We start from the raw sequence: 72089 nt of genomic DNA on the forward strand, positions 1-72089 counted from the left end.
AAGTTAGCACGACTGTATTTGAAGGAAGTCCTCTCCAGACATGGAATACCAATCTCTATTATCTCTGATAGGGATGGCAGATTTATTTCAAGATTCTGGCAGACATTGCAGCAAGCATTAGGAACTTGTCTAGACATGAGCACTGCCTATCATCCACAAACTGATGGGCAGAGTGAAAGGACGATACAAACGCTTGAAAACATGCTAAGAGCATGTGTTATTGATTTCGGAAACAGTTGGGATCGACATCTACCGTTAGCAGAATTTTCCTACAACAACAGCTACCATTCAAGCATTGAGATGGCGCCGTTTGAAGCACTTTATGGTAGAAAGTGCAGGTCTCCGATTTGTTGGAGTGAAGTGGGGGATAGACAGATTACGGGTCCGGATATTATACAAGAAACTACCGAGAAGATCATCCAAATTCAACAACGGTTGAAAACCGCCCAAAGTCGACAAAAGAGCTACGCTGACATTAAAAGAAAAGATATAGAATTTGAAATTGGAGAGATGGTCATGCTTAAAGTCGCACCATGGAAAGGCGTTGTTCGATTTGGTAAACGAGGGAAATTAAATCCAAGGTATATTGGACCATTCAAGATTATTGATCATGTCGGACCAGTAGCTTACCGACTTGAGTTACCTCAACAACTCGCGGCTGTACATAACACTTTCCGCGTCTCGAATTTGAAGAAATGTTTTGCTAAAGAAGATCTCACTATTTCGTTAGATGAAATCCAAATCAACGAAAAACTTCAATTCATCGAAGAACCCGTCGAAATAATGGATCGTGAGGTTAAAAGACTTAAGCAAAACAAGATACCAATTGTTAAGGTTCGATGGAATGCTTTTAGAGGACCCGAGTTCACCTGGGAGCGTGAAGATCAGATGAAAAAGAAATACCCGCATCTATTTCCAGAAGATTCGTCAACACCTTCAACAGCTTAAAATTTCGGGACGAAATTTATTTAACGGGTAGGTACTGTAGTGACACGAACTTTTCCATGTTTATATATATTAATTGAGATTTATATTTACATGATTAAATGTTTCCAACATTTTAAGCAATCAAACTTGTTAAGAATTGATTAATTGAAATATGTTTCATATAGACAATTGACAACCCAAGTTGACCGGTGATTCACGAACGTTAAAACTTGTAAAAACTATATGATGACATATATATGGATATATATATATAGTTAACATGATACTATGATAAGTAAACATATCATTCAGTATATTAACAATGAACTACATATGTAAAAACAAGACTAATAACTTAATAATTTTTAAACGAGACATATATGTAACGATTATCGTTGTAAAGACATTTAATGTATATATATATATCATATTAAGAGATATTCATACATGATAATATCATGATAATATAATAATTTAAAATCTCATTTGATATTATAAACATTGGGTTAACAACATTTAAAAAGATCATTAACCTAAAGGTTTCAAAACAACACTTACATGTAACGACTAACGATGACTTAACGACTCAGTTAAAATGTATATACATGTAGTGTTTTAATATTTATTTATACACTTTTGAAAGACTTCAATACACTTATCAAAATACTTCTACTTAACAAAAATTCTTACAATTACATCCTCGTTCAGTTTCATCAACAATTCTACTCGTATGCACCTGTATTCGTACTCGTACAATACACAGCCTTTAGATGTATGTACCATTGGTAAATACACTCCAATTATCAGCTCTTAGCAGCTCATGTGAGTCACCTAACACATGTGGGAACCATCATTTGGCAACTAGCATGAAATATCTCATAAAATTACAAAAATATGAGTAATCATTCATGACTTATTTACATGAAAACAAAATTACATATCCTTTATATCTAATCCATACACCAACGACCAAAAACACCTACAAACACTTTCATTCTTCAATTTTCTTCATCTAATTGATCTCTCTCAAGTTCTATCTTCAAGTTCTAAGTGTTCTTCATGTATTCTACAAGTTCTAGTTACATAAAATCAAGAATACTTTCAAGTTTGCTAGCTCACTTCCAATCTTGTAAGGTGATCATCCAACCTCAAGAAATCTTTGTTTCTTACAGTAGGTTATCATTCTAATACAAGGTAATAATCATATTCAAACTTTGGTTCAATTTCTATAACTATAACAATCTTATTTCAAGTGATGATCTTACTTGAACTTGTTTTCGTGTCATGATTCTGCTTCAAGAACTTCGAGCCATCCAAGGATCCGTTGAAGCTAGATCCATTTTTCTCTTTTCCAGTAGGTTTATCCAAGGAACTTAAGGTAGTAATGATATTCATAACATCATTCGATTCATACATATAAAGCTATCTTATTCGAAGGTTTAAACTTGTAATCACTAGAACATAGTTTAGTTAATTCTAAACTTGTTCGCAAACAAAAGTTAATCCTTATAACTTGACTTTTAAAATCAACTAAACACATGTTCTATATCTATATGATATGCTAACTTAATGATTTAAAACCTGGAAACACGAAAAACACCGTAAAACCGGATTTACGCCGTCGTAGTAACACCGCGGGCTGTTTTGGGTTAGTGAATTAAAAACTATGATAAAATTTGATTTAAAAGTTGTTATTCTGAGAAAATGATTTTTATTATGAACATGAAACTATATCCAAAAATTATGGTTAAACTCAAAGTGGAAGTATGTTTTCTAAAATGGTCATCTAGACGTCGTTCTTTCGACTGAAATGACTACCTTTACAAAAACAACTTGTAACTTATTTTTCCGACTATAAACCTATACTTTTTCTATTTAAATTCATAAAATAGAGTTCAATATGAAACCATAGCAATTTGATTCACTCAAAACGGATTTAAAATGAAGAAGTTATGGGTAAAACAAGATTGGATAATTTTTCTCATTTTAGCTACGTGAAAATTGGTAACAAATCTATTTCAACCATAACTTAATCAACTTGTATTGTATATTATGTAATCTTGAGATACCATAGACACGTATATAATGTTTCGACCTATCATGTCGACACATCTATATATATTTCGGAATAACCATAGACACTCTATATGTGAACGTTGGAGTTAGCTATACAGGGTTGAGGTTGATTCCAAAATATATATAGTTTGAGTTGTGATCAATACTGAGATACGTATACACTGGGTCGTGGATTGATTCAAGATAATATTTATCGATTTATTTCTGTACATCTAACTGTGGACAACTAGTTGTAGGTTACTAACGAGGACAGCTGACTTAATAAACTTAAAACATCAAAATATATTAAAAGTGTTGTAAATATATTTTGAACATACTTTGATATATATGTATATATTGTTATAGGTTCGTGAATCAACCAGTGGCCAAGTCTTACTTCCCGACGAAGTAAAAATCTGTGAAAGTGAGTTATAGTCCCACTTTTAAAATCTAATATTTTTGGGATGAGAATACATGCAGGTTTTATAAATGATTTACAAAATAGACACAAGTACGTGAAACTACATTCTATGGTTGAATTATCGAAATCGAATATGCCCCTTTTTATTAAGTCTGGTAATCTAAGAATTAGGGAACAGACACCCTAATTGACGCGAATCCTAAAGATAGATCTATTGGGCCTAACAAACCCCATCCAAAGTACCGGATGCTTTAGTACTTCGAAATTTATATCATATCCGAAGGGTGTCCCGGAATGATGGGGATATTCTTATATATGCATCTTGTTAATGTCGGTTACCAGGTGTTCACCATATGAATGATTTTTATCTCTATGTATGGGATGTGTATTGAAATATGAAATCTTGTGGTCTATTGTTACGATTTGATATATATAGGTTAAACCTATAACTCACCAACATTTTTGTTGACGTTTAAAGCATGTTTATTCTCAGGTGAATATTAAGAGCTTCCGCTGTCGCATACTTAAATAAGGATGAGATTTGGAGTCCATGCTTTTATGATATTGTGTAAAAAGTGCATTCAAGAAACTTATTTCGTTGTAACATATTTGTATTGTAAACCATTATGTAATGGTCGCGTGTAAACAGGATATTTTAGATTATCATTATTTGATAATCTACGTAAAGCTTTTTAAACCTTTATTGATGAAATAAAGGTTATGGTTTGTTTTAAAAATGAATGCAGTCTTTGAAAAACGTCTCATATAGAGGTCAAAACCTTGCAACGAAATCAATTAATATGGAACATTTTTAATCAATAAGAACGGGACATTTCAGGATGATCACCTTACAAGATTGGAAGTGAGCTAGCAAACTTGAAAGTATTCTTGATTTTATGTAACTAGAACTTGTAGAATATATGAAGAACACTTAGAACTTGAAGATAGAACTTGAGAGAGATCAATTAGATGAAGAAAATTGAAGAATGAAAGTGTTTGTAGGTGTTTTTGGTCGTTGGTGTATGGATTAGATATAAAGGATATGTAATTTTGTTTTCATGTAAATAAGTCATGAATGATTACTCATATTTTTGTAATTTTATGAGATATTTCATGCTAGTTGCCAAATGATGGTTCCCACATGTGTTAGGTGACTCACATGGGCTGCTAAGAGCTGATCATTAGAGTGTATATACCAATAGTACATACATCAAAAAGCTGTGTATTGTACGAGTACGAATACGGGTGCATACGAGTAGAATTGTTGATGAAACTGAACGAGGATGTAATTGTAAGCATTTTTGTTAAGTAGAAGTATTTTGATAAGTGTATTGAAGTCTTTCAAAAGTGTATAAATACATATTAAAACACTACATGTATATACATTTTAACTGAGTCGTTAAGTCATCGTTAGTCGTTACATGTAAGTGTTGTTTTGAAACCTTTAGGTTAACGATCTTGTTAAATGTTGTTAACCCAATGTTTATAATATCAAATGAGATTTTAAATTATTATATTATCATGATATTATCATGTATGAATATCTCTTAATATGATATATATATATACATTAAATGTCTTTACAACGATAATCGTTACATATATGTCTCGTTTAAAAATCATTAAGTTAGTAGTCTTGTTTTTACATATGTAGTTCATTGTTAATATACTTAATGATATGTTTACTTATCATAGTATCATGTTAACTATATATATATCCATATATATGTCATCATATAGTTTTTACAAGTTTTAACGTTCGTGAATCACCGGTCAACTTGGGTGGTCAATTGTCTATATGAAACATATTTCAATTAATCAAGTCTTAACAAGTTTGATTGTTTAACATGTTGGAAACATTTAATCATGTAAATATCAATCTCAATTAATATATATAAACATGGAAAAGTTCGGGTCACTACAGTACCTACCCGTTAAATAAATTTCGTCCCGAAATTTTAAGCTGTTGAAGGTGTTGACGAATCTTCTGGAAATAGATGCGGGTATTTCTTCTTCATCTGATCTTCATGCTCCCAGGTGAACTCGGGTCCTCTACAAGCATTCCATCGAACCTTAACAATTGGTATCTTGTTTTGCTTAAGTCTTTTAACCTCACGATCCATTATTTCGACTGGTTCTTCGGTGAATTGGAGATTTTCGTTGATTTGGATTTCATTTAACGGAATAGTGAGATCTTCTTTAGCAAAACATTTCTTCAAATTCGAGACGTGGAAAGTGTTATGTACAGCCGCGAGTTGTTGAGGTAACTCAAGTCGGTAAGCTACTGGTCCGACACGATCAATAATCTTGAATGGTCCAATATACCTTGGATTTAATTTCCCTCGTTTACCAAATCGAACAACGCCTTTCCAAGGTGCAACTTTAAGCATGACCATCTCTCCAATTTCAAATTCTATATCTTTTCTTTTAATGTCAGCGTAGCTCTTTTGTCGACTTTGGGCGGTTTTCAACCGTTGTTGAATTTGGATGATCTTCTCGGTAGTTTCTTGTATAATCTCCGGACCCGTAATCTGTCTATCCCCAACTTCACTCCAACAAATCGTAGACCTGCACTTTCTACCATAAAGTGCTTCAAACGGTGCCATCTCAATGCTTGAATGGTAGCTGTTGTTGTAGGAAAATTCTGCTAACGGTAGATGTCGATCCCAACTGTTTTCGAAATCAATAACACATACTCGTAGCATGTCTTCAAGCGTTTGTATCGTCCTTTCGCTCTGCCCATCAGTTTGTGGATGATAGGCAGTACTCATGTCTAGACGAGTTCCTAATGCTTGCTGTAATGTCTGCCAGAATCTTGAAATAAATCTGCCATCCCTATCAGAGATAATAGAGATTGGTATTCCATGTCTGGAGACGACTTCCTTCAAATACAGTCATGCTAACTTCTCCATCTTGTCATCTTCTCTTATTGGCAGGAAGTGTGCTAATTTGGTGAGACGATCAACTATTACCCAAATAGTATCAAAACCACTTGCAGTCCTTGGCAATTTAGTGATGAAATCCATGGTAATGTTTTCCCATTTCCATTCCGGGATTTTGGGTTGTTGAAGTAGACCTGATGGTTTCTGATGCTCAGCTTTGACCTTAGAACACGTCAAACATTCTCCTACGTATTTAGCAACATCGGCTTTCATACCCGGCCACCAAAAATGTTTCTTAAGATCCTTGTACATCTTCCCCGTTCCAGGATGTATTGAGTATCTAGTTTTATGAGCTTCTCTAAGTACCATTTCTCTCATATCTCCAAATTTTGGTACCCAAATTCTTTCAACCCTATACCGGGTTCCATCTTCCCGAATATTAAGATGCTTCTCCGATCCTTTGGGTATTTCATCCTTTAAATTTCCCTCTTTTAAAACTCCTTGTTGCGCCTCTTTATTTGAGTAGTAAGGTTATTATGAATCATTATATTCATAGATTTTACTCGAATGGGTTCTCTGTCCTTCCTGCTCAAGGCATCGGCTACCACATTTGCCTTCCCCGGGTGGTAACGAATCTCAAAGTCGTAATCATTCAATAATTCAATCCACCTACGCTGCCTCATATTCAGTTGTTTCTGATTAAATATGTGTTGAAGACTTTTGTGGTCAGTATATATAATACTTTTGACCCCATATAAGTAGTGCCTCCAAGTCTTTAATGCAAAAATAACCGCGCCTAATTCCAAATCATGCGTCGTATAATTTTGTTCGTGAATCTTCAATTGTCTAGACGCATAAGCAATCACCTTCGTTCGTTGCATTAATACACAACCGAGACCTTGCTTTGATGCGTCACAATAAATCACAAAATCATCATTCCCTTCAGGCAATGACAATATAGGTGCCGTAGTTAGCTTTTTCTTCAATAACTGAAACGCTTTCTCTTGTTCATCATTCCATTCAAATTTCTTCCCTTTATGCGTTAATGCAGTCAAGGGTTTTGCTATTCTGGAAAAGTCTTGGATGAACCTTCTGTAGTAACCAGCTAGTCCTAAAAACTGGCGTATGTGTTTCAGAGTTTTCGGGGTTTCCAACTTTTCAACAGTTTCTATCTTTGCCGGATCCACTTTAATACCTTCTTTGTTCACTATGTGACCGAGGAATTGAACTTCTTCCAACCAAAATGCACACTTTGAAAACTTAGCGTACAATTCTTCCTTCCTCAATACTTCTAACACCTTTCTCAAATGTTCACCGTGTTCTTGGTCATTCTTTGAGTAAATAAGTATGTCATCAATGAAAACAATGACAAACTTGTCAAGGTATGGTCCACACACTCGGTTCATAAGGTCCATGAACACAGCTGGTGCATTAGTTAAACCAAACGGCATGACCATAAACTCGTAATGACCGTAACGTGTTCTGAAAGCAGTCTTTGGAATATCATCTTCTTTCACCCGCATTTGATGATACCCGGAACGTAAGTCAATCTTTGAATAAACATACGAGCCTTGTAGTTGATCAAATAAGTCGTCAATTCTCGGTAGTGGGTAGCGGTTCTTGATGGTAAGTTTGTTCAACTCTCGGTAGTCGATACACAACCTGAATGTACCATCTTTCTTCTTGACAAACAAAACAGGAGCTCCCCACGGTGATGTGCTTGGTCGAATGAAACCACGCTCTAAAAGTTCTTGTAATTAGCTTTGCAGTTCTTTCATCTCGCTGGGTGCGAGTCTGTAAGGAGCACGAGCTATTGGTGCAGCTCCTGGTACAAGATCTATTTGAAATTCAACGGATCGATGTGGGGGTAATCCTGGTAATTCTTTCAGAAATACATTGGGAAATTCTTTTGCAATGGGAACATCATTGATGCTCTTTCCTTCAGTTTGTACTTTCTCGACGTGTGCTAGAATAGCATAGCAACCTTTTCTTATTAGTTTTTGTTAAATTACTAATAAGATGTAGCTTCGTGTTGCCCTTTTCTCCGTACACCATTAAGGGTTTTCCTTTTTCTCGTATAATACGAATTGCATTTTTGTAACAAACGATCTCTGCTTTCACTTCTTTCAACCAGTCCATACTGATTATCACATCAAAACTCCCTAACTCTACTGGTATCAAATCAATCTTAAATGTTTCGCTAACCAGTTTAATTTCTCGATTCCGACATATATTATCTGCTGAAATTAATTTACCATTTGCTAATTCGAGTAAAAATTTACTATCCAAAGGCGTCAATGGACAACTTAATTTAGCACAAAAATCTCTACTCATATAGCTTCTATCCGCACCCGAATCAAATAAAACGTAAGCAGATTTATTGTCAATAAGAAACGTACCCGTAACAAGCTCCGGGTCTTCCTGTGCCTCTACCGCATTAATATTGAAAACTCTTTCGCGGCCTTGTCCATTCGTGTTCTCCTGGTTCGGGCAATTTCTAATAATGTGGCCCGGTTTTCCACATTTATAACAAACTACATTGGCATAACTTGCTCCGACACTACTTGCTCCGCCATTACTCATTCCGACACCATTTGTTCCTTTCGTTCTATTAACCCCTGGTCCGTAGACCTCACACTTCGCCGTGCTATGACCATTTCTTTTACACTTGTTGAAAAATTTGGTGCAGAACCCCGAGTGATACTTTTCACACCTTTGGCATAGCTGCTTCTGATTGTTGTTGTTGTTGCGGTTATTATTGTTGTTGGGATGATTGTTGTAGTTGCTGTTGTTGTTGTTGTTGTTGTTGTTGTTGTTGGGCCTTTTGTTGTAGTTGCGATTGATGTTGCGATTGTTGGGATAATTGTTGCGATTATTGTTGTAATTGCTGTTGTTGTATTGGTGATTCTTATCACCATTTTCCTCCCACTTTCTTTTGACTTGCTTCACATTGGCCTCTTCAGCAGTCTGTTCTTTAATTCTTTCTTCAATCTGGTTCACTAGTTTGTGAGCCATTCTACATGCCTGTTGTATGGAGGCGGGCTCGTGTGAACTTATATCTTCTTGGATTCTTTCCGGTAATCCTTTCACAAACGCGTCGATCTTCTCTTCCTCATCTTCGAATGCTCCCGGACACAATAGGCACAATTCTGTGAATCGTCTTTTGTACGTGGTAATATCAAATCCTTTGGTTCGTAACCCTCTAAGTTCTGTCTTGAGCTTATTGACCTCGGTTCTGGGACGGTACTTCTCGTTCATCAAGTGCTTGAATGCTGACCACGGTAGTGCGTACGCTTCGTCTTGTCCCACTTGCTCTAGATAGGTATTCCACCATGTTAACGCAGAACCTGTGAAGGTATGCGTAGCGTACTTCACTTTGTCCTCTTCAGTACACTTACTTATGGCAAACACCGATTCGACCTTCTCGGTACACTGTTTCAATCATATTGGTCCTTCGGTTCCATCAAATTCCAAAGGTTTGCAGGCAGTGAATTCTTTGTAGGTGCATCCTACACGATTTCCTGTACTGCTAGATCCAAGGTTATTGTTGGTATGTAGCGCAGCCTGTACTGCAGCTATGTTTGAAGCTAGAAAAGTACGGAATTCCTCTTCATTCATATTCACGGTGTGTCGAGTATTCGGTGCCATTTCCTTCAAAATAGTCAAATGGAACAAGTTAATCATACAGAATATTAAGAGTAGTTAATAGTATTTTATAGCATATTATGAACTCATTTATAAAAGCTTTTTCTTCATATTAGCGTTTTATAAGTTTAAATTCGGGTAGTACCTACCCGTTAAGTTCATACTTAGTAGCTAATATACAATTCAACTACTATAATTCTATATGAAAAACTGATTATAATAATATTTCGCGTTCAAACTTTTATACAATATTTTACAAAATTACAATACCGCTTATTTTACATAAAGCATGAAATATAGCACACAATAAGTTTGATACAAGATATTTGTGAAGATAATTCTAGCTAGTACACAAGTCGTTCAGCAAAGGCAATAAAGACATGTAATTCATACGTCCAGAAACAAGTCATGCATTCTGGTTTTACTAGGACTACTTCCCATCCTTGGTCTTGTGGAACATAACCGTTATGGCCATTGATAAGACAGCGTGTTGTAACGTCGTCAAAGGGACGAGGGTTAGGTAATGTCCAACAGTCCCGTAACAATCTAAAAACCTCATTTCTTACCCCAATTACCGACTCCGTTACTTGTGGGAACGTTTTGTTTAATAGTTGTAGCCCGATGTTCTTGTTCTCACTTTGGTGAGAAGCGAACACTACTAACCCGTAAGCATAGCATGCTTCTTTATGTTGCATGTTAGCCGCTTTTTCTAAATCATGAAGTCCTATATTCGGATACATTGAGTCAAAATAATTTCTTAACCCGTTGCGTAAAATAGCATTTGGGTTCCCCGCAATATATGCGTCAAAGTAAACACATCGTAACTTATGGGTTTCCCAATGTGATATCCCCCATCTTTCAAATGAAAGTCTCTTATAAACCAAGACATTCTTGGAACGTTCTTCGAATGTCTTACAAACTGATTTCGCCTTAAATAGTTGTGCTGAGGAATTCTGACCGACTCTAGACAAGATTTCATCAATCATGTCTCCGGGTAGGTCTCTTAAAATATTGGGTTGTCTATCCATTTTGTGTTTTTAAACTGTAAAATAGACAAGAGTTAGATTCATAAAAAAATTACTTATTAATACAAGCAATTTTTACATATATCATAAAACATAAGCACACTATATTACATATATTACACCACACGAATACAACTATCTTATTCCGACTCGCTCATTTCTTCTTCTTCGGTTTTGGTTCGTTTTGCCAAGTATCTAGGGATATATGATGTTCCCCTAATACGAGCCGTCGTTTTTCACATTGGTTTAGAAAAACCTGGTGGTTTAGAGGTTCCCGGGTCATTGTTACAACTTAAGGACTTCGGGGGTTGACGATACATATAAAGTTCATCGGGGTTGGAATTAGATTTCTCTATTTTTATGCCCTTCCCCTTATTAGTTTCTTTTGCCTTTTTAAATTCAGTTGGGGTAATTTTTATAACATCATCAGAATTCTCGTCGGAATCCGATTCATCGGAGAATTGGTAATCCTCCCAATATTTTGCTTCCTTGGCGGAAACACCATTGACCATAATTAACCTTGGTCGGTTGGTTGAGGATTTTCTTTTACTTAACCGTTTTATTATTTCCCCCACCGGTTCTATTTCTTCATCCGGTTCCGATTCTTCTTCCGGTTCCGATTCTTCTTCCGGTTTCGACTCTTCTTCCGGTTCCTCTTCGGGAACTTGTGAATCAGTCCACGAATCATTCCAATTTACATTTGACTCTTCATTATTATTAGGTGAGTCAATGGGACTTGTTCTAGAGGTAGACATCTATCACATAATATCAAACGCGTTAAGAGATTAATATATCACATAATATTCACATGTTAAAAATATATAGTTTCCAACAAAATTTGTTAAGCAATCATTTTTCAAGTAAACACGGTCGAAGTCCAGACTCACTAATGCATCCTAACAAACTCGATAAGACACACTAATGCAAAATTCTGGTTCTCTAAGACCAACGCTCGGATACCAACTGAAATGTCCCGTTCTTATTGATTAAAAACGTTCCATATTAATTGATTTCGTAGCGAGGTTTTGACCTCTATATGAGACATTTTTCAAAGACTGCATTCATTTTAAAACAAACCATAACCTTTATTTCATCAATAAAGGTTTAAAAAGCTTTACGTAGATTATCAAATAATGATAATCTAAAATATCCTGTTTACACACGACCATTACATAATGGTTTACAATACAAATATGTTACAACAAAATAAGTTTCTTGAATGCAGTTTTTACACAATATCATACAAGCATGGACTCCAAATCTCGTCCTTATTTAAGTATGCGACAGCGGAAGCTCTTAATAATCACCTGAGAATAAACATGCTTAAAACGTCAACAAAAATGTTGGTGAGTTATAGGTTTATAGTCGGAAAAATAAGTTACAAGTCGTTTTTGTAAAGGTAGTCATTTCAGTCGAAAGAACGACGTCTAGATGACCATTTTAGAAAACATACTTCCACTTTGAGTTTAACCATAATTTTTGGATATAGTTTCATGTTCATAATAAAAATCATTTTCTCAGAATAACAACTTTTAAATCAAAGTTTATCATAGTTTTTAATTAACTAACCCAAAACAGCCTGCGGTGTTACTACGACGGCGTAAATCCGGTTTTACGGTGTTTTTCGTGTTTCCAGGTTTTAAATCATTAAGTTAGCATATCATATAGATATAGAACATGTGTTTAGTTGATTTTAAAAGTCAAGTTAGAAGGATTAACTTTTGTTTGCGAACAAGTTTAGAATTAACTAAACTATGTTCTAGTGATTACAAGTTTAAACCTTCGAATAAGATAGTTTTATATATATGAATCGAATGATGTTATGAACATCATTACTACCTTAAGTTCCTTGGATAAACCTACTGGAAAAGAGAAAAAATAGATCTAGCTTCAACGGATCCTTGGATGGCTCGAAGTTCTTGAAGCAGAATCATGACACGAAAACAAGTTCAAGTAAGATCATTGAAATAAGATTGTTATAGTTATAGAAATTGAACCAAAGTTTAAATACGATTATTACCTTGTATTAGAATGATAACCTACTGTAAGAAACAAAGATTTCTTGAGGTTGGATGATCACCTTACAAGATTGGAAGTGAGCTAGCAAACTTGAAAGTATTCTTGATTTTATGTAACTAGAACTTGTAGAATATATGAAGAAAACTTAGAACTTGAAGATAGAACTTGAGAGAGATCAATTAGATGAAGAAAATTGAAGAATGAAAGTGTTTGTAGGTGTTTTTGGTCGTTGGTGTATGGATTAGATATAAAGGATATGTAATTTTGTTTTCATGTAAATAAGTCATGAATGATTACTCATATTTTTGTAATTTTATGAGATATTTCATGCTAGTTGCCAAATTATGGTTCCCACATGTGTTAGGTGACTCACATGGGCTGCTAAGAGCTAATCATTGGAGTGTATATACCAATAGTACATACATCAAAAAGCTGTGTATTGTACGAGTACGAATACGGGTGCATACGAGTAGAATTGTTGATGAAACTGAACGAGGATGTAATTGTAAGCATTTTTGTTAAGTAGAAGTATTTTGATAAGTGTATTGAAGTCTTTCAAAAGTGTATAAATACATATTAAAACACTACATGTATATACATTTTAACTGAGTCGTTAAGTCATCGTTAGTCGTTACATGTAAGTGTTGTTTTGAAACCTTTAGGTTAACGATCTTGTTAAATGTTGTTAACCCAATGTTTATAATATCAAATGAGATTTTAAATTATTATATTATCATGATATTATCATGTATGAATATCTCTTAATATGATATATATACATTAAATGTCTTTACAACGATAATCGTTACATATATGTCTCGTTTAAAAATCATTAAGTTAGTAGTCTTATTTTTACATATGTAGTTCATTGTTAATATACTTAATGATATGTTTACTTATCATAGTATCATGTTAACTATATATATATATATCCATATATATGTCATCATATAGTTTTTACAAGTTTTAACGTTCGTGAATCACCGGTCAACTTGGGTGGTCAATTGTCTATATGAAACATATTTCAATTAATCAAGTCTTAACAAGTTTGATTGTTTAACATGTTGGAAACATTTAATCATGTAAATATCAATCTCAATTAATATATATAAACATGAAAAAGTTCGGGTCACTACACCACCCGTCTCAAAGATAACCAAAACCACCAAGAGCACGAAGGCAACTGAAACAACCTCATCGAAAACAACACTTGAGCCAGTCGATGAAAACCTCATTGAAAACATACCAGTTGATCAGTTAACTCTTGAAGAGACTTCTGTTGAAGAAGAAGATCATTTGAACATTGACACAGCAGATGGTCAAGTTCATGAAACCATACCACGATTGAGAAAACCATTGATGGGAGGTTCCAGCACAAGAATGTGGAAGGCCAGGCGAGGAACACATAATGTCTCTTTCAAGAAGACTTCTGATGTGAACGCTAGGCATAACAGCAAAGGAAAGTCAATTTCCAAATCACAATTGTCCAAGCTATTCAATCAGCTGAATGCCTTAGTTGATGATACGGACAATCAACACAGTGATGAAGGTTTTTTGGACAATGATTGGAATTTTGAAGAAGAAGGTGAACAGTTCTTTATGACTGAAGAAATGGCAAGCTAGTTATTGGATGGAATTTTAACTAAAACAGTGCCATCACGATTTAAGCAAAAGTTAGCACAACTAACCATCCGTGCAATAGCTGTGGATAATTTGTTTGCTTTGATTACTGGTGATGAAGCTATCAAACCACCAGCAATGGTAGAATCAACACAGTGTTTTATTCCTCGAATTGCAGATTATCCATTACCAAGAAATTTAGGAATTCCATCAATCGGTGTTTATGATGGTACAACAGATCCAGAGGATTTTTTGACTATGTTTGAAGGTGTTATGAGGTTACAGCATTGGGAAGATGAAACTGCGTGTCACATGTTTTCAATGGTACTGCAGAAAATGGCACGCGAGTGGTTTGCTAGTTTGCCACCAAGGAGTATTACCAGTTTTCTTGATTTGAGGGCAAAGTTTGTGATGCAGTATCAGAGTTTGAGAAGCTGTACGTTGTCACATCTTGATGCACATGAGATAACAATGCGTCAGAATGAATCATTGAGTGATTTCATGAAGCGTTATACCATTGAATGTCAGAAAATACCAGACATACCAGAGTCTCAGCTTGTTTAAGGATTTATATTTTGTCTCGATCAGCGACGGTTTGGATGATTAATTCATGCTTTGCGTTATGATATTCCAAAGACATTGCATCAAACGTTGGGTATTGCTCAGAAGCATTTACGAGCAGGTGAAATGGGATATCCAAGAGTGGATAATTATCAGAGAAATTTCAGGCAGCAAGGCGGAGAGCGGAACAGGAATGACAATTATCAGAGGCAACGGGGCTATGACAATAATTACCAGCAACAGCAGAGCGGTTGGAGAGGAAATAATCATCCAAATGAGAATTATCACCATCGAAAGCCATTAGACATGCATCCACTTATTATGGCATTAACAAAAACTCCAAAAGAAATCTTGTTCACAGAGCCAATTAAGGAATCATTTCACCCTCCACCACCGATGGAAGAGCGTCAGGGACCACAGAGTGACAAGTGGTGTGACTTCCATGAGAAATATGGACATGAAACAGATAATTGCAAGTCATTAATGAGAGAGATCATTGCAAAGATCAAGGCTGGCGAGCTGAATCATCTTTTGCCAGGAAAAAAGTATCGACGAAATGATCCAAACAAACATTTTACTTGGCAGGGAAAAGTGCATCACGGTGGACGACGTGACTGGAACATAAGGGAAGAACGAAATGATGAAATGGATCCAACTCCAGAAATGCACATCAAGGTCATATGGAATGAGGAGCAGGAAAATGAAGCAGGCGGAGAACGCAGCACAGAGAGCTGGATGTATGCTCCAATCATCTTTCATACCATTCTAAATTCGCACCTGTCAGAATAGCCTGTGGTCATTTCAGCTGTAATAGCAAACAGAAACATCACTCGCATTTATACTGACACAGGTAGTGAAGCAGATATTTTGTATTTTCATTGTTTTAAGGAATATCCGTTCAGCGTGAAGGATCGGCTACGCTACACGAACTTAAAGATTACTGGTATCATGGGTGAATCAATAAGAGCAGTTGGTAAAGTGAAACTGGATGTCACACTGGGAACACACCCTTTAGTCCGTATAGAAATTGTAGACTTTACAGTTCTTGATGGCAGATCACGGTTCAGTGCATTGTTCGGTAGACGGACCCTTCGCAAATTCGGAGCAATTACCTCTACACCGCATGCAGAATTGTTGTTCCCAACACCAAACGGTGTAACAGTAATACACTCTGAATATGTTGGACCACCAAGGGAGAGATCAGTTGTTCATGAAGCTCCAGGGAATTTTGTCAGGGGGGAATCATCAAGGCAGTTGTTCAGTAGAAATGATGTGAACGGGTACTTCAAACCACCTAAAATGTGGCAACATTGAAAGCAGGACGCAACACGGTATACGGAAGACAGTATAACAGCATGAATCTCGCAGAACAGTTTTTATCACATTTTTAATTTTCATCAGTTCAGGCAACAACACAATACACTTTTTGTAATTTTCTAATTGGGACTTGATTACCCCATGCGAAGATATTACACAAAAATGTTGTATGTGTGACAGTATTATCAATAAAATTTTAAATTTTTCTTATGCACGGCATTACGCGTTCGAATGTAAAGCATGGCATTCATTCCTACCCACATAAGGCAAGGCATTTTTATGCCCCCGATGGTAGAAGATCTTGTGTCAACATTATAGACACTAGGGATCGGCTAGCGTAAAGTATTTACTTCGCTAGAGGGCACCGAGGCAAAACTAAAGATCTCATAATGTCATGACATACAGAATGGTTTATCACAATGGCATAAATCCATTTATAACTTGTGAACAGGAAAAAGTTAAATACAAGTGTATTTTATAAAGCCGCACAAAACCTAAGCGCAACACGCTAGACGGAACATTGCTAGTTCCATAAATAGAATTTTCTCTAACACATTTATCAATTTTTATAACATATAGACAGAATACCATCATTATGATTCATTCACATCCTATTTCAGAAGTTATCAAAAGACTTCTCGATATTTTTCCATAACATAATTCAGTTAATGCAGAACGGAAAATGGATAAGTTGTTTACGCAGTAATCATAGAAATTATACATGTTTCGATCAGCTACAAACCAGATATACAATTTTTAAACTGATAACACAATGACATTTAAGTAGCAGTATACTTTAGATTCATAAGGGGAAGGCTGTGATGGTGTATTACAGACAACGGGCGACGGATAACAGTTAAATACATAATCAAAAATCAGTTTAAGACAAGCATCATTTCATATGACATGATATATGAAATACAAATATATAGCAGCAATATAATAAACAACAAAATATGCTGACATTAAGCATAATGACAGTATATACAAACAAATTATCAACATCAAGTTATTGTATATTGTCATTACAGAGAAAATATTTCCTTAAATAGGCACATCTAAAATGTCCTTAACTGACACATCTTCCCTAGCACACACCTCCTCCACAGAGTTAATCTTCAACGAAGTTACTTCATCCATGGCCACTTTCAGTCTAGCATCAGGGCCTGGTTTGATAAATTTTGCAATAGTAGCGGGTAGGGGGTCAGGCTTCACGGGAAGAGCATCCAAAATTTCCAAAGTAGCATTTGAAAGATCACTTTCTGTGGATGCCTCAAGATATCTATGAAAAGTTTGCCCAACATGGGGAGAACTCAACACCCTCTGCATTAGTGCATGAATCCCATTCTTCAATTCCACAAATTTTTTCTCTGAAGCAGCAGCAGTAATGACTTTTTCATCAGCATGACCTTTTTCTCGTTCAACCATTCTTTTCAATTCTTCTACTTCTTTCAACAGTTTTTATTTCTCTTCTATAACCTTCTCTTTCTCAGTCCTCTCTGCAACACATTTTTTCTCAATTAGCTGCAATGCCTCCTCCTTCTTTTTTGCCATGTCAACTGCCATTTTCCACTTAAGATCAGCATCTTTTAAGTCAATCTCCATCCTTTTCAGCTTGCTGGCAGTATGGATAGCATTATCCACAAGAGTTGCTTGGGCCTCTTGCATTTTCAGACCATGAAGAACATGGTGATTCAGAAACAGTAGTGATGCATCTGTTGATTGGCAACTTTGTTTAAGGGTCATTGTAGATAGAGAGGAAGAAAGATCGGCAATTGTATTTCCCTGCAACATAAACATACGATCAATAAATTACAGTCAAAATGAACAATACAGATAGATTTCCACAAATTAGCTGGTAATATGCACCTTCAGAAAATTGGCAAAGCTGTCGGATTTATTGACAGGATTTTCTAAAAACCCTCTTAAGCCGGCCAGGGGAACAACGGAAGGCGGCTGCGATGCGGAAGAAGATTGTGTTGTATCAACCCTTGATGAAGTTAATGGATTAGTATAAGGAGGAGTTTTAACAGTATTATCTTCATCTGCTTCTTCATTCTCTTCTTCATCATTATCATTCTCAGCATCAACAACTTTATCACTCTTATCACCACTAGTAGTGGCCTTGTCACCATCTATTGATAATTTCGGTTCTGCATCATAGATAATCAATCTTACAGATAAACATTAACAAACATTGTATAGTACAGAAGAAAATGATGAAGACATACTTTTTTTCTTTGTTTGTTGAGAAGCTTTGCTAGATGCACGATTCCACACACGCTTTGTGCGTTTTCCAGTTTTCTTAGTGATAGGCGGTTTTGGATCAGACTCAATAATTTCCACATCCGATGAGGAAGGTTGTACATTATCATCATTATCGCTTTTCGTAGGCCGTTCAGGGCATTTCAATTGTTCTTCAAACGCAGTATCTCTGGCCTTGTCAGCCTCAAGTTCAGCAGTAGTTTTTGGCCATTCAGAAACAGTAAGAGCATCCAGATTGGCCTTCTTGAATATTTAAAAAACCTGCATTTCATTTTCTGCAAAGAATAATAAACGCATTGAATGCAAGGCACATACGAATACATTTTACAGTAACATAATGTAAGTAAAACACATATAAGTTGCCTACCACAGCCTTTCCAATGCAACACTGGCACAAATCCATCACGCCAATTATCACTCATTCCACACCTTGCTAAGATGGCTTCATTATCAGCATATGAACGCTCTGGTAGTTCCAGTGATTTCCATTTTTCAACAGTAATTCTTTCATCATCAGTAATTCTTTCATCATCAGACAAAACAATTGACTTACTTATCCCTATTTTGGTTTTCCTCCATTTTCTAATGTTTGCTCAATTATCCTGAATAACTCTTTTATTAACAAAGAAAAAGGGTTCTTTCCATCCTTTCAAATAAGTTTCTTTTGTTCCAGTAAAGGCTTTATTAGCTTTACAATCAAAATTATACCAGCATTTACCAACCAATCGAGTCCTAAACAACTCGTGAAAAATATTTATACTTGGAGTCTTGCTAACAGCATTGCAGTATAGTTCAAAAAGCACAATTTTTTGTAAACCTAGTGGGTGAATCTGACTAAGGCCAATCCCATAGTGAGATAACAGTGTCTGCAGGAAAATGGTGGGGGGAATACGAAGGTTTCCAATTGTAAGCTGAAGCTTATACATTGTAATCATCTTCTTAGGGGGATTATTTGCCCTAGCATCAGGAGAAGGAACCATGGGGTTCAATAATCTAAGATTTCTATGATCTATACATAGCTTGTCGATTTCAGCTTCAGTGATACTGGACGGAATATTGCTCGCATCTCGATTATCTCTTTGAGATGAAGTGCTGCAGGATTCGGCCATGGTAGTATGAAAAGTAAAAAAGGGAAAAGAGGTAGACAAGTGACGAATAATTACACTAACCGTGCAATTTACAGCTTTGCTAAAACAAATATTTGCAGTTCTCTTCAGCACAGATGATCGGTTTACGAAAGAGTAAAAAGAAAAAAGGGAATGGTTTATGTATAAGTAGACTAATGAATGGAAAAGTGGACGAGATTACGACGCGTGTATGGATCAGATTAATCGAACAGAACAATTTGAATTTTGAAAATAAATCAAAAAGATTTTGGGGGCAAATTCATAATTAGATATGTGACGTTAGAGCAGAAAATCAGACGGCTACAGCAGTTTTGTGTCTTTGAGGAAAAAGGCATCTTTTTATTTTTATTTTTTTTAGTTTAATGACTTTATTTTTTTACAAAAATAAAGACATTAAACTGGGGGACTTAATGGTGTATCCTAGGAGATACACGCATAAAAACATCATTTCATACAGAAAAATCAGTCATAGAGCACAAAAGATAACAAAATCTAGCGGCATTCAGTGTTTGCCGTCCAGCGTAAAGCGTAAGCTCTGCAGGCAACTTCTATGCATAAGCCCTCTAACTCAGCGCGTGAACGGCACGCAGCTACGACAGCACACGCCACCGACATTCCGGATACTTCACGTAACAGAGCCATTCAGTGATTGACACATGTATCCCGTGAAAATCGGACATTCTACCCCTATAAATAGACCCCCTGGGTCACCACATTACATCATCTGAATTCTGAACTTCAGTCAGAGAGAAGTACACTTTCTCTCTCACACAGTTCTTTCTCACTCTAAACATATATTAGCCGCTTAGCAGTAACGCACTATACGGATCAACTTCAGATTGATCCTCAGATTGATTGAGGCCACCCCACGGATCATCTATCCGTGTTCCGGGTCCACAGAGATAATTTCTCGAGGGCAAACAACTATCAACATTATACGCCACACGCTAAGCAGTTATTCTCTGTAGTAGTAGCTTACAGCCGCTATACGGAAAATCGTAATAACATTCTCCATTATCCCTCTAGGATATTTTACTGATCGATCGGCTAGTTGTATGCTTATTCTTGTTGGTTTTAATTCTCCGAGATCTAGTTTAGCGTATAATGAATACGACATTAAATTTATACTAGCACCTAAGTCTGCCAACGCTTTTATTGAACTAAGACTACCCAGAAAACATGGAATTGTGAAACTTCCTGGATCTGATAATGTTTCTGGTATCTTATTCAACAGCACTGCAGAACAATTAGCATTCATAGTAACAGCCGAGAGTTCTTCCATTTTCTTTCTATTTGTGATTAGATCTTTCAGAAATTTAGCATATCTTGGCATTCCTGAAATCACATCAATGAAAGGAAGATTTACATTTATTTGTTTAAACATATCCAAGAATTTGGATTGCTCGGCTTCAAGTCTTTCTTTTCTCATTTTACTTGGGTAAGGAAGTGGTGGTTGGTATGGTTTAACATAAGGTTTAGCTTTAACTATGTTATCTTCATTAACCTTTTCAACTACCGGTTCTGTTTCCTTTTCTTGCTCAGATTGTGGTTCTTGTGGAGTAGGAATAGAGTCATCAGAAATTATAGGTACTTCAGGTGGTTTAAGCTTAATACCACTTCTTGTGGTAATGGCTTTAGCTGTTTCATTTCGGGGGTTAGCATTTGTATCGCTATGTAGACTTCCCGATTTTCTTTCACCTATTAACCTTGCTAGGTTACTTACTTCTTGTTCCAGATTTTGAATAGAAGCTTGTTGATTTCTAAATGCTTGAGCATTTTGTTCATTGGTTTGTTTCTGAGATGTGAAAAACTGCGTTTGAGTTTCAACTAGCTTCGACATCATGTCTTCTAAATTTGGCTTTTTATCATCGGTTTGTGGTGGTTTAATTGGAAAAATAGGTCTTTGATGGTTGTAAGTATTATTGGATACTTGTTGATTGCTAGGACCTTGTTAGTTGTTGTATGGAACATTTTGGTTATAATTCTGATTTTGATTGTAGATTGGTCTTGGCGGTTGATAATTATTTTGATAATTATTTCCAGGCCTTTGGTTCATGTATGAAACATTCTCTCTTTGTTCTATTGTTTGTTCAATACTGAGACAATCTTTTGTCAAATGTGGTCCTCCACACTTCTCACAACTAATTCGTATTGCGTGAATATCTTTAGTCATCTTTTCCATTCGTCTCTCGAAAGCATCTATCTTTGCGGACATGGAGTCAAAGTCATGGCTAGAATCGGCTCTAGCCACTTTAGATGATCTAACGATATCTTTTTCTTGATGCCACTCATGTGAGTGGGAAGCAGTGTTATCAATAATTTTGTAAGCTTCAGTTGCGGTTTTCTTCATAATGGAACCACCAGCTGCTATGTCGATGTATTTTCGTGTGGTAATGTCGCATCCTTGATAGAATATTTGTACCATTTGATAAGTATCTAAACCATGTTGAGGACATCCTCTCAACAACTTTCCAAATCTTTTCCATGCCTCATATAATGTTTCATTTGGCTTCTGTGTGAACGTAACAATTTCTTCTTGAAGTCTTACGGCTTTAGATGCCAGAAAGAATTGTTTATTTCAACTAAAACATCCCATGTATCAATCGCCCCTTCAGGTAATGATTCTAACCAATCTTTGGCTTCTCCCTTTAAAGTCCAGGGAAATAACATGAGATATATCTGTTCATCCTCCACTTCTCGGATTTTAAATAGAGTGCAGATCCTATTAAAGGTACGAAGATATTCATTTGGATCTTCCTTCGGCGCACCACTAAATTGGCATTGATTAGTTACCATGTGTAGAATTTGTCCTTTGATTTCATAATTTGGTGCATTAATGTCTGGTTGAGTAATTGCATGACCTTGGCCAGGTGCATTTAGCTCTCATTCGGTCTTCCATACTTAGAGGTTCCAGATTTTTCATGATTGAAATTGTTGAATCTAAATCACTAGAGGATTCTGATTTAATGGTTTCTTCCTCGACAATCTCTGGGTGTATAATTTGTGGTTCAGGAGGAATGATTAGTGATTCAGGATCTCTGAATTGTCCCTGAATATCCTCCGGATTCTCAATTGTGAGGTCGGGTTCAAAAAATGGATTATCGGAAATTTGAATTGGAGTACTTGGTCGACTAGATGACGATTCTAAAGAAAAATCAACGGTGACAATGTTGGCTAGACGTCTTGATCGAGTTACAGTTGGTGAACGTATGAAAGGTGGTGAACGTTTTGCTCGGTGCATTCACTGAATATCCTATTAGTTATAAAAGATAAAAATTATATAAGCTATGAAATTTATAGACTTTTCTGATTTTGCCCATGTTTCAAATAGCCAATAGATGCAGCAGGTAGCGAGGACCCTTTAAATCGGAAGCCCACAACTCGCCACTAACAAATCTAACTATTACTACGAACCAGAAAATTTTGTATGTCTATCAATTTAGCCGCTTAAAATAATTTTTCGTCGAAATTTAAAGAAAATTCTATGTCCTAAAAACTAGAGCATCGAGAAATAAGAAAGAAAAATATTACGTCAAAAAACGTCGAAAAATAAAAGGTCGAAAAATAAAGGTTGAAAAATAAAAAGAAATTAGCGCGTCGAAACTTAAAAGGTACTAAATACTAAATATTAAAAATTGCGTCTAAAAGAATTAAAGCTTAAAAGGAATTCTATATCCAAAACGGCAATAACTTAATTAGGCACTAAAATCTATTAAATATTAAAGCGATAAGCAACGTCGTAAAATTTTAAAGCGCCTAAATCTTAATCTAAAGAAAAAGCACTTAAGGGATTTTACGGCAAAGCCTAAAAATCTAAAAATAACTACGACAAAATACTATACTTAAAACTAATTACAAACGAAAAATACAAATTACGAATTAAACCATAAAAATACGAAATATAGAAATAAAACTTAAAGTTATAAAAATAGAATTTTTATAAAAATATTATTTTTATATTATTATTTTATAAAAGTATTAATTTATTATATTAATAAAACTAATTAAAACTTAAATATACAAAATATAAATTAAAACTAGATTTAATTATAAAAACTTAACTAGGTTAAATAATAATACAAATAATTAATTAAAACCCTAGTTGATAGTAATAATAATCAATTAACCTTAACCCTAATCGTAATTATGGCGTACCAGGTCAGATCTGTCAGATCACACCATGCCATCACATGGTGTTAAGGTAGAGAAACCATGCGGTCGCATGGCTATGCAGGGTCAGTCTGATGCAGGTGCAAAAATGCAGATTCAACGCGTATTTTTATTTTTATATTTTTTTTTACTTTTTTTACTTTTTTTCTGTTTTTCATTTAAATAAAATATTTATAGAAATTAAATAAAACTTATATTTAAAAATTAAAATAAAAATACTTTATAATTTTATATATTTTAAACAAACTCTTAAAAATATATATTTTGTTTTTCTTTTTATATTTTTGTATTTTTAATATTTAAAACATATTTTTACAAAAAGAAATTAAAAATTAATAAAATTTTTTTATATATATAGCGTTTCGCTTCGGTGTTTAAGAGTTCCCCGGCAGCGGCGCCAAAAATTACTTGATGTTATGCGAGGTGTATACTAAATAGTTATATTTTTATTACGAAATACTATTAAATACGATACAATTTCTCACAAGTTATTTATTTATTTATAGAGTGGATATACCTAAACCTTGCTACAACACTTATAGGCAGTGTACCTAATCGTACAGTAGTGTAGATTTTAGTAAGTCCGGTTCGTTCCGCAGGGAGCTAGCCAAGTTTAACGCTATATATATAAAACTATATTTGTATATATATATATATATATATATATATATATGTATATATATATATATGTGTATATATATATATATATGTATATATATATATATAAGTAATGTTATTATTATTATAAAAGGGGATTTTTACCGTTTAATGACTGGTTTGTCGATTTTATGTTTTAAGTCACAATTAAAACCTAATGTAAAATATTAAAAATAAAAATAACTTAATTTAAAGCGTAAAGTAATTGACGATAATAAAAGTGCGATAATTAAAAAGTGCGATAAATAAAATGACGATAAATAAAATTGCGATAATTAAAAAGTACGATAATTAAAAGTGCGATAAGATATGAAATAAAGGAATTATGCTTATTTAAACTTCCGTAATCATGATGTTTGACGTGTTGATTTTAATTTATTACCATGGGTTAATTGTCCTTTGTCCTGGATTATTCGATATGTCTATCTGGTTTTTATCCATAACAGTCCATCAGTCATAAATATAAAGTGCGAGTGTCCTCGTCAAATTATCCTTATATTCGAAGTCAAATATTCCAACTAATTGGGGACTTAAACTGTAATAAGGTTTAATACATTGTTAATGATTACACCAGGTTATCGACTGTGTGCAATCCAAGATTTTAATACTTTATTATCAATTACACCAAGTGACCTTGTATGTAATTCACCCCTGTTTTAATGAGTCCATTGACTATTAATCCATCCCCGTGTCCAGTCAAATGAACGATTATTAGTACTTATAAATATCCCGCCCATCGTGTCTGATCAAGTGTATATGGTTATTTATAGATACGTCAAATTGTAAATCTCTATATTAAATTAACGAATTATCATTCAGTTAGACAAATATAAAGCCAATTAATAACTCATAGTCCAATTTCCACAAGTGTCGGTCTTTTGTCCAAACCCCAATTATGGTACAAAGTGCAATTACCACGTCTTTAATATTTAGCCCAACATCACGATTACTTCGATTTAAATAAGCATAATAATAACTTAGCTAGAGACATTAATTTAAAAAATTTGAACATAACTTACAATGAGTATTAATAGCGTAGCGTTACACGGACAGAATTTCGACTTACAAACTTAAAATATTCGCCACTATAACCTTATTATTATTAACTTAAAATTAAAATTAAAATTAAAATATAAATATATATATTGAGAGTATGATGATAGATTAGAAAAAGGTGTATGAAATTCGTCCGAAAAACGCTGAATTTATAGAACCTGACCTGCTACAGCAAGCCATGCGATCGCATGGGTTTTGGGCAGGCTAGCCATGCGATCGCATGGCAGCCTTTTCCTGTACACAATGATTCCAAAAACGTGGGCTGCTGCGTATTAATATATTATATAATATAATATATATAATTTTATATAATTATATATATATTATATTATATTCTTGTGCATCGTTGACTTGTAATTTTAGGTCCGTTGCGTCGCGCGTTGATAGTTGGTTCATGTCCCGGTTCCAGATTTTCGAACGTCCTTTCGTACGATTTAATATCTTGTACTTTGCGTTTTGTGGCTCGTACTCTTGTAACTTTTAGACGTTTCTCATCAATAATTTGAACCACTTTGATTGTACTTTGTACTTTTTTAGCTTTTTGGTCGTTTGCGTCTTCAAATCGTTGAATCTTTCTTTTGTCTTCACCTTTTATTATTTAAACGAATATCACTTGTAAATAGAATAATTGCAACTAAAAGCTTGTCTTTCTTGAGGGATAATGCTATGAAATATATGTTTGTTTTTAGCATTATCACACGCTACCATTACATAATGGTTTACAATGTTAATATGTTACAACAAAGTAAATTCTCAAATGCAGTTTTTAAACAATATTATACAAGCATGGACTCCAAATCTTATCCTTAATTTAGTATGCACAGCGGAAGCTCTTAACAATCACCCGAGAATAAACATGCTTAAAACGTCAACAAAAATGTTGGTGAGTTATAGGTTTAGCCTATATATTTATCAATTCGTAATAATAGACCACAAGATTTCATATCCATTTTTCAATAACATGCAATCTGCATAAAAATCATTCATATGGTGAACACCTGGTAACCGACATTAACAAGATGCATATAGAATATCCCCATCATTCCGGGACATCCTTCGGACATGATAAATTTCGAAGTACTAATGCATCCGCTACAACGGATAGGGTTTGTTGGGCCCAATAGATCTATCTTTAGGATTCCCGTCAATTAGTAGACTGGTTTACTAATTCTTAGGCTACCAAGCAAAAAGGGGCATATTCGGCTTCGATCATTCAACCATAGAAAGTAGTTTCACGTACTTGTGTCTATTTTGTAAAATATTTATAAAACTGCATGTATTCTCATCCCAAAAATATTAGATTTTAAAAGTGGGACTATAACTCACTTTCACAGATTTTTACTTCGTCGGAATTTAAGAATTGGCCACTGGTCAATTCACGAACCTATAACAAATATATACATATATATCAAAATATGATCGAAATATATTCACAACATTTTTATTACGTTTTAATGATTTAAGTTTGTTAAGTTAGCAGTCCATTGTTAGTAATCTACAACTAATTGTCCACAGTTAATAGTACAGAAATAAATCAATATATATTATCTCGAATCAATCCACGACCCAGTGTATACAAGTCTCAGGCTAGATCACAACTCAAAGTATATATATTTTTGGAATCAACCTCAACCCTGTATAGCGAACTCTAACATTACAGCATATAGAGTGTCTATGGTTGTTCCAAATAATATATATAGATGACGTCGATATGATATGTCAAAACATTGTATACGTGTCTATGGTCTATCAAGGTTACATAATATGTTAGAGTACATGTATAATACAATATAAGTTAGTTAAGTTATGGTTAGAATAGATTTGTTACAAATTTCACGTAGCTACAACAAGCAAAAATATACAATTTTGTTTTACCCATAACTTCTTCGTTTTAAATCTGTTTTGAGTGATTCAATTTGCTATGGTTTCATAATGAACTGAAATTTATGAAATTAAATAGAAAAAGTATAAGTTTATAGTCAGAAATACAGTTTACAAGTCATTTTTATAAGAGGTAGTCATTTCAGTCGAAAGAACGACATCTTGATGACCATTTTGAAAAACATACTTCAACTTTGTATTTAACCATGATTTTTGGATATAGTATCATGTTCATATGAAATATTATTTTTCCAGAAAACAAACTTCCAATTCAAAGATTAAGATAGTTTTTATTTTTCTAACCCAAAACAGCCCCCGATTTCAGTACGACGGCGTATGTCCTGTTTTACGGTGTTTTTCGTGTTTCCAGGTTTTAATTCATTAAGTTAGCATATCATATAGATATATAACATGTGTTTAGTTGATTTTAAAAGTTAAGTTAGAAGGATTAACTTTGTTTGCGAACAAGTTTAGAATTAACTAAACTATGTTCTAGTGATTACATGTTCAAATCTTCGAATAAGATAGTTTTATATATATGAATCGAATGATGTTATGAACATCATTACTACCTCAAGTTTAGTATGTGAACCTACTGGAAGTGAAAAAAATTGATCTAGCTTCAAAGGATCTTGGATGGCTTCACTACTACAGATATCACCAACAAGACCGGTGGAAAACTTCATCAAGGCCGGTTTTGGAACCTGTCTACATAGCGGAGGTCTACTTACAATGTCACATAAAGACCGGTTATAGAACCGGTCTATTTAACAATCTTTTAGAGCGGTTCTGTATTATAGACCGGTTAGTGTAAAAGTAGATATCCAATTAGAACCGGTCTATTTAATCTATGAAGGTAATTTTTTTCCCAATTTCTGTTTTTATTTTGCTTCTGCAAAACTATATAAATGCCTACGAGCTGTATGATCAAAATCAAACCAAAACTTGATATATGAACAAAACCAAATCACATTGAACTTATTAAAAACAACGATGTATTAACATGAATACTAATACATTACCAATACAATTAATCTCAACTAATTACAATTTCTGTAATAAAGAGTGTCTTAAAGCAACCATGTCTATAATCACACTTGATAGTCAAAGCTTCACCAATTTAGTTTTGAAATTTTCATCACCAGCGTAATTGGCTAGTACAGCCAGATAGACCTGCAAAAATAGATTGACCAGAATATGGATGAATATAAACGTTGTACACTCTAGAACCGACCAATGCTAATATCTATATTCTACAAGGTTGAAAAAAAAAAGTTTATCAATGGTACACAACTCAACAAGGCAAGTACCGAAGAGTGGAACATCTCCTGATGTTTATATTTTTTTTTTTTTTGCTAAAGATACATTTTCTTCCAGGTGAAGCTCGCCCGATTTCCATGTTCGTTATCAATTCTCATGTTGTTCCAGCCCTAAGAAGGCACTACAAGTTGTTAGCTTATGACACTTGAATGAACAGCTTGGATCTTTCAATTTTCTTCGTAAACCTAGCATTCCCTCAAATATTTTTTGATTTGTACAACCCAACCCACCCATTTAGCTAATACATTAGTATGTGTGCAACTAATAATAAATGACTGACCAAAAGTTAAGGTATCAATCTGCTCAGCAATCTCTTTAATATCCACCTCAGATCTCTCTAGAACCTACAACAAACAAATCCGGACATGATCAACCACACTAAACAAATTAAATGTGGCACTCTAAACATACTTATGTGAAAAACGAGTCAGTTTAAGTGATATGTTATCGACATTAAGTAATACAAAATAGCTATTCAAAAACAGTTTAGATATCTCGAAAGTAGCCTAATTAATCCCCATCCAACACCAACATGTTTACATCCATGGCTAAGAACAACCTAATCACTTGCAAAGGACGCAAATGTGATTGTAAGGCCTTTAGTACCAAACTTGCTAGATTGGTTGCCAAGTTAAATACACACACTTTAGGAATTTTCATCAATAAGACATGATAAATTGATGGAATAAGAAATAAATTACTTGGTGGAGATAGGTGCCAGCATAATCTGGCATATCCTTCATCGAAATCTGCATATCCTTCATCGAAATATGCATATCATTGATGTTTATGACAATGTTTACACAACTAATATCAATACCTATACCAGTGGCCAATAACATTCTATTGTGCCCTTCCTTGAAACCCTTGTAGTGTGTCAGTCTACAAACTCGAAACAATTCGATGATTATTTGTTCAACAAGGCCTTAGGTGGTTCTAGATATATAAAATGAATTGAATACTTCATAAAAATAAACATTTGAAGTTTCCAATTTGTGTAGAGAGATACATATCCAGAAGCACATATTCTCCTCCTATACAGGATAACAATTCATCAAATTATTCTTAACTAGTGAAGAGTGACTTGACCTAACTAATACTTCGTACATCTTAAACATAAGCAATCAATTGTGGGTTATCACATTGTTAACCTTTTATAAGCAATGCATTATAAACAAATCAAGTCCACAAATTTAATAAACTAGCCAAAAGATTCACATTCATCGAAGTACATTACTATAAATGTATTACTCTGTCAATTATAAAATTTAGGCTACGATACAACAAAAATTATTATATACTTACCTTAAATCAAATAACAAGGTGTAGCGTGATCATTGTGCTGGGTTTTTTTTTTAGAATCAGAGAGCAGAGAAGAAAAAGATAACTGATTTGAAAATTTGGGAAGAAAAGGTTTTTAATTTAGTGGAAATTATAGCGGGAGAAAATGAAAATTTTGGATTTTTGGAGAAACTAAATCTTTAACTGCGTAGTTTAGACCCCTTCTAAGAAAATAGAAAGACCGGTTTGGTGTATGGAGCGCCCAGAACAAGTTAAGACCTGTTTTTAAGATTATTTAGACTTGTTGGAGGAGATAAATAACTTCAAGACTTATGAACCGGTCTTTTTGTGATTAATTTTGGCGGATGCAAGGTATTAAGACCTTTTTCCTCAGAACCGGTCTTCTTAAGGGGGTCTAGATAACCCGTTTTGTAGTAGTGCTTGAAAGTTCTTGAAGTAGAATCATGACATGAAAACAAGTTCAAGTAAGATTATCACTCGAATTAAGATTGTTATAGTTATAGAAATTGAATCAAAGTTTGAATATGAGTATTACCTTGATTTAGAAAGATAACTTAATGTAAATAACAAAGATTTCTTGAGATTGGATGATCATTTGAAATGGATAGTAAGCTTGAAAGTATTTGTGAAGTGTTCTTGATGTGTTCTTGAATGATGGTTTCTTGATTGTAATTGAAGCTAGATTGACCTAGATGATTAATATTACTAAAGTATAGACGTTCTTAAGCTTAGAGAGAGTTAAGATGGAGAGAATTTGGATTAGAAAGTCAAAAAAATGTGATGTGTGTGTTGTTTGAAAAAAATGCCTAATGCTTAGTCAATATAAGGTTACTAGTTTTTGTTTTCATGCTCATAAGTCATGCTAGTTGTCAAATGATGGTCCCCACATGTCTTGGTGACTCATAAGGGCTACTAAGAGCTGATCATTGGAGTGTATATACCAATAGTAAATACATCTAAAAGCTGTGTATTGTACGAGTACGAATACGGGTGTATACGAGTAGAATTGTTGATGAAAATGAATGAGAATGCAATTGTAAGCATTTTTGATAAGTAGAAGTACTTTGATATGTGTCTTGAAGTCTTTAAAAAGTGTATGAATACATCTTAAAATACTACATGTATATACATTTTAACTGAGTCGTTAAGTCATCGTTAGTCGTTACATGTAAGTGTTGTTTTGAAACCTTTAAGTTAACGATCTCATTTAATGTAGTTAACCCATTGTTTATTATATCTAATGAGATGTTAAATTATTACATTATCATGATATTATGATGTATGAATATATCTTAATATGATATATATACATTAAAATATCGTTACAACGATAATCGTTACATATATGCCTCGTTTCGAAATTCTTAAGTTAGTAGTCTTGTTTTACATATGTAGTTCATTGTTAACATACATAATGATATATATAATTATCATTTTATCATGTTAAATATAGTGTAACAATACCTTAATATGATACATATGTTTTTAGTAAGGCGTTGTTATAACGATAATCATTATATGTATCGTTTCGAGTTTCTTAACTTAGTAATCTCATTTTAATGTATATAACTCATTGTTAATATACCTAGTGAGATACTTACTTATCATAATATCATGTTATATATACATACATATATATACTATATATATATATATATATATATATATATATATATATATAATAGTTTTTTACAAGTTTTAACGTTAATGAATAGCCGGTCAACTCGGGTGGTCAATTGTCTACATGAAACTCATTTCAATTAATCAGGTATTAACAAGTTTGATTGCTTAACATGTTGGAAACATTTAATCATGTAAATATCAATTTCATTTAATATATATAAATATGGAAAAGTTAGGGTCACTACACTGACTCCTTAACCATTCGCGAAAAAATCACGATCATGATGCAATCAGCGTCTCGATTACAAAATAACTTTCAAAAACTGATACCCGAATCTTGTGAGATCAAATCTTCCGGATACATAGACATATCCACGATTTCATCTCGATCAACTAAGTCACATGGTCTCGATACATGTTGCAAAACAAATCCCTCAGCCCATCGTTTGATCTAACCTTGATGAAAAAACTGAATCATCCACCATATCGAAGAAACTTGCTTTCAAATTCGTCATAGCTCCCAAAGTCGAAACCTTAAGCTCTTGATACCACTTGTTAGGATTTAGGACACAAACAAGACAATTGATTGATCATGTCACTAACCCACGAACGCCAAACGAATAATTAAAGCATAACGATAATAAAATCATAAAACGACACGTGATTTAACTTTATTATATCCCAACTCCAAAACACGGAGAAGGGTTTACTTCACGGGCGCAAACCAGAGATTTATCACTATTAATTTTGTGCACACATGTTAGGGTTACAACAGGGTGTTTAAATAGGCATAAAATAACAAGGAAACAACTTAAAGAGCAAGAAAACACATTTTTCCTCGTCAAGCTCTCAGATAGGCTTAAGCCGCGTCGTGGCTGGAGGAGCAGTGCCGTGGCTTAAGGCATGATTTCAGAACAGCCTTTTGTACAACTTTCGAACCTCATCCATGTGTTGAGCCACGACGCGCCTTAACATTAAAACGCACTTTTTCTTGCTGTTTTGATATCCTTCACACATCCAACATGAAAAATGTATAAATATGATGCCATTACCTAACAATTTATACATTAAAGTTCATTCCTCATGAAATAGTGTAAGCAGCTCAGCTAAAACCCATATTGACCAGCAATTAAATATCACCCTTTGTAACCTAAACCGTTTTTTACCACAATAATACCACAAAAATAGAATCTATTACTAACCTATTGTACGATATGAATTTGAAAAATACGTCAGCAGTAGGATGTGATGCAGAAACTGCTTCAACACTACAAAACCAACCTAGGATCTGATAACAACAAAGAGCATAGTTTTTTACCATGGAGTCAACACTATAAGTCTATAATACCTATATAAAGTAGCATTTAAGTTTAAGTATCGTATCAAGACGAATAAAATAGAGGGTACAAATATATCATACTTACGATGAACTGGAATGGCAATCTCTTGTTAGCCAAAAAATAGTTTCTGAAATCCCTACGCACAAGGGGTAACTATTGTAGCAATTGAAGGTGTTCCCTTCCTGGTAGGACTTAAAGTTTGCTTTAAAATTGGTGGTTAAAAGATTGATCCAGCATTATTCTATAACTATAAGCAATTATCAGTTCAACCCATTCAAAGCATTTGATAAATAAGGTCTTGATACAGATGGATGTAAAGTCGGTGACAAATTGTAGTATTTAAATTAATTGTTACTTAATGATACGCTATTCGGTTAGCGTACAGAATACGCATTTAAAAAGGAGAACCGGACAACATAAACATGAATAAAAGCATAAAAAATTAATCAAGTATAAGTGCATCAGCGGAGTGCGAATAGATAAGGCGGAAAACGAATAAAGACAAGACACATGTGCTGAAAAATAAGGGTTGACTGGTCAAAATTCCGGAGGATAAGGGTTGACCCACCAATCAGAACATGACACGTAGAAGAACCTTTGACCTTTTTTGCCTATAAATACGCCGCATGAACTTCATTGATAGGCAGATTACATCACTTTGTCAGAGCAGAACATTCTCTGTCTACGTAAGAACTTTCTCTCTCTAAGTGGTTGACCAAGTTTGACCTTGACTAGATTCGCAGTTTGACTCCGGATCCGGTAATCATTGTTAATACGGAGAGCTTTCAAGGACTTAAACCAATCACCGTTAACGTGATTGTGACTTGCACTCGTATCCTATCTGCAATCCGGATTTATTACGATCATTTGACGCCGTCCGTTTATTTACCTGACTAAAAGGCGAATATGTTATCTAAATGGGAAACAGGGAAAAGAAGGAACGAATTGGAAGAATGGAAAAAAGAACCAATTGTATTTCCACCAATATTAGATATAAGTCCATCTGATGCATCCGTAATAATAGAAGCACGAATAGAAAATTGCAGCGTGGCCCGAATTAATACCGATACGGGAGTAGGAGCAGAAATAATGTATAAGCATTGTTTCAGAAAATTCCCAAGGCGAACACAAGACAAAATTAAAAATGTCATGGTACCGCTAGCCAGCTTTACAAGTGAATCTACATGGTCAACGTGAAGCGTTATTTTAGGAGTAATTCTAGGAGAATACCCTTATTCAAAGAGTTCAGAAATAGAATTTTTAGTAGTAAAAGCAGATTCCCCATATAATATAATCTTGGGAAGAACATCAATGCAAAAGTTTGGGCTATTACTTCAATAGTACATGGCATGATGTAGTTCACAACGCTAGAAGGCATCGCAACCTTATATGGAATTAAACAAAAAACAATTGAATGCAAACAAAATTCTAAAAAGAAAGTTGAATTCAAAGTGCATGATGATGGATCAATCTCTCCAAACCCTAAATTCCCTGAACAACGAATAGCCATTGGGAAAACTTTAAGCAATGAAAGTAAGAAGATGTTTGGAGAAATAATGGCGACAAATATAGATGTGTTCGCATGGAAAGAATCGAATATGACGAGAGTATTAAGAGATGTGGCAGAACATAAATTGAATGTTAACCCAAGTATTTCGCCAGCATGTCTAAAGAAGAGAGAAATGGCTCCGGAAAGGCATAAAAGTTTAAATGAAGAAGTGGATAAATTGGTAAAAGCGGGATTAATGGGACATCAGCTATTTGGAACAAGTCAAAAAATAAGTATTGATTTATTGTCGATTTTCATTTTGGTAAGATAAGGTTCCAAAATAAGAAACTGGCTAGCTATTTTCTATGTGGTAAGATAAGCTATTTTTTACTATTTTTTAAATGGAAAAAATTACGTCCATAGTACCTGTGGTATGTTAAGTTTTTCACCACAGCACCTAAACTTTTATTTTTGCTTCGATGGTACCTCAGATTAATTGCTCTAACGTGGATAGTACCCAAGCAAACTGCCGTTCAATGCTTAAACCGTTAGCCTTCACATGTGCCGTGCATGTGAGGGCACTTTTGTCAGTTTACAATACAATATACCAAATAATAAATCCCTAACGTTCGCAGGATGCTTTATTTTCACCACTGTTCAGTTTTTTCATCTTCAACCTCACCAAAACTACTAAAACCCTAGTTCTCAAGCACATGGATTCTCGTTCATATCTAATTCGAAACGAATTAGACTCCGTTGATGTCAACAACATATATGGTAAGATTTATTATTCATAATTATATTTTTACAAATATGAATCAAAGGGGTGGTGTTGGAGAAAACAGTGGATCAAACAGGAACAAGAAACAAAGTGGTGGTGTTGGAGAAAACAGTGGATCAAACAGGAAAAAGAAACAAAGTGGTGGCAATAAGAAGACATCAGGGAGGACTGTTGGTGAAAGCAGGGGATAAAAGACAAAGTTTGTGTTTCTTATTTTTCTTTTTGATTTTTTTGATGAATTGTATGCACTGATGCTTTTGAAGCATTTATTTTTTAGTTCTTGTATGCACTTATGATGTTGACTTCTATGGTTTTGAATCTTTTAAATTGTATGCACTTATGATTTTGAAGCATTTATTTTCTAGTTCTTGTATGCAATTATGATGTATGCTCTTTAAATTGTATGCTAAATTGTGACTGATATGGTTAAAACAGTTTATTAAAGAAAAAAAAAGTCATTTTAGGGTGACTGATTTGGGTTGACTGTTGGAATGCACTTTGACAGTTTGTTAATAAATTAGTTATGAATGTTTTTTAAAATTAATTTGAGATTTTGGGTATAAATTACTAGCTTTGATGACTGAATTTGACTTTGGGTCAAAATAACCTACTTTATAGTGTATGAACACTTTGACACTAAAACAGCTTGGAACTCAACTAGTTATGAATGATTTTCTAGTGTTTTAGGGTTTTGGGTAAAAATTACACTATTTGTTGACTGAATTTGACTTAAGGTCAAAATAACCTACTTTAGTCATTAATACACAATATGGCACTAAAATAGTATAGAACTCAACTAGTTATGAATGATTTTCTAGTGTTTTAGGGTTTTGGGTAAAAATTACACTATTTGTCGACTGAATTTGACTTTGGGTCAAAATAACCTATTTTAGTCATTAAAACACACTTTGGCACTAAAACAGTATTACAATATTTGTTGACTGCAGTTATGTTTCGGTTGATAAATAATGACCTGAGTTGTTATGACTTTGGCATTACACTATAAAACAGTATTACCAAATTGCCAACACCTGCAAACAACCATGATGAGCTAAAATTTTTAATTAGAAAAGAGATGGGTAATTGGGAATCGATTAGGACGATTTGTAAATTAGGGTTTATCTTTAGGTATTGTTAATCGTCGATCGAAGAAGGAACATCCCGGTGTATTTATATTGAGAACAAAAATTAAACGGACATAATTACCCTCACATGTGCCACGCATGTGAGGGGTTAAATGGTTAAGTTTAACGGATGTTAGAGGTTGGTACCAATTCAGTGATAAAATGAAACCCTACGTACCATCGAAGCAAAAATAAAAGTTTAGGTGTTGTGGTGAAAAAATGAACAAACCACAGGTACTGTGAACGTAATTTTTTCTTTTAAATGGATTAAAATAATGGAAAGGACGAATTTGCCCTCACATGCATGGCAAATGTGAGGGTTAACCATTAAATTTTGACGGCAGTTAGGTTGGAGTGTCAACCACGAAAGTTAAGTAAAACTGAAGTACCAACTGTGCAAAAAAAAAAAATTTAGGTGTTATGATGCAAATGTGAACAAACCATATGTACCAACGGCGTAATTTTTTCATTTATTTTTGAACAAATTGTTCAAAGTTGCAAAATTCACTATGAAAAACGAATCCATAGCTAATCTATGTTTCAAATTAATTTGCATATGTCATGCCATTAGCATAACAGAAATATAGAAGCTAACAAAAACATTTTAGATTAGAAATTCCAAACTATTGCATGAGCTAATTTCCTAAAAAATTCAATTCGATAATTCCACTTATCAAAGGATTTTAAGTTTCTGTTTGATGTCAGCAAGCAAAAAGATAAATCAAGTTTAAATACTTGCCCTTTCCATGAATCTACTTTTTTTTAACGGCAATTATTATTATTATTAAGGCTTCTAGCAAGAAACTAGAAGCAAAATGCAACAACAATTACAATGGCTTTACAAGCCAACTGTTCCAAGACATTTGTTTTTTACTTCTACTAAACAACCAAGTATAAGAATAATTTCTAATGGAATCAAATATTTCATCTTTCCGCATTGGATTCTCCGAAAAAATTACTCCATTTTGAAATCGCCAAATGACCCATACCGTGGCAGCAACAATCGTGTACATTCGGTTTTTGTTAGAAATATTCTCCTCCCATTGATCATACCATGATAACCATTCTGACCAAGAGGCGAATCTGTTGATATCGACACTTGTCCACAAACTAACTTTTCTCCAAATTTCCTTAGCCAACAAGCACGAAAAAAATATATGATGATTATCTTCCACCCCATGATTGCATATAGAACACCCAATATTACCGATGTCCACACCTCGACTAACAAGATTAAGTCTTGTCGGAAGCCTATCAATTGCCAATCTCCATAAGAAGATAATTAACTTTCTTTGGAAGAGTTTTATTCCACCTTGTACTTGGATGTAACGAAGGTAAAATAGTGTTGTCAGTTGAATTCCTTGTCTCTGAAACAGAAAAGTCACCATTCTGACATACTGCCCAATAATGTTTGTCATCTTGGTTCAAAAGTGAAACAGATTCCAACATTTGAGAAAGCTCATACAGGAGACTTTCACTTCTACCTCGTAAACTGATATGCTTCTAATGCCACATCCATATCCCATTATTCCATTTATCACTAATAAAACCATCTTGGTCAACTGCAAGGTGGAAAAGCCTATTGAATCTGACATTTAAAGGTTCATTACATAACCATGTATCCTTCCAAAAATGCACCTTTGTTCCATGAATCTATTGACGGTATGGCCCTCTGAGAATGTGTCATATCCCGTCCTAATCCATCTGGACGAAGTCACCAACATCTAGTTCCATTGCGATGATCGATTTCAAATAATGTCTTTAAAATGAGCAAATGCACAGCGGAAGATTTCTTTCATACCTGAGAATAAACATGTTTTCAAGTGTCAACCAAAAGGTTGGTGAGTTCATAGGTTTATCATAAAACAATAAAATTCATCATTTTGATAGACCACAAGATTTAAATCCTGCATGGTACAAATGAGCCCGAATCCTATACCCACCTGTAATGTACATGCGATATCTTTTAAATACAGTACACTTTTTTCGTGTACAAAATCATCTTTCACAAATCTTAGTAATCGTACACATATCTCGTGCACAAAAATAACATACACATAACCTGTGTATAAAATCATTCTCTCGATACATCATTCACTTTTCATTTCTTTCATAGCTTGGCTTGGTAACCGACCTTAACATATAATGCGCATAATAATATCCCTAAAACAGAACATCTCGTCTGTATAATAATCATATAAACTTCGAAGTACTAAACACCACGCCCACTAGCTCTTCTGTCTAGTGAACATTCTGGGTGGGGGTGTTAAACCCAGTAGCTACCTTTAGGATTCGCGTCAAATAGGCGTGCACTAATTCTCAAAATTAGTGATGTTACCTAATTCTTAGGTTACCAAGCAATAATAATCAGGGGAAAAATATTCATATCAATTGTGGCAATTATCACGTCCACATAATTCAATGGTGGCAATTATCAAGTCCACATAATTCATTCGAGGAATGTTTTGCTTGTGTCTATCTCGTCAAACATTTATAAAAGCATTTCATGCATTCGCAGTTCAAAATGTATTTCAAAAGCATTTAATAAAGCAGTTGTAAAAGTAGCGCATGTATTCTCAGTCCCAAAAATGTAAAGAGTAAAAGGGAATCAAATGAACTCACAATACGATATTTTGTAGTAAAAATATGCATACTACGATACTGAACAAATGTAGGGTTGCCCTCGGATTCACGAACCTATATCATTTGTATATATATATTAAAACATATAATTATAACTGGACCAATTTATTTATTTTATCCTCAATTTATATCTTATGTATATTTACTTTGCGTATATATATTCAACATGGTTAATATTTATATAGTTATATATATATATATATATATATATATATATATATATATATATATATATATATATATATATATATATATATACTTGTTTTAATATTATATTTAAAAATAGATAGTTTGTTATTTGTAAATATTTATATAAATAATCTTAGTTGGGTTGATATATATATAGTTATGTGCAAAATATTTATTTGCTTAAAAATGATAGTGTCGATATTAATGATTTACTAATAGTAATAATAATAACTTTATTCTAAATGATAATAATAATAATAATAATAATATTATTATTATTATTATTATTATTATTATTAATTTTTAATAATATGATAGATTTAAAATAATGATACTAATATTAGTTAATAATAATAATAATAATAATAATAATAATAATAATAATAATAATTAAAAGAGTTATACCCTTAAAAGCTTCAAGTAAAAAAAGTGCTCGAGACAGGACTCAAGACCTCTCGCTTAACACATAACTCTCTTAACCGTCCTTCCACTTCCTCTTTTCTGATTAAAACACAATCCATTAATATATAACTAGTATCTATAGCGCTGTTTGTTTCATCTTCTAAAAGAATATTTGCTCCAGCCCAGGTTCGATCGTGTGACCTCTTGGCTAACCCAAACATCACCAAACCACTGAAGCACTCATAAGTTCTTGGTTTCATTCGCCATTTTTTTCATTTAACATATATCAGACTCTCGGCCCACTAATCCTCAATCGACCCAAAAAAATAAAACAACACATGGCCCAACTGAACAATAAGCTTCGGCCCAACAAACAAATAGACATTCTTGGCCCAATACCCATTAATTAATTAAAGGTTTCAATTAACAAACTGTCAAAAGAATAATAGTGGCCGACACTTGAATATAAAAGGATTTATTTTATCTTTTTTTTTTCACTTGTTTTTGCTGAAGTAACATGACTTCGTCACCCCTTTATTTTCGTCACCCCTTTATTTTCATTAAACAGAAAAAGGCTGTAGTAATGGAGGTCTTAAATTAGTATGATGAAGGTGGTTTTGCTCGACAACAGGAGGAACACAAGGTGGTGTTCTGGACTGTTTACAGCGAAAAAGAAAACGGACAGAAGTAGTAGTAACCCACGATATTGTTAGTTGTTTGATTTTGGCTTGAACCGTTTAGTAACGAGCAGTAGGAGGGTTTTATAGTGATCAAAGGTGGCGTTTACGACTTGTTTAAAACAGAAAAGTAATAGTTTGCGTGCAGCAATCGTATAGGCATATGATGGTGGCGATTAATGGTGTTTGTTTGGTGATTGTTTACAGTGCCATTATGAGCAACGAATTAGTAATAATAAAAGGATGATCGAAGACGTTTAGGTGATGTTTCGATGAGTGTTAAGGTGGTGACAGTTTTGGGGTGGAGGTGATCGAAAGTGGTGGAGATGATGGTAATCGGAGTGGTTGTTTATGGTGATGTGGGTGAGGGCCGGTGTTTCAAGGGTGACGGATGGTCCTTCAAAGTTTGAATGAAGATGATGAGGTGAAGCTATATCCTTGATCATGTGTGTATATATATATTCTAATGTCATGAGTAGTAATGAGAGAAAAGAATAAATTGACATATAACCTAAGTAAAAGTGTGAAAGAAAGGAATTCAAAAAGAGAAATAGTAATCGTATATTTAGTGGGGTTGTTGTGATTTGTTCGATTAATTGAAATCATAAAATAATAATGGTAATCGATGAAGTGGGATTAACAAGATGGTGAATGAGTAATATAGCAGTATGTGAAAGGAGAAAATTAACAATAATAAAGTAATCCTATAATAATTAAATAAGTAAAAGGAACACATGTGAGTAAACAGTAATTAGACGGCTACTTTTTAATTTTATCTGACGACAGTTTATTACGGATATTATATCGTGGTCCGTTGTTAATTAGTGGCGGATAAAAGTCCATAGATTAATCTCAAATTTTAGATTAAATAACTTTATTTATTTTGGCCATTATGGTATAAAATTCAGTCATTAATTTAATAAATAAAAATTACATCAACTGTCCCTCTCATTTATGTGTAAAATATAAAAAGTGTTAAAATTAAATAATTAGGTCCTAAATATACTTTTAATAAGCCTATAACTTATATAACTCATTTTCGTATCACCGTTTATTTTAAAATCAAATAAGTTCCTTTTTAACACGTTTACTATTAATTGAATTTACCATTGAGTGTTACCGTTGTTTACTAAATAACTTCGAAATCACAAAATATATTTAATATACTTTTTATGTATATATATAGATCTATTTTATATAATAAATTTTATTATCTCTTATATTATTTTGTAATTTAAATCATATATTAAATCAACTATATTTCAAAGTATGATATATATTTATATATTTAAATATATATATATATATATATATATATTTATTTATATGTAATAGTTCGTGAATCGTCGGAAATGGTCGAAGTTAATTTGATTGTATGAAAACAGTTCAAAATTTTTGAGACTCAACATCACAGACTCTGCTTATCGTGTCGAAAACATATAAAGATTAAGTTTAAATTTGGTCGGAAATTTTCGAGTCGTCACATAATGCACATATGACAACACTATGAGTCCAAATCAACCCATTAGTCTTGACATTTACGAATACTCATCATTTAAAGGGGTGAAAAGGTTCATTTTTCATAAGTTTTATATAGTGTATGACAGTGGACCTAAAATTAACCATAAAAAACTCGGTGGATAAGCTGATTTAGGCTCAGTTGGAGTGATGGTATGAAAAAAGCAGAATATAAATATATAGATGAAGGTTTAATGTAAAGGATTGAGACGTTTGGATTAAGTCGTTCGTCTTTTAGTCAGAATATAGATATAGATGAAGGTTTAATGTAAATTTGACACCTGGCTAATTTCGTTCGTCTTTCGTTATTCTTTCGAGACTTTGAGGATTTATCTTGAGGTTACGTTTTCATCAAGAAGTAAAGTTGATCCTACTCCTTATATAAAATAAGGTGATAGATAGAAAAAAGTAAAGTTTTTTTATTTAAAAAAATAGTATTTTTTGTTAGGATGTTTTTAAAATTAGAACAAGTAAATTTTTTTTTAACAAAAATGGTTAAACCGAAGTTTGGAACTTCGGTTTTGGTGAACCCGAAGTTTCAAACTTCGGTTTGTATGCTTTTTGACCATGTACAGGGAATCTGAAGTTTCAAACTTCAGATTTGTTTTTTTATTTTATTTTATTTTATTTTTGACCCTATGCACATTTTCAAAATGCCCTTTTGTCATAAATGGAGTATATTATTTATTTCATTGTTATGGACTCACTATCTTTTTCCTCCACCATATTAATCTTTAGCCAATTGTTGTTCGTGTTGGGTTTCGTGGATGTGAAGCATATTTGAGAACGAGAAATTGGTGAAGATGTTGTCTATTTATTTACATTATTCACTCTGTATATTTTAAGATTTGAGGTTCTATTTTAAGTTTGATATTCAGATTTGGCAATGGAATATGTATATGTATGATATTATAAGTTTTGACGAAGATGAAGCTTCGTACAGAAGGTAATATTATGTGCGTCCCACCACAAAAGTGGGTGTTTTTTTGATCCACCAAATTTAATAGTTTATAGAATATATAAATATCTAAACTTTAATAATAATAATAATAATATACTTGGTAATAATAATAATACACTAATATAATAATAATAATAATAATAATAATAATAATAATAATAATAATAATATTATTATTATTATTATTATTATTATTATTATTATTATTATTATTATTATTACTAAAATAATAGAGTTGTTTCATGTGATGCTATGTCATGATTGAGAGTAAATGTAATGAGTTAATGATGAGAAGAAAATAATGAGAAAATGATGATACTTGAACACTTCATTTTCTTATGTCAAGGGACGAAATAGTGTTGAGTTTTGAGATAAGATGTAAGAGAACAAAACAATTAATTAATAAAATATAAAATAATTACACAAGGGTATTAGGGGAACCGCACTATAATTATAGTGAATTAATGAAAAATAAAAGTGAAAATATCATCACCCATTAATTATATAGGCATAGGTTAAAAAAAAAAAAGCAAATCCGAAGTTTGAAATTTCAGATTCGTTGTACATGGTCAAAAAGCACACAAACCGAAGTTTCAAACTTCGGATTTGTCAAAACCGAAGTTTCAAACTTCGGTTTTACCATTTTGTCAAAAAATATTTACTTTTTCTATTTTTGAAAACATCCTAACAAAAATTACTATTTAAAAAAAAAAAAGGATGCGGTAGAACTGTAATGCTTTGTCAAAGGAAATGATGTGGTGGGTGAGTTCCGACAACGCCTTAGGATCCACGTCCTGCTAGTGACTTTTATTACATTATTTAATTTTAATTTGTAACACAAATATTTCAACTTTAATTTACTAACATCATTTATTTTAGTTTATTTCATAAAAGATATCAAATACTTTGTAAGTTTTTATGCTATATATTCAAATAAAATCGTCTTTAATTTTGTTTTAATTCTCTCTTACAACCTACAGGTTAACCATATCTTTTAATGAAAATCTAATACCCATCCATTTTTCATTCACCTTTTGTAACAACTCTGTTTTTTCCGTCACTTTCGTTAACTTTCTGCTAGTTGATTTAACGACGATTATTTGACTTTTTATGTGTTTAAGTGTATTAAATACATACTTGATCCTTGGAGGGTTACGATAATTAATATGGGTTAATATTAATTTGAAAATATATTTCGGATAAAGAAATACGATAAAAACGATACGGTTTGGATAACTACTTTTCGAGCAACGAAACGCTCGGGTTTATTTTAATAATTATTTTAATATTATTAACTTTTCAAAAATATTTAATTTATTGGGTTTTTAATAAATTAAACGTTTGGTTGCGTTTTAACGATCGGTTTAGCGTTCCGGGCCTTCGGTACGTTTAAACGGCACTCGAAACGGACCACGATTACACAGTACTAGACAACGAGAGCACGGGAAGTACCCCCTTGGGCCATTCGGCCGACTGGACCTCCCCCCTCCCCTTTTGTTTTATTTTTTTGGGCTTATGGTTAACTAGCGGTCCATTTAACTACTCTAGGCCCTAACTTAAATACTTAAGTGATAACCTAAACTACTGTAACCCTCACAAACACAATATTCCAGTCGACTTTTGGCTCCCTCCTCCCTCTCCCAAACCGTCGACCATCATCAACCCTAGCACCATCAAAAAAAATTATCTTTTGCTCAAGCCTTGAACACGAAAAGTGTATTTCGCATCACCCTCTATGCATTGGTGTGATTTAATTGTTGATCAAAGGTATAATTGTACAAACCCTAACTCTAAAAATTCTGATTTTATAAAGTTTCATAGTGTATGTTAGTCTATTGCTCGATTAATCAAGTTTTTATGCATTATTAGTCGTTAATTTGATCGTATTGCATGTTTTGTATAAAAACCGAATTGATTATTGATCATACTGATATTATGGACTTGTCTACTATAAATGACTATTATCTAGATGGAAAGAGGTCGAAAAATTAAATACGTTAGGCTCAAGAATCAATTGATTTCGTTATCGTATGCTCTAGATATGTTAAATTGAAGTTTTGTTGTGATCTTGCAATGAATCCGAATTTTTTGAGTTGTATACTTTGTGAATTATATTATAACATGTTAACCATTGTATATAGGACTCAAAAACACTCAAGTTAGAGTAGGATTTCATGCAGTTTGGATTTGTATAGCTTCCGTTATGCTTAATTGAATGAACATTAAAAACTGATTTGCGCGGTAAATTAAAATAAATGTTTAAGGGTATTTGATGTGTGATATTGTATTAGGTCTTTGCATATCTGGAAAAATCACTTTTTGTAGATAACTTTTCATCTAGGTCTTGCATCATTTGGATTTGTGAAGCTTGCGTAATGCGTGTGCGAACATAGTAACTTGTATGCTGTCCAAATCTGTAACGTAAGCATCCTTTGCCCTATACGTTGACTTGTGCATGCTTTGAGACCTTGGCCTTATGGATAATGAATATTTACATGTTATGTGATAAATATCTAGTTTATTGTAACCTCTGAAACTTTATACATTGTGCACACTAAGGCCATAGTTTTGGTAATTTCTGAATTGAGCTGAAACAGAATGTCTAGCTTAATTGAATAAACTGTACCAATTGGCTAAACCAAAGTTTCTCATTTTCGGATATGTGATAATTTGACTTGTCCTTAAACCATGGCCACTGACCTTGCGTTAATTCCATGTCCCTCGCTCCGGTTATAGCCATTACGAGATTGGTGTGCAGTCATAAACTGATTTAGTGAACCATAAATGTACCCCTTCTGAAACCCGACTTGTAGACATCGTATGAGACCCTGGTCATGCTTTTTGGGAACTTTTATATGTATAGTTAAGATCTGGAGTTTTCCATGTTGTCATGAAATATGTGCTATGAGATATTATGCGTTGTTTGCAACATGTACATGAACGTTATGCATGACGATAATTTGTGATCGCATATTTAGTAAATTATGAACTGAAACGTGTTAGTTGATCTAGGTTTGACATGTTGACCAAAATTTGACATGAACCTACTGATGTTGACCTTAGTTGACCACTTTGACCAAGTTTGACTTTTGGTTTGACTTTGGTTGACTTTTGTTGACTTGCATGAACTAGTTGACTATATGTTGACTTTTACTTTGAAACGCGTTGAGTTGAGCAATAAGACAACTTACTCTATGAAACCAATTTTGTATAAGACTTATATGTTGACCAACCTAAATACGTATACTTAGGTTGCATTACTCGGCACTAAACCATACAAGTTGTTTGTCTACTTTTCATTCAAGAGCTTTCAAAGGTGAGTCTACAGTCCTGCTTTTTACATGTTTTCAGGGATGAGAATACACGCTGTTAATTACATTTTTATAAATTCTTTTATATTGACACGAGTACTTATTATACATATTGAGTTTGTTCACAAAGCCCCTAGCTTGAATACTTTTATTACCTTCGGGTAAGCAAAATTTAGATGGACGGATCCGTTAGGTTAGACGAACCTCACCCTACATTATTAACTGTGGTGCTTTTACTTTAAACATTAGATACACTCGAACAAGTGTATATGTTTTATGGGGTAAAGGGGGTGTAGTGGATGTTATACGTTGGTCATTGCTAGTATTCAGGTGCTCATGGATTATGTAAACGTTTTTCGACTTGGAGTTGTACTTTTGAAATCTCGTGGTCAATGAACTTGAACTATTTTCTGATAATTGTTTTCCAGATATCGTTACATTATTTTAAACCTGTAGATTCACCAACATTATTGTTGACCTGTTTTGCGTGTTTTATTCTCAGGTCCTTAAGAGGTAGACTTCCGCTGTGTTTGATGCTTTGACCTGGCCTTGGAGTCGGCATGCTTATTAAAGACATTATTTACTTTCGCATTTAAAACTTTTTAACTGTTTAATACTGTTGGCTTGTGGTTACGATCACAACAGTGTTACTTATTTTGGGGATTTATTGACTTATGTTTTGAAAGTCAACTTTTTAATAAAATTAAATGCAATTGCTTTGAAACGTCTCATATAGAGGGCGTAACTGTTAACTGTGGAACCTATGATTAACACGCTGTCAGATGGGAATTTGACGGGGTGTTATAGTTGGAATCAGAGCTAACGGTTCGTAGGGAAACTAGGACTTGAATTAGAGTGTCTGATTGAGTCATAGGACACTTTAGCCAGTCTAGACTACGACCGGGACTTAGTCATTACATTATTACTCTATGACTAACGCTTGTGATTAACTAATTTGTTTTTCTATGTGTTCTTGTACTGTTGAGTTAGATGTCACATACTTCAGGAAACGATAGCAACTCAAGTGTAGCTCCCGCACCTGCACCTGCTCCAGCACCTGCTAACCCTGCTCCTCATCAGATACCCAACCACCCTGTTAATCTCCTTGTCATGGACTTAATCCACAACAAACGAAACCTGGATGTTCACTATCACGTAAATGCTTTAAGTGACATCATGAAAACTTACCCACATCCTGATGAAATTGAAAGGTTGAAGGCAAGGGTTAGGTCTATGGACAAGTACCTGTATGAGATCGAGGCGAGGTTCTTTAACCAAGAGAAACTGATAGAAGCCCAGGCTGCTAGGATCGCTGCACTAGAGGTAGCTTAAGCTAAGCCTAAGGATGATGGACCTGCCTCTCGTACCAGACAGAAGAGGAAGTGAAGGGTCATTCGACCTTGAGCTTTCTTTTCTTCCTCATCTACCATTCTTTCCAATATTTGATTACAAATGACTTACCGGGTGTTTTAAACCGGGCTACTAGTATTTGATGTTTAATGATTGGTTAATTACCTTTTGGGGATTACTTTTAATAATGGTGGATTACGTTTTGAACAATTATTTATCTCTTATTGCATGCGGTAGTATATTTTTAGCAGCGTTGTGTGATGATTATAATACTTCATGTTATGTGATTATAATACTACTATGATTATCATTATTGTCACTACTTAATGCTACTATCACTACTATCACTACATAACACTAGTGCCACTACTATCACTACTACCACTAGTGTCACTACTACCACTACTATCACTAGTGACACTACTGTCACTACTTACTACTACTACTAGTGCTACTTAACACTACTTCTCACTACTAACGAATCTTTTCGTACTATTATTATTTACTAGTCTTCAACACTCGTTGCTAGTATATATAGCATTATTTTGACACTGACATGGTGTATTTTTCTGTGTTGAAGATGCCTCCGAAGGAATCCACAGCTGTTCAAATCAGGAGACTTGTCGCTGAAGGCATTTTTTCTGTGTTGAAGATGCCTCCGAAGGAATCCACAGCTGTTCAAATCAGGAGACTTGTCGCTGAAGGCATTGCAGCCAGGAGAGATGAGTTGTTAAGAGAGTTTAATAACACCTGCAACAGCAATGATCGCGGTGGTTCGAGCAACAACAACGGCAACGACACTCAGGGCCGTAGTGGATGTTCTTACAAGACATTCACTAGCTGCAACCTACACTCTTTTAATGGAACTGAGGGACCAGTTGGTCTCAATCGCTAGTTTGAAAAGCTAGAGACTGTTTTCCGCATCAGCGAGTGTAATGATGATGATCGAGTGGGTTTTGCTACGGGCACACTTTCTGACAGTGCGCTCACTTGGTGGAATAACTATGCACAATCCTTGGGTCATGATCAACCTTATGCCCTACCCTGGGAAACTTTGAAACGGATAATGATTGAGGAATACTGCTCGCGGAATGAGATCAAGAAGATGGAACGTGAGTTCCGAGAATTGAAGTTAGTAGACATTGATCTTACCGCCTATAACAAGATGTTCTTTGAGTTGGCACTGATGTGTCCAGAAATGGTTACTCCCAAGAAACGTAAGGTTGAACAGTACATCAAGGGTTTAAGTGAGAGTATTCAAGGTGGGGTTACTACTTCTAAACCCACAACCGTGCAAAAAGCTATTGATATGGCGAGTTTGTTACTGGACCAGATCACCCAGTGTAAAAACCCAACCCGAATGAAATTATTTTTTTATTAACCCAAAAGCGACGCTTTTGTTACCCAAAAGCGGCGCTTTAATGGCAAAAGCGGTGCTTTTGCCGTCTGCTCAAAAAGACCGCAAACAACTGCCCAAGAGCGGCGCTTTTGGACCTGAACTAATGCAAACTCGAATTTTGCTAAGTGTTCAACCAACCCATCTAACCACAATGCAATTCACAACCCCAAGACCCAAACATAAGTTTAATGGGACTCAAAATACAACAAGTTTAATGTTTACATAAAGAGGCACAAAGGCCTTTAATCAAATGTTTACAAGTCCGACCCATTAAATGATAGTTTTAAACCAAATAACACTCGGGCATGGTTTGGGGCTAAACTACCCAAAACGTTAGGTCGACTTCCGAAAGCTTCATCTAGCAACCAATAGGGGTATATCTAATGCCCAACAACCCCTTTCCCTTTCTCCAAACCTACATCTAAAAGCAAATAACGAGAGGGGTAAGCTAACGCTTAGTGAGTGCAATAAGTATACACATGCATATATAATATACCTACTTGCACCGCTTACTCACATACCACAAACATGCTATCAATATAATATTAGCATACGAACTCCAAGTATAAAGATAATAATCTCCAATATCGCAACTAGCATAAATAATAGCATATACTCCAAATATAATATGCTACACTACAATTCATACAAAAACTATATGGTTAACCATTCTCGCGTCATGGTGCTACCGGCTCCGTGGTTCATACCATACGCAATGCTATGACGCTACCGACTCCGTGGTTCACGTCACTATGCATTTGAGTCATACTTTTTTATAGTGCTACCGGCTCCGTGGTTCACACTTTGATGCTACCGGCTCCGTGGTTCACACCTCATTTTATAGTGCTACCAGCTCCGTGATTCACACTTTAACGACTCGTGCTATAGTGCTACCGGCTCCGTAGGTCACACTACAACACACGTACCATGATTCTACCGGCTCCGTGGTTCACATCATAGCACACTTGCACATACTATGGCACTACCGGCTCCGTGGTTCATACCATAGCACACAAATAAATATACTATATTCATATATGCATAAATATCCCACTCACCTTAACGCTAAGGTGATGACTATAATCCGCAAGCTTCAAGCAAAGTACCTAATCCATTAAGTACCCACATCAACATACAAACTAGTGGAACTAACCACCAACACTTACTCTTGAGCATTTAATGACCCAAATGCATTAAATGATCCATTTACACCAAAGTCGCCCATTAATGGCCAAGTCTCATCCTAAATCACTAAAAGCTAGTGATTAAGGTCTACTAATACCAACTTAGGGGATTTCATACCCATCTTACCCAACTAGGTCGACCATTACCCATTTAACCCATTTTAACATCAAGACTCACTAATTGGTCAAACTTGCACCCATTAACAACCTTTCACCATTACACAAATATATTAGAGTTCTAACAACACAATTAACACTTACAAGCACCAACCCACAAGACCAAACCCTAGATTACAATCCGTAGGGTTTCCATATACCAATTTCACCCAAATTTACCCATTTAACCCCCAAATGGGTCTTACAAGTCTCAAATGAACAAACCCTAGCCATCAATCAATTAAAACTCAAAACACAGAGTTAAGACTTACCAACACTATCACAACGTAGCTAGAGGTTAGATGAACAACTTTAATACTCGAGCTTAAACCCAAAACATGCTTCTTCCTTCTTGATTGAAGCTTTCTCACACTAAACTCTTTCTCACTCTAAAATTGAAGTGGAAAAGATAAGGTAGGTGAAAGAGGAGTGAATGACACTCTAGATCTGACCTTGGGGTCTTAAATTTGTCCCACAAGCGAAAATACCAAAATGCCCTTCCTTTACAATTTAAAATTTAAGAGACCCATTAAATTCCCCGTCTAGGAGCGGCGCTCCTAGTGTCTTCTCAAAATATTTTTGGGTCGTTACAACTCTCCCCCACTTGAATCGGAGCGCGTCCTCGCGATCTAAGCCGCATGACAAGCAGGAAGATACACTAAAATAAACTCTTCGGGTTCCCACGTAAACTCGGAACCCTTTCGATGTCGCCATTGCACTTTGTAAGTTTTAACCTCTTTGTTTCGCAATGTTTTAACATTTTCGTCAAGAATTGAAATCGGCTCTTCAACATACTCTAATTTGTTGTTCAAAGCAATCTCATCTAATGACACCCAAGTCGAGTCATCCGCAAGACACTTACGGAGGTGGGAAACATGAAATGTGTTATGAATTCCCGCAAGCTCTTCGGGTAACTCTAAACGATATGAAACCTCACCAACACGAGCTAAAATCTTAAATGGCCCAATAAACCGAGGAGCTAACTTTCCCCATTTTCAAAACCGAATAATACCCTTCCATGGCGAAACCTTAAGCATCACCATGTCACCTTCTTGGAACTCAATCAATCACCTACGTTTATCGGCATACAACTTTTGTATATCTTGAGCCGCTTTCAAATGAGTCTGAATCATCTCAATCTTACTATTCGTCTCTAACACGAAATCGGTACTCCCGATTTCTCTTTGACCCACTTCACCCCAACAAATCGGAGTTCGACACCTCCGCCCATAAAGCATCTCGTAAGGTTGCATCCCGATACTAGTATGATAACTATTATTGTATGAGAACTCCACTAATGGTAAGTGCTCATCCCAACTACCACCGAAATCAATAATACACGCCCGTAACATATCCTCCAATGTTTGATTCATACGTTCGGTTTGACCGTCCGTTTGAGGATGGTACGCCGTGCTCATTCTCAATTGTGTACCCATATCTTCATGAAACTTATTCCAAAATCGAGATGTGAAATGAGTGTCTCGATCCGAAATAATAGATATAGGGACCCCATGTCTCGATATCACCTCCTTGATAAACAACTTTGACAAAGCCTCTGACGATATCGTTTCCCGAATGGGAAGAAACAAAGCACTTTTCGTCAACCGATCAACTATCACCCAAATCGAATCAAATTGGGTTCTCGCCGTCTTTGGTAACTTTGTAATGAAATCCATGGTAATGTGCTCCCATTTCCATTTCGGGACTTCCAACAGTTGTAACTTACCATACGGCTTTTGGTGCTCGGCCTTGACTTGCAAACACGTGACGCATTGTTCAACATACTTAATGTAACAACCCAAACCAACACCCGACAAAATCCTTGTGAAAATACGAAATAAAAAAAAATTTCTGTTGCAGACCATCGGCGCGCCGCGCCATATGGCCCGCGCGCCGCGCCATATCTGGCTGTCCCCGGGACTTTTTAACCGCGAAAAGATTGACTAGTTCCCGGCACTTTTAGACAAAACGCTTTTTACCATACTACCAAATATGTAAAACTAACATGTTTCAAACATAAAATTAAAGTTTTACAAGCGAGGCCCACATCGGCCGTTTTACGAGTTTAATACAAATTTACGAGTTTCGACCACCAAAAGTTTAAGTTCCAAACTACACAATGAGCATGGCGTTTGGGATTAAACTACCCAACTATCGGTCAAACTCCAAGAGCTACTAAAGCCAAAAGCGTCCCCTAGCATCAAGCGGGATCTCTAGTCCAAAACGATGCCCTTACCCTTGTCCAAAATCGAACCTATAAAATGGTAAACAACGAGAGGGTAAGCAAAGCTTAGTGAATGCAATAATTATACGAATACATATATAATTATACCTACTTGCATACACTTACACAACCGCAAACATGCTAGAAAACAACATTAGCTTATCGTCACAATATCAAGCTATAAATCTCCAATACCACAAGCTAGCATAACAACCGCATATAAATATAACTCGAATAATATAATATGCTTACAACACAAATAACCATGGTTAACCAATAGTACAAGGGAACGGCGCTCGCGAAAACGCCATCGGTGTTCGTAACATCCGTTAGGGCACTTAACACCTCGCACCACTAACCCCTAGGGTGGCACCTTAACACCTCAGCACTTCACCCCGAGTGGCATCTTAACACCTCGATGCTTCACTCGTTATTTTACAGAGTGGTGTCTTAACACCTCGACACTACACTCCTAGGTGGCATCTTAACACCTCGATGCTACACCCGAGTGGCATCTTAACACCTCGATACTACACTCTTCACGTGAAACGTGGTGTCTTAACACCTCGACACTACACCTTTCACGCTACAACAAATAGATACATTATATACATACGCATATAATTATTCCACTCACCTCAAAATCTCTTGGTGAAAAGACAACCGAGCTTGAACACTTCAATGTAATGCACCTATTACATTTATCACAATAGCAAAATCACAACTCGAGTTGGTCAACACTCTAAAGCTCACTCCTAGTGTTAATTTGACCCATGGTGCAAATCCGACCCATTTGCACCCTTAACCCTAAAATCGGGTTAACTCATCACAAAACCCTATCATTAACCAAAGTAGGTTCATTACACATTTTAACACTAGTTTTAGGCTTCAACCACACATATTAATTAGCTTAGGTTCATTTTGACCCATTTGACACTTTCAAAGTCAACCTACCCATTTTGGGTCAACCACTAACCCATGGCTAAGGAATTGAACTTCCCTTAGCTAAAATTCACATTTGGAGAATTTTGCATACAACTTCTCCTTCCGCAACGTCTTCAACACACCACGCAAGTATGTCGTCAATGAACACAATCACCGACTTGTCCAACATAGGTTGGCACACTCGGTTAGTAAGATCCATGAATGCCGCCGGTGCATTCGTAAGACCGAAAGGTATGACTACAAATTCAAAATGCATGTGACTCGTTCGAAAAGCCATTTTCTCAATATCTTCCTCACGGACCCGCATTTGGTGATAGCCGGACCGTAGGTCAATCTTAGAGAAATATGTCGCACCTTGGAGTTGGTCAAACAAATCGTCAATCCGAGGCAATGGATAACGATTCTTTATCGTCACTTTATTCAACTCCCGATAATCGATGCATGTAAGGACCCGTCCTTATCCACCTGGATGAAGTCATCAACATTTGGTCCCATTGCGATGATCGAGTCCAAATAATGTCCTTAAAATGAGCAAATGCACAACGGAAGACTTAATTCGTACCTGAGAATAAACATGCTTAAAAGTGTCAACCAAAAGGTTGGTGAGTTCATAGGTTTATCATAACAATCATTTCAATATATTAATAGACCACAAGATTTCATAATCATAAACATAATACACTCGCAAGTGTATGTAAAGCATTCTAAGTGGTTGAGCACTTGGTAACCATACTTAACTATTAATCATCGTCGCATATTCCCTTTATTATGAAATCTCACTACACTGTACCAAGTGTAGCCTACAAAACGAAGTACTGTGCAACCGTTGAATACTGGTCGTCCAGTCCGGTTGGGGTTGTCAGGCCCGATAGATCTATCAACAGGATTCGCGTTTACAATACCCATGTAAATATTAGTTACCAAGCTACAGGGAAGTATGCCAGTGGTACAACTCAACGTAGAATAAATTTTTAAGTACTTGTGTCTATTTCGTAAAACATTTATAAAACAGCGCATGTATTCTCAGCCCAAAAATATATATATATTGCAAAAACAATTAAAAAGGGAGAAAATGAAACTCACCATAATGTATTTTGTAGTAAAAATACATATAACATCATTGAACAAATATAGGGTTGGCCTCAGATTCACGAACCTATATCAAGTATATATATATATATATATATATTAAAACATATAACCATAATTGATCAAGTTTATATATTGTTATTAGTGATATAAATAATATTATATTTGTTAATATATTAAAAATTCTTTTATTAGTATACATTATATACGTAATAGATATATATCTTTATATAATTATCTTTTGTTTGTAAAAATAAAATAATAATAATTATAATTATAATAAAAATAATATAAAGATAATAATAATGTTTAGATTTGAAAATAATAATAATGATAATACTAACAATAATAATAATAATAATAATAATAATAATAATAATAATAATAATAATAATTATAATTATAATAAATATAATAATACTACCTTTAATTTAAAGAAAAAAAATGTGTCGATAGTGAACACACAAAAACAAACAGAAAATGAACAACTTCATTCAATCATCATCATCGTACATCATCATCATCATCATATCATCATGAACATCATCATCTTCCATTTATCAATTATCATCATTATCCTATCATCATAACCATCACCCTTATAACCCCGACATCATTGTAATTTAGTTCACGTCATCACCAATCACCATATTCATCATCATATTCATATTATCATCATCACGATGATCATCATCATCATCATCGTGATTTACACATCGTCATTTTCACATCTGTTTTATCATCATCAATATCGCGTCCTCATCATCTTTATTCAACATCATCACCTTCGTGAATCATTAGCGTATCATCTCTCATCATTTCACAGAATCATCATCACGGTTCATCATAATATCTTTCATTGTTTATCGTCTTCTTCAACGTATCATCTCTTTCTTCATTTCACCATCATCATCGTGGTTTAACCGAAACATTTACAACAGCCGCTGCAATTGCAACTGTACTTCCAAAATAGAGATGATCATACCAGTAGCAGCGATTCACGGTGGTGGTGGTTGTCATGGTGGGGTTTAGGATGGTGGCCGGTGATGATAATAATTTTAATGGTTGGTAAGGGTGGCGGTTTTATGATGAGAGAGGGGGGAGAGCGAGCGAGTGGGAGAGAGTGAGAAAACAACGGTGGAGGTAACGGCGGAAGAGGATGGCTCCGGTGGTGTTGACTGCACAAACACATGTGAATCGAATTAAGGAGGTGTCGGTTTGGAGAGGAGAAGGGTTGAGGTGGTGGATAAATGATAGAGTTTTGCTCACAGTGAAAGGGATGCCTGTGGTGGTTGTTATGGCCGCCGGTGATGGATGTGCAGAGGTGGTCGCATGGTGGTGGCTCCTCTTTGATGGTGTCGATGGTATTCACCATCTACTGCTAGTTTTCTATATCTATCTATAATCTAATCCTAATAATACATATATATATAATAGAATGATATATTATTTATAATTAATAATTAATAATTAATATTAATAATGAGGTAGTGGAATGAATCATTGAGGAGAGTAGTTAAATTAAAAGTCGTGAACTTTAATTGTCATGATGTTAGGTTTACACGGTGTGTGTCCATTGCTAAACAGTTACGGATAAAAGTGTTCCTAAAAATCCCAAACTTTTAGATTAAATATATTTAATTATTTCACTCATTAACTGTTTGAAACCTGCTCAAAAAGGTTCGATAATCATTTATTTTCTGTACCAATTTATATGTACGGAGTACTAGTATTTAATCTTAAAAAGGTAAAAATATTTTCATGAAACCTAAAATCTTCGTAATCGATTTACAGTTCATCTTTCATTTTAAATCTTCATACATAGGTGCTATAACATTATGAACACTAAAGAAATGTCAACCGAGTGTTACAGATATGCTCTTTATATATATAAGAAATTTTTTTTTACTAAGTAAATACATTTATTAATTATATATTTTAAACAATTAAATTTAATATAACAAAATATATATACACAAGTAATATTTCTATATATACCTACACATATTTATATATATACATATTTACAAACACTGGTTCGTGAATCATCGGGATCAGTCAAGGTCAAATGTATACATGAACATAGTTCAAAGTTTTCGAGACCCTATATTATAGACTTTGCTTATCGTGTCGGAAACATATAAAGATCAAGCTTAAATTTGGTCAAAAATTTCCGGGTCGTCACAGTACCTACCTGTTAAAGAAATTTCGTCCCGAAATTTGAGTGAGGTGGTCATGGCTAACAATAAAAATATTTTTATGACGAATATGAGTCGATAAATAGAGTTTTATCATCGTTGACTAATTCAGATAAAACAATTCGATTACGTGAAGCGTACGAGTGAAGCTATCACAAAAGAGTGAAATGAGAAATAAAGATGCATCTTGACTTTTGATGTAGTCACTGTTGAATTCCAGGATTCAATGGATTAAAGAAAATCTTCGAAATCTAAAAGATTTGATTCTTCGGTGAATAAGAAAATTAAGATTCTCTAATTAAATGCAGAGATCTGTCTCGATTGCTTGGTCTGGTATCTCCACTATAAATGAACTTCTTCCGTTCCATTATTTTTCACCATTCCTATACTAAATTCTCAAATTCAAAAGATTTTGGAAATGCTTAATCCAGTTCTGATCCTTGTCCTTATCTTGACTGTTGCCGTAATCATTCTCCTTTTCCAACTTCCGCCGGAGGAATCTGTTTTCTTCTATTTCGCCCTTGGGGTTATTATGTTTTTAATTTTTCCGTGTCTTTATGTTGCGATAAACATTGATATACACGGTTTGTAATTTCGGTGTTGTTATTGAGCTTAATATTTTCTCTTATATTTCGGAGCTCTTTGCCTTTTTATTCTCCTCTCGACCTCTAGTAAAGCGAGTAATAGTCCAGAATTTGTAAGTATGGAGTTTCAAATGAACTTAATGTTCTAAACAAGAAGAAACATAATGGCACGATTTGATTTGTCAAATTACCAGAATCACTGAGATTAGAACTATCAAGAATATATTTTCTTGATATGTTCAGAAGTTAATCGGAATGAAAGAGTTATGTAACATGACACATGATGACGTTATAATCTGTGAATCATCATGTTCCATTTAGAAACTCAGCATGACTTACTGTAATATAATCACGTTGATCAAGTGTCATTATATTATACTAACTCATGCATCAGTTCCCAACATTACTCCAATAACTTTCATATTTTAAGCTCAAAAGTCTACAGAATATAGAAACTAACAGTTTCTATATGATGTAACACTGATAGCACTACGAGGTTAATGATTTCAGATAAGAATAGTTATGAAAATATCTTCAGAAATATGGAGGATATTTATAATGAAAGATACTATGATATCTTGGAATTTTTAATATCGAAGAATGGTGAAGAAAATTTGTCCGCAAGAGTTTGGAGTCAGAAGCAAGGTATTCGCTAAAGATTTCATCAGAAACAGAATCATCAGGATTCTTAATGTACAAGTTTAGTCCTTGTGATTTGTTCAGTGACTCCTTCGTAGTTTGTTCAATCAGTTTTTTTTTCAGTTTCAAACTTTTTCTGAGCTTTGCCAAAATACAATTCTTTATCATCAACTTTTGGCTATTGAGGTCGTTTACAGTTTTTGTTGCTTCATTCAACTTTTCAAAATTCAGAGTATTAATTCACAGACTGGTGCTTTTCAAAATTTCAGAATGGGAGATCTTAGTTCTAAGAGATAAATGTTATATGGATACATGTAACTATTGCTATAGACATGCTGCGAGATTCAAAATACTGATTTGCCAATTCTCGGTAATTGGTATGGCAATTCTTGTCACAAGATGCGGATGAGTAAATGATAGAGTTTCAATGAATAAATATAATGATTTATTAGAGAAATTTAAGTCAAGAAGTAACGAGGTTGCTGGTACGTCTGCTGGTAATATGGTGGAATATAAATGGTTCCCCGGTAACAATAAAAGAGCACACATATATATCAAGGTTATAATAGAGTTATTTCGAATGAAACATCGAACTTGACTTGCTGGAGCTGTGCCAAAATTGGCTACTTTGAAGAGGGATTGTAAAGTTATTTTTGGTAATAACAACGCCAAAGGAGCTAGCACAGATACGTGTTAAACGTTTACTCAGGTTCTAAGTGTTTTCAAGTGCATAACTATATGCCTCAACCTTATCTTTCGTAGATAAAGTGCGGTTGGTTCATCCTCTCGATTGAGGTGTTTTCAAGAATCACGAAAGGTTTGAACGCATATTGTAATCGCCAAGATACAAATAAAGTTTAAAATGAAATCATGTGGCAAACTTGAAGAAATGTTTAGTTTCATATGTTATAATTAATATTTTAATTCATTTTAATTGTCCAATATTATTAGTCCACAGTCGATAGTCCACATTTAACAGTCCAATAATTCATATATATATAATATTCGAATTAATTAATACGTTTCGTGACCCGTATACGTCTCAGACTCGATCACAACTCAAACTATATATATTATTGTAGAATCAACCTCAACCCTGTATAGCTAACTCCCGCATTACTGCATATAGAGTGTCTATGGTTATTCCAAATAATATATATAGATGCGTCGATATGATATGTCAAAACCTTGTATACGTGTCCCGATATTTAAAGTGCGTAAAAATAAATAACAGAAATTAAATGACGATAAATAAAGTGCGTAAAGTAAATAACAGAAATTAAATGACGATAAATAAAATTACGAGAATATAAATTGCGATAATTAAATTGCGATAAATAAAATGTAATCAGTTAGCTAGGAACAATTAGCTAGGAACAGTTAGCGTGGATTCTTAACAATATTTCAATTAGTTAATTCGTTTGTTTCTAACAAATTTTACTTCGTTCGATGTTTTCTTCATTATGCCACTTGTTGGATTTTGATAGATCAAAATCCAAATATGAAATTGAACGAAAATGGATTCTGTGGTGAACGGATACGTATATCTATAGATACAAGTAGGATAGTGACTGACTGTTGAATCATAGTCGAAGAATGTACCGTGTAACTGATTAATGTGAAATCTAAATATTTCTCGGGTATTACCTACCCTTTAAAATATTTTCACCATTAACAGTTTGTACAAAAGAATTTTAATTACAATCTTTATGAAAATATACTTGCATATATATTTTCTTTAGATGTAATCATGGATTTAATGAGTCAATAAGATATTAAACTCATTTGATTTACCGTTAATACTAGATTACATAATCTCTAAAACTTTAGAAATTACATAATCGCCATGTCGAGCGAAGATAATCGATGTAGAACGATTCGTAGAACGATTCGTAGAACGATGATTATACTCGAGGTACAGAATGAGGTAGTGAGTCATGGATTGTTGAAACTTGGGTTATTGGTGGTACTGATACCGTTGGTGCTGAAGCTGGTGATGTTACTGGTGTTGGTGATACTGCTGGTGCTTGCAAATTGTGTACCGTACTCTCTAAAGTTAACACTCGAGCTCGGAGTTCTTTAACTTCTTCTACTAACCCTGGTTGGTTATCAGTGTGAGGTAAAGGTCGGATATCTTCTCTAGTTCCGTTAATGGTAGCCTCAAGACGAAAAATTCTTGCAAAAAGGGTATAAACAGTGTTGCGAACAGGTTCACCGATGAGCGGGTCGAGCACTCCGATGTTAGGTGGTAAGTTCGGCTCGTGATATGGAGTACCTTCTTCATTTCTCCATAGGGTAAGTATTTCGCGAACCCATCCCCACTTTCTAAAGAAATCACGGTAGTTGATCGGTTGGTGCGCTCCCGTCACGCTATCTTCGGAGTCAGAAGAACTTGGTCGATTCGTAGAGGTCATCGTACGTGATCACAGAAAAGATTTTTGGTATGAAAAGCTTAGTGACAGCAAATGATAGTTGGATGGTATTCTCAATGCATAGTATGCCTAGATATATATAGTACCAGGATCCCTTAAATTACGGAGAAATTTACGAAAGATATCAAGCAAAGTCTATCGTAATAGATGCGCTAAGATATGATTTAGTAGATACGCTAAGATATGAGTTTTGTCTATACACTAATCATGCAGTCAATGCAGTAAGATGTGTCTAGACTAAGAATAATGAGCAGGTAATTTCCTAAAGATGATAAGCAGATGATTTTCGACAAAAATGATAAGCCAAAACTTTTGACATGCAGACACGGTCGAAGTCCAGATCCACTAATGCATCTAAACAACTATCAGTTAGACACATTAATGTAAGACCTGTTTCGCTAAGACCACCGCTCTGATACCACCTGTAACATAGTGGGGACACATCCCACTCAGTGCCTTCCCAGCTAATCGCCTGGTGACCACTGAGCGTACCTCAGACACTGATTTTACGGCCCGCCTCTCGGCAACGTACAGCCAACCCTAATAGGGACCGCGAGGAGTAAGAGCCAATGCTTCGTCACAGGTAACACTGTGAGAACCCCCTCTACGATTAACCCGCTCATAAATGGAATTAAACCAGCTCTGATACCACCTGTAAGGACCCGTCCTTATCCACCTGGACGAAGTCATCAACATTTGGTCCCATTGCGATGATCGAGTCCAAATAATGTCCTTAAAATGAGCAAATGCACAATGGAAGACATAATTCGTACCTGAGAATAAACATGCTTAAAAGTGTCAACCAAAAGGTTGGTGAGTTCATAGGTTTATCATAACAATCATTTCAATATATTAATAGACCACAAGATTTCATAATCATAAACATAATACACTCGCAAGTGTATGTAAAGCATTCTAAGTGGTTGAGCACTTGGTAACCATACTTAACTATTAATCATCGTCGCATATTCCCTTTATTATGAAATCTCACTACACTGTACCAAGTGTAGCCTACAAAACGAAGTACTGTGCAACCGTTGAATACTGGTCGTCCAGTCCGGTTGGGGTTGTCAGGCCCGATAGATCTATCAACAGGATTCGCGTTTACAATACCCATGTAAATATTAGTTACCAAGCTACAGGGAAGTATGCCAGTGGTACAACTCAACGTAGAATAAATTTTTAAGTACTTGTGTCTATTTCGTAAAACATTTATAAAACAGCGCATGTATTCTCAGCCTAAAAAAAAATATATATATATATATATATATATATATATATATATATATATATATATATATATATATATATATATATATATATATATATATATATATATATATATATATATATATATATATATATATATATATATATATATATATATATATTGCAAAAGCAATTAAAAAGGGAGCAAATGAAACTCACCATAATGTATTTTGTAATAAAAATACATATAACATCATTGAACAAATATAGGGTTGGCCTCAGATTCACGAACCTATATCAAGTATATATATATATATATTAAAACATATAACCGTAATTGAACAAGTTTATATATTGTTATTAGTGATATAAATAATATTATATTTGTTAATATATTAAAAATTCTTTTATTAGTATATATGATATACGTAATAGATATATATCTTTATATAATTATCTTTTGTTTGTAAAAATAAAATAATAATAATAATAATTATAATAAAAATAATATAAAGATAATAATAATGTTTAGATTTGAAAATAATAATAATGATAATACTTACAATAATAATAATAATAATAATAATAATAATAATAATAATAATAATAATAATAATAATTATTATTATTATTATTATTATAATTATAATAAATATAATAATACTACCTTTAATTTAAAGAAAAAAAATGTGTCGATAGTGAACACACAAAAACAAACAGAAAATGAACAACTTCATTCAATCATCATCATCGTACATCATCATCATCATCATATCATCATGAACATCATCATCTTCCATTTATCAATTATCATCATTATCCTATCATCATAACCATCACCCTTATAACCCCGACATCATTGTAATTTAGTTCACGTCATCACCAATCACCATATTCATCATCATATTCATATTATCATCATCACGATGATCATCATCATCATCGTGATTTACACATCGTCATTTTCACATCTGTTTTATCATCATCAATATCGCGTCCTCATCATCTTTATTCAACATCATCACCTTCGTGAATCATTAGCGTATCATCTCTCATCATTTCACAGAATCATCATCACGGTTCATCATAATATCTTTCATTGTTTATCGTCTTCTTCAACGTATCATTTCTTTCTTCATTTCACCATCATCATCGTGGTTTAACCGAAACATTTACAACAGCCGCTGCAATTGCAACTGTACTTCCAAAATAGAAATGATCATAGCAGTAGCAGCGATTCACGGTGGTGGTGGTTGTCATGGTGGGGTTTAGGATGGTGGCCGGTGATGATAATAATTTTAATGGTTGGTAAGGGTGGTGGTTTTATGATGAGAGAGGGGGGAGAGAGAGCGAGTGAGAGAGAGTGAGAAAACAACGGTGGAGGTAACGGCGGAAGAGGATGGCTCCGGTGGTGTTGACTGCACAAACACATGTGAATCGAATTAAGGAGGTGTCGGTTTGGAGAGGAGAAGGGTTGAGGTGGTGGATAAATGATAGAGTTTTGCTCACAGTGAAAGGGATGCCTGTGGTGGTTGTTATGGCCGCCGGTGATGGATGTGCAGAGGTGGTCGCATGGTGGTGGCTCCTCTTTGATGGTGTCGATGGTATTCACCATCTACTGCTAGTTTTCTATATCTATCTATAATCTAATCCTAATAATACATATATATATAATAGAATGATATATTATTTATAATTAATAATTAATAATTAATATTAATAATGAGGTAGTGGAATGAATCATTGAGGAGAGTAGTTAAATTAAAAGTCGTGAACTTTAATTGTCATGATGTTAGGTTTACACGGTGTGTGTCCATTGCTAAACAGTTACGGATAAAAGTGTTCCTAAAAATCCCAAACTTTTAGATTAAATATATTTAATTATTTCACTCATTAACTGTTTGAAACCTGCTCAAAAAGGTTCGATAATCATTTATTTTCTGTACCAATTTATATGTACGGAGTACTAGTATTTAATCTTAAAAAGGTAAAAATATTTTCATGAAACCTAAAATCTTCGTAATCGATTTACAGTTCATCTTTCATTTTAAATCTTCATACATAGGTGCTATAACATTATGAACACTAAAGAAATGTCAACCGAGTGTTACAGATATGCTCTTTATATATATAAGAAATTTTTTTTTACTAAGTAAATACATTTATTAATTATATATTTTAAACAATTAAATTTAATATAACAAAATATATATACACAAGTAATATTTCTATATATACCTACACATATTTATATATATACATATTTACAAACACTGGTTCATGAATCATCGGGATCAGTCAAGGTCAAATGTATACATGAACATAGTTCAAAGTTTTCGAGACCCTATATTATAGACTTTGCTTATCGTGTCAGAAACATATAAAGATCAAGCTTAAATTTGGTCGAAAATTTCCGGGTCGTCACAATGCACATCCGCATACTACCATCCTTCTTCTTCACGAATAAAACCGGAGCGCCCCATGGCGAAGCACTCGATCGGATAAAACCCTTTTCAAGTAACTCTTGGGTTTGATTCAACAATTCCTGCATTTCTATTGGTGCTAAACGATAAGGAGTTTTGGCAATGGGAGTAGCCCCCAGAACCAACTCAATGCGAAATTCAACTTGTCTTTCCATCGGAACACCCGGTAATTCATCCGGAAAAACATCTTCGAATTCACTAACCACCAGAATTTCACGAATGGAAGGTGGCTCTTCACGAGTATCAACTACATGAGCAAGAAAAGCCAGGCCACCACTAACAAGAAAACACCGTGCCCGTGCATAAGTACATGATGGCACAAGTATCCTTCATCTCTCACCGTGAATAATTAACTCTCCCCCACTTGGTGTCTTCACACGAATAGATTTTTCGTGGCATGCAATATCGGCTCTATAACGATCGAGCCAATCCATGCCAACGACAATATCGAATTCACCCAAAGTAATCAGAATAAGATCAATTTTAAATGTTTTGGAACCAAACACAATATCACAATCATTACACACATCAACCCCTAGCACCGTTTTACCATCCGCTATTTCAACTTCTACTTAATGACTTAACTTAGCTAGTGGTTTATCGAGCTTAGGCACAAAATGCGGAGACACAAATGATAAATTAACACCGCTATCAAATAATATCCTTGCTGGATTAGAGTTAACCATGAAAGTACCTGAGATAACTTCATTGAATTGCTTGGCCTCATCATTGGTCATCAAATAATTTCAACCCTTAGCTGTACCTGCTGCTTTCTCCAACTTCTTAACATGATCACCCCGCAACTCGGGACATTCCGTCCTTCGGTGCCCTTCTTTTTGACAATTGTAACAAGTGAGCTTTGGAGTTAAAGTCGCACTTGTACAATCGCGAGCCATGTGTCCTTGTTGTCCACAATTATAACATTTGGGTCCAAAACCCCCGGATGTACCCTTCTTCTCACTACCAACACTTTCGGAACCCTTCTTACTCTTCTTGTTTGAAAAGCTCGAATGACTAGAACTTTCTTTTACCAAAAGTAAAACCACTCTTCCTCATAACAAGCGCTTCAAAACCTTTAGCCATGTCAAACAACTCATCAAAAGTTTTCACCGCGGTTACGCTAATCTTCTCTTGATAGTTGTCGTTCAAGATCCGATAGAAATCTTTCTTCAACATTTTATCATTCCCGACATACTCCGGGAAACATTGGGTCTTTGACAAGAAAACGGATTTGAGAGTGTTCAAATCCATCAACCCTTGCCTCAAGGCATGCAACTCGTCCTTAAGCTTAGTAAGATCGGCCGAAGTTCGGTATTCCTTGAAAAATTCCGCATTGAATTCATCCCAAGTGAATTCCATGCATTGTTCTTCACCATAAAGTTGGATTTTCACGTCCCACCACAATTTAGCATCGCCCCTTAACATGCTACAACCATACCTCGTCTTTTTATCGAGAGGGCATTCACAAGTACAAAAAGCCCCCTCCATATCGGAGATCCAACGGGCACTCTTATGTAGTGACCCGAACTTTTCCATGTTTATATATATTAATTGAGATTGATATTTACATGATTAAATGTTTCCAACATGTTAAGCAATCAAACTTGTTAAGACTTGATTAATTGAAATATGTTTCATATAGACAATTGACCACCCAAGTTGACCGGTGATTCACGAACGTTAAAACTTGTAAAAAAAACTATATGATGACATATATATGGTTATATATATAGTTAACATGATATTATGATAAGTAAACATATCATTAAGTATATTAACAATGAACTACATATGTAAAAACAAGACTACTAACTTAATGATTTTTAAACGAGACATATATGTAACGATTATCGTTGTAAAGACATTTAATGTATATATATCATATTAAGAGATATTCATAGATGATAATATCATGATAATATAATAATTTAAAATCTAATTTGATATTATAAACATTGGGTTAACAACATTTAACAAGATCGTTAACCTAAAGGTTTCAAAATAACACTTACATGTAACGACTAACGATGACTTAACGACTCAGTTAAAATGTATATACATGTAGTGTTTTAATATGTATTTATACACTTTTGAAAGACTTCAATACACTTATCAAAATACTTCTACTTAACAAAAATGCTTACAATTACATTCTCGTTCAGTTTCATCAACAATTCTACTCGTATGCACCCGTATTCGTACTCGTACAATACACAGCTTTTAGATGTATGTACTATTGGTATATACACTCCAATGATCAGCTCTTAGCAGCCCATGTGAGTCACCTAACACATGTGGGAACCATCATTTGGCAACTAGCATGAAATATCTCATAAAATTACAAAAATATGAGTAATCATTCATGACTTATTTACATGAAAACAAAATTACATATCCTTTATATCTAATCCATACACCAACGACCAAAAACACCTACAAACACTTTCATTCTTCAATTTTCTTCATCTAATTGATCTCTCTCAAGTTCTATCTTCAAGTTCTAAGTGTTCTTCATAAATTCCAAAAGTTCTAGTTTCATAAAATCAAGAATACTTTCAAGTTTGCTAGCTCACTTCCAATCTTGTAAGGTGATCATCCAACCTCAAGAAATCTTTGTTTCTTACAGTAGGTTATCATTCTAATACAAGGTAATAATCATATTCAAACTTTGGTTCAATTTCTATAACTATAACAATCTTATTTCAAGTGATGATCTTACTTGAACTTGTTTTCGTGTCATGATTCTGCTTCAAGAACTTCGAGCCATCCAAGGATCCATTGAAGCTAGATCCACTTTTATCTTTTCCAGTAGGTTTATCCAAGGAACTTAAGGTAGTAATGATGTTCATAACATCATTCAATTCATACATATAAAGCTATCTTATTCGAAGGTTTAAACTTGTAATCACTAGAACATAGTTTAGTTAATTCTAAACTTGTTCGCAAATAAAAGTTAATCCTTCTAACTTGACTTTTAAAATCAACTAAACACATGTTCTATATCTATATGATATGCTAACTTAATGATTTAAAACCTGGAAACACGAAAAACACGGTAAAACCGGATTTACGCCGTCGTAGTAACACCACGGGCTGTTTTGGGTTAGTTAATTAAAAACTATGATAAAATTTGATTTAAAAGTTGTTATTCTGAGAAAATGATTTTTATTATGAACATGAAACTATATCCAAAAATTATGGTTAAACTCAAAGTGGAAGTATGTTTTCTAAAATGGTCATCCAGACGTCGTTCTTTCGACTGAAATGACTACCTTTACAAAAACGACTTGTAACTTATTTTTCCGACTATAAACCTATACTTTTTCTGTTTAGATTCATAAAATAGAGTTCAATATAAAACCATAGCAATTTGATTCACTCAAAACGGATTTAAAATGAAGAAGTTATGGGTAAAACAAGATTGGATAATTTTTCTCATTTTAGCTACGTGAAAATTGGTAACAAATCTATTCCAACCATAACTTAATCAACTTGTATTGTATATTATGTAATCTTGAGATACCATAGACACGTATACAATGTTTCGACCTATCATGTCGACACATCTATATATATTTCTGAACAACCATAGACATTCTATATGTGAATGTTGGAGTTAGCTATACAGGGTTGAGGTTGATTCCAAAATATATATAGTTTGAGTTGTGATCAATACTGAGATACGTATACACTGGGTCGTGGATTGATTCAAGATAATATTTATCGATTTATTTCTGTACATCTAACTGTGGACAACTAGTTGTAGGTTACTAACGAGGACAGCTGACTTAATAAACTTAAAACATCAAAATATATTAAAAGTGTTATAAATATATTTTGAACATACTTTGATATATATGTATATATTGTTATAGGTTCGTAAATCAACCAGTGGCCAAGTCTTACTTCCCGACGAAGTAAAAATCTGTGAAAGTGAGTTATAGTCCCACTTTTAAAATCTAATATTTTTGGGATGAGAATACATGCAGGTTTTATAAATGATTTACAAAATAGACACAAGTACGTGAAACTACATTCTATGGTTGAATTATCGAAATCAAATATGCCCCTTTTTATTAAGTCTGGTAATCTAAGAATTAGGGAACAGACACCCTAATTGACGCGAATCCTAAAGATAGATCTATTGGGCCTAACAAACCCCATCCAAAGTACCGGATGCTTTAGTACTTCGAAATTTATATCATATCCGAAGGGTGTCCCGGAATGATGGGGATATTCTTATATATGCATCTTGTTAATGTCGGTTACCAGGTGTTCACCATATGAATGATTTTTTATCTCTATGTATGGGATGTGTATTAAAATATGAAATCTTATGGTCTATTATTATGATTTGATATATATAGGTTAAACCTATAACTCACCAACATTTTTGTTGACGTTTTAAGCATGTTTATTCTCAGGTGATTATTAAGAGCTTTCGCTGTCGCATACTTAAATAAGGACGAGATTTGGAGTCCATGCTTGTATGATATTGTGTAAAAACTGCATTCAAGAAACTTATTTTGTTGTAACATATTTGTATTGTAAACCATTATGTAATGGTCGTGTGTAAACAGGATATTTTAGATTATCATATTTGATAATCTACGTAAAGCTTTTTAAACCTTTATTGATGAAATAAAGGTTATGGTTTGTTTTAAAATGAATGCAGTCTTTGAAAAACTTCTCATATAGAGGTCAAAACCTCGCAACGAAATCAATTAATATGGAACGTTTTTAATCAATAAGAACGGGACATTTCAGTTGGTATCCGAGCGTTGATCTTAGAGAACCAGAAAATTTGCATTAGTGTGTCTTATCGAGTTTGTTAGGATGCATTAGTGAGTCTGGAATTCGATCGTGTTTTCTTTAAAAATGATTGCTTAACATTTTTGTTGGAAACTATATATTTTTAACATATGAATATTATGTGATATATTAATCTCTTAACGTGTTTGACATTATGTGATAGATGTCTACCTCTAGAACAAGTCCCATTGACTCACCTAATAATAATGAAGAGTCAAATGTAAATTGGAATGATTCGTGGACTGATTCACAAGTTCCCGAAGAGGAACCGGAAGAAGAGTCGGAACCGGAAGAAGAATCGGAACCGGAAGAAGAATCGGAACCGGATGAAGAAATAGAACCGGTGGGGGAAATAATAAAACGGTTAAGTAAAAGAAAATCCTCAACCAACCGACCAAGGTTAATTATGGTCAATGGTGTTTCCGCCAAGGAAGCAAAATATTGGGAGGATTACCAATTCTCCGATGAATCGGATTCCGACGAGAATTCCGATGATGTTATAGAAATTACCCCAACTGAATTTAAAAAGGCAAAAGAAAATAATAAGGGAAAGGGCATAAAAATAGAGAAATCTAATTCCAACCCCGATGAACTTTATATGTATCGTCAACCCCCGAAGTCCTTAAGTTGTAACAATGACCCGGGAACCTCTAAACCACCAGGTTTTTCTAAACCAATGTGGACAATGACAGTTAGTATTAGGAGAACATCATATATCCCTAGAAACTTGGCAAAACGAACCAAAACCGAAGAAGAAGAAACGAGCGAGTCAGAATAAGATAGTTGTATTCGTGTGGTGTAATATATGTAATATAGTGTGCTTATGCTTTATGATATATGTAAAAATTGCTTGTATTAATAAGTATTTTTTTATGAATCTAACTCTTGTCTATTTTACAGTTTAAAAACACAAAATGGATAGATAACCCAATATTTTAAGAGACCTACCTGGAGACATGATTGATGAAATCTTGTCTAGAGTCGGTCAGAATTCCTCGGCACAACTATTTAAGGCGAGATCAGTTTTTAAGACATTCGAAGAACGTTCCAAGAATGTCTTGGTTTATAAGAGACTTTCGTTTGAAAGATGGGGGATATCACATTGGGAAACCAATAAGTTACGATGTGTTTACTTTGACGCATATATTGCGGGGAACCCAAATGCTATTTTACGCAATGGGTTAAGAAATTATTTTAACTCAATATATCCGAATATTGGACTTCGTGATTTAGAAAAAGCAGCTAACATGCAACATAAAGAAGCATGTTATGCTTACGGATTAGTAATGTTCGCTTCTCACCAAAGTGAGAACAAGAACATCGGGCTACAACTATTAAACAAAACGTTCCCACAAGTGACGGAGTCGGTAATTGGGGTAAGAAATGAGGTTTTTAGATTGTTACGGGACTGTTGGACATTACGTAACCCTCGTCCCTTTGACGACGTTACAACACGCTGTCTTATCAACGGCCATAACGGTTATGCTCTACAAGACCACGGATGGGAAGTAATCCTAGTAAAACCAGAATGCATGACTTGTTTCTGGACGTATGAATTACGTGTCTTTATTGCCTTTGCTGAACGACTTGTGTACTAGCTAGAATTATCTTCACAACCATCTTGTATCAAATTTATTGTTTGCTATATTTCATGCTATATGTAAAATTAGCGATATTGTAAGTTTGTAAAATATTGTGTAAAAGTTTGAACGCGAAATATTATTATAATCAGTTTTTCATATAGAATTGTAGTAGTTGAATTGTATATTAGCTACTAAGTATGAACTTAACGGGTAGGTACTACCCGAATTTAAACTTATAAAACGCTAATATGAAGAAAAAGCTTTTATAAATGAGTTCATATTATGCTACGAAATACTATTAACTACTCTTAATATTCTGTATGATTAACTTGTTCCATTTGACTATTTTGAAGGAAATGGCACCGACTACTCGACACACCGTGAATATGAATGAAGAGGAATTCCGTACTTTTCTAGCTTCAAACATAGCCGCAGTACAGGCTGCGCTACATACCAATAATAACCTTGGATCTAGCAGTACAGGAAATCGTGTAGGATGCACCTACAAAGAATTCACTGCCTGCAAACCTTTAGAATTTGATGGAACCGAAGGACCGATCGGATTGAAACGGTGGACCGAGAAGGTCGAATCGGTGTTTGCCATAAGTAAGTGTACTGAAGAGGACAAAGTGAAGTACGCTACGCATACCTTCACAGGTTCTGCGTTAACATGGTGGAATACCTATCTAGAGCAAGTGGGACAAGATGATGCTTACGCACTACCGTGGTCAGCATTCAAGTACTTAATGAACGAGAAGTACCGTCCCAGAACTGAGGTCAATAAGCTCAAGACAGAACTTAGAGGGTTACGAACCCAAGGATTTGATATTACCACGTACGAAAGACGATTCACAGAATTGTGCCTATTGTGTCCGGGAGCATTCGAAGATGAGGAAGAGAAGATCGACGCGTTTGTGAAAGGATTACCGGAAAGAATCCAAGAAGATATAAGTTCACACGAGCCCGCCTCTATACAACAGGCATGTAGAATGGCTCACAAACTAGTGAACCAGATTGAAGAAAGAATTAAAGAACAGACTGCTGAAGAGGCCAATGTGAAGCAAGTCAAAAGAAAGTGGGAGGAAAACGGTGATAAGAATCACCAATACAACAACAACAGCAATTACAACAATAATCGCAACATCAATCGCAACTACAACAAACGGCCCAACAACAACAATAACAACAACAACAACAACAACAACAGCAACTACAACAATCATCCCAACAACAATAATAACCGCAACAACAACAGCAATCAGAAGCAGCTATGCCAAAGGTGTGAAAAGCATCACTCGGGGTTCTGCACCAAATTTTGCAACAAGTGTAAAAGAAATGGTCATAGCGCGGCGAAGTGTGAGGTTTACGGACCAGGGGTTAATAGAACGAAAGGAACAAATGGTGTCGGAACGAGTAATGGCGGAGCAAGTAGTGTCGGAGCAAGTTATGCCAATGTAGTTTGTTATAAATGTGGAAAACCGGGCCACATTATTA

At 34.4% G+C, this 72089-nt stretch overlaps 1 protein-coding gene and 1 non-coding gene across 2 annotated transcripts; one reads left to right on the forward strand and one right to left on the reverse strand.

The window, feature by feature from the left end:
• The first annotated feature begins 22302 nt into the window (after positions 1-22302).
• On the forward strand, positions 22303-22409 carry LOC139886707 (small nucleolar RNA R71). The gene has a single exon (XR_011772580.1). It is a non-coding gene; the product is annotated as a small nucleolar RNA R71 (small nucleolar RNA).
• A 15025-nt stretch (positions 22410-37434) lies between these two features.
• On the reverse strand, positions 37435-38025 carry LOC139896873 (uncharacterized). The gene has a single exon (XM_071879523.1). It carries the CDS (start codon positions 38023-38025, stop codon positions 37435-37437), a length of 591 nt encoding a protein of 196 aa, XP_071735624.1.
• Positions 38026-72089: the final 34064 nt, after the last annotated feature.

The sequence above is a fragment of the Rutidosis leptorrhynchoides genome, chromosome 1 (assembly GCF_046630445.1).
Source record: "Rutidosis leptorrhynchoides isolate AG116_Rl617_1_P2 chromosome 1, CSIRO_AGI_Rlap_v1, whole genome shotgun sequence".
NCBI classification, from domain to species: domain Eukaryota; kingdom Viridiplantae; phylum Streptophyta; class Magnoliopsida; order Asterales; family Asteraceae; genus Rutidosis; species Rutidosis leptorrhynchoides.

What these genes read in the sequence shown, in the direction of transcription:
- LOC139896873 (XM_071879523.1), bottom strand. Translation starts at nt 38,025, where the DNA reads ATGACAAACATTATTGGGCAGTATGTCAGAATGGTGACTTTTCTGTTT.